This window comes from Callorhinus ursinus, unplaced genomic scaffold (assembly GCF_003265705.2).
Source record: "Callorhinus ursinus isolate GAN/ISIS: 27379988/994484 unplaced genomic scaffold, GSC_fseal_2.0 scaffold55, whole genome shotgun sequence".
NCBI classification, from domain to species: domain Eukaryota; kingdom Metazoa; phylum Chordata; class Mammalia; order Carnivora; family Otariidae; genus Callorhinus; species Callorhinus ursinus.
In genome coordinates this window covers 9,443,622-9,512,724 of record NW_027397117.1, presented here as the reverse complement: position 1 = coordinate 9,512,724, position 69,103 = coordinate 9,443,622, and the positions used below count along the sequence as shown (strand labels likewise).

At 48.6% G+C, this 69,103-nt stretch overlaps 5 protein-coding genes across 9 annotated transcripts; 4 read left to right on the top strand and 1 right to left on the bottom strand.

The window, feature by feature from the left end:
* Positions 1–16,135: 16,135 nt before the first annotated feature.
* ARMC5 (armadillo repeat containing 5) lies at positions 16,136–22,185 on the top strand. 4 transcript variants are annotated; one of them, XM_025864499.2, is made up of 6 exons: positions 16,136–16,741; positions 18,268–18,375; positions 18,473–19,259; positions 19,789–20,294; positions 20,870–21,002; positions 21,091–22,185. In XM_025864499.2, exons 1-6 carry the CDS (start codon positions 16,264–16,266, stop codon positions 21,908–21,910), a joined length of 2,832 nt encoding a protein of 943 aa, XP_025720284.1. In that variant the 5' UTR covers positions 16,136–16,263; the 3' UTR covers positions 21,911–22,185. The 4 variants fall into 4 exon arrangements, with proteins under 4 accessions (XP_025720284.1, XP_073740249.1, XP_025720285.1 ...); XM_073884148.1 differs by lacking the exon at positions 16,136–16,741 and adding an exon at positions 16,775–16,983; XM_025864500.2 differs by lacking the exon at positions 16,136–16,741 and adding an exon at positions 16,776–17,002.
* Positions 22,186–23,771: 1,586 nt separating this feature from the next.
* On the top strand, positions 23,772–29,244 carry TGFB1I1 (transforming growth factor beta 1 induced transcript 1). 2 transcript variants are annotated; one of them, XM_025864504.2, is made up of 11 exons: positions 23,772–23,887; positions 25,180–25,295; positions 25,420–25,472; positions 25,576–25,718; positions 25,884–25,971; positions 26,088–26,202; positions 26,305–26,499; positions 27,410–27,583; positions 27,806–27,887; positions 28,169–28,317; positions 28,556–29,244. In XM_025864504.2, exons 1-11 carry the CDS (start codon positions 23,875–23,877, stop codon positions 28,820–28,822), a joined length of 1,395 nt encoding a protein of 464 aa, XP_025720289.1. In that variant the 5' UTR covers positions 23,772–23,874; the 3' UTR covers positions 28,823–29,244. The 2 variants fall into 2 exon arrangements, with proteins under 2 accessions (XP_025720289.1, XP_073740372.1); XM_073884271.1 differs by lacking the exon at positions 27,806–27,887 and having other exon boundaries at positions 28,556–28,823.
* A 3,156-nt stretch (positions 29,245–32,400) lies between these two features.
* On the top strand, positions 32,401–38,556 carry SLC5A2 (solute carrier family 5 member 2). The gene is given in 14 exon segments (XM_025864506.2): positions 32,401–32,720; positions 33,276–33,347; positions 33,425–33,529; positions 34,371–34,535; positions 34,845–34,950; positions 35,193–35,273; positions 35,426–35,655; positions 35,967–36,102; positions 36,349–36,456; positions 36,572–36,722; positions 36,854–37,022; positions 37,101–37,316; positions 38,115–38,264; positions 38,266–38,556. Coding segments are annotated over 14 exon segments (2,106 nt in total). The 5' UTR covers positions 32,401–32,594.
* Positions 37,487–53,054, bottom strand: RUSF1 (RUS family member 1). Its single transcript, XM_025864502.2, has 13 exons — positions 52,707–53,054; positions 52,383–52,497; positions 47,674–47,719; positions 45,997–46,029; positions 45,805–45,910; positions 43,389–43,490; positions 41,245–41,315; positions 40,982–41,166; positions 40,844–40,901; positions 40,402–40,472; positions 39,598–39,741; positions 39,417–39,494; positions 37,487–38,974 (listed from the first exon to the last, which is right to left on the bottom strand). The coding sequence occupies exons 1-13, from the start codon at positions 53,004–53,006 to the stop codon at positions 38,877–38,879; spliced, it is 1,407 nt and encodes a 468-aa protein (XP_025720287.1). The 5' UTR covers positions 53,007–53,054; the 3' UTR covers positions 37,487–38,876.
* A 7,949-nt stretch (positions 53,055–61,003) lies between these two features.
* On the top strand, positions 61,004–61,984 carry AHSP (alpha hemoglobin stabilizing protein). Its single transcript, XM_025864739.2, has 3 exons — positions 61,004–61,159; positions 61,329–61,407; positions 61,630–61,984. Exons 2-3 carry the CDS (start codon positions 61,333–61,335, stop codon positions 61,831–61,833), a joined length of 279 nt encoding a protein of 92 aa, XP_025720524.1. The 5' UTR covers positions 61,004–61,159; positions 61,329–61,332; the 3' UTR covers positions 61,834–61,984.
* The last annotated feature ends 7,119 nt before the right edge of the window (positions 61,985–69,103 follow it).

Sequence of the window (69,103 nt, the reverse complement as noted above, 5' to 3'; positions counted from 1 at the left end):
TCCCTCCCTCCCTCTCCCTCCATCTCTCTCTCTTTCCCCATCTCTCCCTCTCTCCTCCTCCTCCCCCTTACTCTTCCACTTCCTCTCCTTCACCTCCTTCTTTCCCTTCTTCCCCTTCTTCTCCTTCTTCTTCTACTTCTTCTCTCTCCCCATATGAAGACACAGCAAGAATGCAATTGTCTGCAAGCCAGGAAGAGAGCTCTCACCAGAAACCCAACTGGCTGGCATCTTGATCTTGGAATTCTCTAGAACTATGATAAAATAAATTTTTGTTGTCTGGGCCACCCAGTCTATGGTATTTGTTATGGCAGCCTGAGCAGACAAAAACAGGTGATTGTGAGATTATAATTAAAATATATGTTATGGGGTTTCTTTTGGGGTAATAAAAATTTTTTTGGCCTAGTAGACTTTTTATTTATTTTTATCTTTTTTTCTCTTAAGGGAGAACATTGATATTTTTTATTATATTCAGTTAGCCACTGTATAGTACATCATTAGTCTTTGAAGTAGTGTTCCATGATTCATTAGCTGTGTATAATACCCAGTGCTCATCACAACTCCTACCTTCCTCAATATCCATCACCCAGCTACCCCCATAGTCCCCTCCCTTCTGAAACCCTCAGTTTGTTACCCAAAGTCCATAGTCTCTCAGCATTCATAATTCATGAATTATGAATACCATAATTCATCTCCCTCTCTGATTTCTCCCCCTTCAGTTTTCCCTCCCTTCCTCTATGGTCCTCCATGCTATTCCTATGTTCCACATATGAGTGAAATCATATGATAATTATCTTTCCTGCTTGACTTATTTCACTTAGCATAATCCGCTCCAGTTCCATCCATGTTGATGCAAATTGTGGGTGTTCATCCTTCCTGATGGCTCAGTAATATTCCAGTGTATATATGGACCAATCTTCTTTATCCTTTCATCTGTTGAAGGGCATCTCGGCTCCTTCCACAGTTTGGCTGTTGTGGACATTGCTGCTATGAACATTGGGGTGCATGTGCTCCTTCCTTTCACTACATCTGTATCTTTGGGGTAAATACCTAGCAGTGCAATTGCTGGGTTGTAGGGTAGCTCTATTTTTAACTTTTTGAGGAACCTTCATACTGTTATCCAGAGTGGCTGTACCAGCTTGCATTCCCACCAACAGTATAAGAGCGTTCCTCTTTCTCCACATCTTCACCAACACTTGTTGTTTCTTGTCTTATTTTGGCCATTCTGACAGGTGTAAGGTGGTATCTCATTGTGGTTTTGATTTGTATTTCCCTGATGGCTAGTGATGTTGAACAGATTTCCATGTGTCTGTTAGCCATTTGTATGTCTTCTTTGGAGAAGTGTCTTTTCATGTCTTCTGCCCATTTTTTGACTGGATTGTTTGTTTTTTGGGTGTTGAGTTTGAGAATTTCTTTATAGATCTTGGATATCAGCCCTTTGTCTGTAGTGTCATTTGCAAATATCTTCCCCCATTCTGTGGGTTGCCTCTTAGTTTTGTTGACTGTTTCCTTTGCTGTGCAGAAGCTTTTTATCTTGATGAAGTCCCAAAAGTTCATTTTTGCTTCTGTTTCCCTTGCCTTTAGAGACATGTCCAGCAAGAATTTGCTGTGGCCGATGTTGAAAAGGTTACTCCCTATATTCTCTGCTAGGATTTTGATGGATTCCTATCTCACCATTTAGGTCTTTCATCCATTTAGAGTTTATCTTTGTGTATGGTGTAAGAGAATGGTCCAGTTTCATTCTCTGTAATGTGGCTATCCAGCTTTCCCAGCACCATTTATTGAAGAGACTGTCTTTTTCCATTGGATGTTCTTTCCTGCTTTGTCAAAGATTAGTTGACCATAGAGTTGAAGGTCCATTTCTGGGGTCTCTATTCTGTTCCATTGATCTATGTGTGGGTTTTTGTGCTAATACCATGCTGTCTTGATGATTATAGCTTTGTAATATAGCTTGAAGTCAGGCATTGTGATGCCCCCAGCTTTGATTTTCTTTTTCAACATTCCCCATGGAGATTCAGGGTCTTTTCTGGTTCCATACAAATTTTAGGATTGTCTGTTCCAGCTCTGTGAAAAAGGTCGAAGGTATTTTGATAGGAATTGCATTGAACGTGTAGATTGCTCTGGATAGCAAAGACATTTTAATGATGTTTATTCTTCCAATCCATGAGCATGGAATGCTTTTCCATCTCCTTGTGTCTTCCTCAATTTCTTTCATAAGTGTTCTGTAGTTTCTAGAGTACAGATCCTTTACCTCATTGGTTAGGCTTATTCCTAGGTATCTGATGGTTTTGGGTGTAAATGGAATCGATTCCTTAATTGCTCTTTCTTCAGTCACCTTGTTAGTGTATAGAAATGCAACTGATTTCTGTGCATTGATTTTGTATCCTGTCGCATTGCTGAATTGCTCTATGAGTTCTAATAACTTGGGGGTGGAATCTTTGGGTTTTCCATAGAAAGTATCATGTCATCTGTGAAGAGAGAGTTTGACTTCTTCTTTGCCAATTTGAATGCCTTTTATTTCTTTTTGTTGTCTGATTGCTTAGGCTAGGACTCTTAGTACGAGGTTGAACAATAATGGTGAGAGTGGGCATCTCTGTCATGTTCCTGACCTTAAGGGAAAAGCCCTCAGTTTTTCCCCATTGAGAATGATACTCGCTGTGGGCTTTTCACAGATGGCTTTTATGATGTTGAGGTATGTTCCCTCTATCCCTATACTTTGAAGAGTTTTAATCAAGAAAGGATGCTGTATTTTGTCAAATGCTTTCACTGCATCAATTGAGAGGATCATATGGTTCTTGTCTTGTCTTTTATTAATGTGCTCTATCACGTTGATTGATTTGGGAATGTTGAACCACCCTTGCAAATGCAGGAATAAATTCTATCTGGTCATGGTAAATAATCCTTTTAATGTATTGTTGGATCATATGGGCTAGGATCTTGGTGAGTATTTTGGCATCCATGTTCATCAGGGATATTGTTCTGTAATTCTCCTTTTTGATGGGGTCTTTGTCTGGTTTTGGGACCAAGGTGATGCTGGCCTCATAGAACAAGTTTGGAAGTTTTCCTTCCATCTATTTAAAAAGAAAAAAAACAGCTTCAGTAGAATAGGTATGATTTCTTCTTTAAATGTTTAGTAGAATTCCCCTGGAAAGTCATCTGGCCCTGGACTTTCGCTTTTTGGGAAGTTTTTGATTACTGCTTCAATTTCCTTGAATTGAAGGAAATTGAATTGAAATTTGAATCCTTCAATTTCCTCCTATTCAGATTGTCTATTTCTTCCTGTTTCAGTCTTGGTTGTTTATAAGTTTCCCAGAATGCATCCATTTCTTCCAGCTTGCTTAATTTGTTGGCATATAGCTGCTGGTAATAATTTCTAATAACTCTTCCCATTTCCTTGGTGTTAGACATGATCTCTCCCCTTTCATTCATGATATTATAAATTTGGGTCCTTTCCCTTTTCTTTTGGATAAGTGTGGCCAGAGGTTTATTGATCTTATTAATTCTTTCAAACAACCAGCTTCTAGTTTCATTGATCTGTTCTACTGTTTTTCTGGTTTCTATTTCATTGGTCTCTGCTCTAATCTTTATTATTTCTCTTCCCCTGCTTGGTTTAGGTTTTATTTGCTGTTCTATCTCCAGCTCCTTTGGGTGTAAGGTTAGCTTGTGCATTTGGGATTTTTCTAATGTTTTGAGAGAGGCTTGGATGGCTATGTACTTCCCTCTTAGAACTCCCTTTGCAGTATCCCATAGGTTTTGGACTGATGTTTTTTCATTCTCATTGGTTTCTTTTTTTTTTTTTTAAGATTTTATTTATTTATTAGCCAGAGAGAGCAGAAGCAGGGAGAGCAGTAGGCAGAGGGAGAGCAGGCTCCCGCAGAGCAAGGAGCCCGATGGAGGACTCAATCCCAGGGACCCTGGGATCATGACCTGAGCCGAAGGCAGCCGCTTAACCAATTGAACCACCCAGGTGTCCCCTTTTTCATTAGTTTCAATGAATTAAGTTCTTTAATTTCCTGGTTGACCCAATCATTCTTTAGCAGATGCTCTTTAACTTCCAAGTGTTTGAGTTCCTTCCAAGGTTTTTCTTATGGTTGAGTTCCAGTTTCACAGCATTGTGGTCCGAAAATATGCAGGGGATAATCTCAGTCTTTTGGTGTCGATGAGACCTGATTTGTGACCCACTATGTGGTGTATTCTGGAGAAAGTTCCACGTACACTTGAGAAGAATGAGTGTTCTGTTGTTTTAGGATGGAATGTTCTGTATACATCTATGAAGTCTATCTGGTCCAATGTGTCATTCAAAGCTCTTGTTTGCTGATTTTCTGCTTAGGTGATCTGTCTGTTGCTGTGAGTGGAGTGTTTAGGTCTCCCACTATTAATGTATTATTATCAATATGTTTCCTTTATTTTGGTTATTAATTCATTTATATAATTGACTGTTCCCATGTTGGGGGTGTAGATATTTACAACCGTTAGGTCTTCTTGTTGGATAGACCCTTTAAGTATGATATAGTGTCCCTCTACATCTCTTACTATGGTCTTTGGTTTAAAATATAATTGGTCTGACATGAGGATTGCTACCCCAGCTTTCTTTTGAGGTCCACTAGCATGGTAAATGGTTCCTCCATCCCCTCACTTTCAATCTGGAGGTATCTTTAGGTTCAAAATGAGTCTCTTCTTGACAGCATATGGATGGGTCCTGCTTTTTTATCCAATCTGAAACCCTGTGTCTTTTGATGGGGGCATTCAGCCCATTTACATTCAGAGTAACTATTGAAAGATATGAATTTAGTGCCATTGTATTGCTTGTAAAGCCCCTGTTTCTCTAGATTTTCTGTTTCTTTCTGGTCTATGTGACTCTTGGGGTCTCTCTTTGCTTACAGAATCACCCTTAATATTTCTTGCAGGGCTGGCTTGGTGGTCACATAGTCTTTCAGTTTCTGCCTGTCCTGGAAGCTCTTTATCTCTCCATCCATTCTGAATGACAGCCTTGCTGGGTGAAGTATTCTTGGCTGCATATTCTTTTCATTTAGTACACTGACTATGTCTTTCCAGCCCTTTCTGGCTTTCCAGGTTTCTGTGGATGGGTCTGATATTATTCTGATGTTCCTCCCTCCGTATGTAAGGAATCTCTTCCCCCAGCTGCTCTCAGGATAACTTCTTGGCTCTAAGATTTGCAAGCTTCACTATTATATATTGGAGTGTTGATCTATTTTTATTGATTTTGGGAGGGGTCCTTTCTGCCTCTTGGACATGAATGTTTGTTTCCTTCCCTAGATTACAGGAGTTCTCAGCTATGATTTGCTCAACTATACCTTCTAGTCCTCTCTCTTTCTCCATCCCCTCAGGGATCCCAATAATTCTGACACTTGAACATTTCATAGCATCATTGATCTAAGTCTATTTTCAGGGGCTACTAGCTGCCTATCCCTATTTTCCTCATCTTCCTTCCTTTCTATTAGTTTATCTTCTAGATCATTGATTCGTTCTTCTGCCTCACTTACCCTGGCTATTAGAGTATTCAGTTTAGACTGCATCTCATTCATAGCATTTTTTAAATTTGGCCCGAGTAGATCTCATTTCTGCCCTTAGACATTCTTTATTGTCACTAATGCTTTTTTCAAGCCTAGCTATTGACTCCATGATTGCTATCCTAAATTCTATCTCTAACATCCTGTTTATATACATATCCATTAGTTTTGTGGCAGAGGACATTGTCTCTGGTTCTTTTCTTTGTTCAGTGTTCCTTTTCCTAGTCATTCTGTCGAGGGATGGTTGAAAATATCAACCACAACCCAAGCTAGATGCACCCTAGAAAAATCCAGAGTGGTCATATACCACCACCAAAGAAACAGCCAAAATGAAACACAAGAATAAAATTGAAAAATTGAAAAATTGAAAAAAGGAGGGGGAGGGAAGAGGGGCTATATCTCAGCGTGGACAAAGCAGGGTGTTTCAGTTGTTCCTGGGTGTATTTTGGTCTGAGTGTTAGAGGACACTACGTCCCAAAATTACAAGGAAAGTAAAACTTGTATATATAAAAAGGTAAAACTGAATAGAGTGAAAAACAGGCTAAAATAAAGAATATATCTATAAAAAATATAGGTGTGTAAATACACAATTTAAAACAGCGACTGTGAAAAATAAGTTGATATAATAAACATCTAGTTGAAATGTGGAGAAGGTAAAAAGGAAAATACAACAGAGAAAAAGCATGAGAAAAGGGGAAAAAAAAGGAGAATTACATCTGAAAAATAAACAAGACGGGAGGCCACACTTGGAACTCAATATACAATTTTCCCCTGCCATTGGGATTTTACAGTCTTATAGGATCCATGGGATTGTCATCTGCCTGTTCTTCTAGCCTGTCTTCTGGGGGGAGGAGCCTGCCGAGTGGTTTCTCAGGTAACCCTGCCTGTGCGGAATTGCCCCACCCCCTGTCAGGGGGATGGGCTCAGCGGAAACCGGTTTTCTGTGCGGCTTTTGTTCCCTGGGGACTTTCTGGTCCTCTTCAGAGGATCAGAGCAAAAATGGCCACAGCCAAAGCGCTGGCCCAGAGCAGAAAAATGTCAGTCTGCCCTCTTTAATAAACCCTCCAGGACAAACAGTCTCCACTTCTGCATGTGCTGCTGAAAACCTCAGCCTCCTGTGGTGCGTGCCCACAGCAATTCTCTCAGAGGTAGTCTCAGAGACCCAGGAGTGCACCTGCCCTTTGCAATTCTAAAACCGAGAGCAGCTCCGGGCTCGCATGCGCACCCGAAGCTCTGGAATCAGGTCTGCGTTCCGCTCTAAAGCCCTTTCCCAGCCACTACCGCTCTGCGACTTTTTGCTGGGTCCCTTCACAGGTTCCAGATTTTTTCAGACTGTTCAAGGAAAGAGCAGGTATCAACCCTCTCAGCTCGCGGTTTGTGGCGATTCCAGCTGAGAGTCCCTTTCTGGGCTCGCTGACCATAACCTCCTTCCTGGCTCTACTGCTTGGGCCCTCTACTGTTTCAGGAATCCCCTTTTGCTCTGTGGTCCCTCATAATCTGACACCACAATGCCCTACCTAGAATTCTGCCTTTTCATTTCCAGAGCCCCTTTCAGAGAGGGATGTCTCTTACTAGAGCAGATTTCTCCCGGTTCTGATTTTCTGCTCTGATATTATATCACTTTCCAGGAGCCAGCTTTTGGAGGCTCCCTCCCCCTTCTGTTTATCTTCCGCTATCTCCCCACAGATTCACAACTCTCCACGTCCTACCTTGCAAAAAGTAGGCACTTTACTGCTTGGAGACATCCAGATATATATTCTTACATCTCAGGCTGATTTTTTTTTTAATTTTATTATGTTATGTTAGTCACCATACAATACATCATTAGTTTTGATGTGGTGATCCACGATCCATTGTTTTCATATAACACCCAGTGCTCCATGCAGTACGTGCCCTCCTTAATACCCATCACCGGGCTAACCCATCCCCACTCCCCCTCCCCTCTAAAACCCTGTTTGTTTCTCAGAGTCCATAGTCTCTCATGGTTCATCTCTCCCTCCGATTTCCCCCCCTTCATTTTCCCCTTCCTTCTCCTAATGTCCTCCATGCTATTCCTTATGTTCACAGATAACTGAAACCATATAATTGACTTTCTCTGCTTGACTTATTTCACTGAGCGTAATCTCCCCCAGTCCCAACCATGTTGATGTAAAAGTTGGGTATTCATCCTTTCTGATGGCTGAGTCATATTCCATTGTATATATGGACCACATCTTCTTTATCCATTCATCTGTTGAAGGGCATCTCGGCTCTTTCCACAGTTTGGCTATTGTGGACACTGGTGCTATGAACATTGGGGTGCATATGACCCTTCTTTTCACTACATCTGTGTCTTTGGCATAAATACCCAGGAGTGCAATTGCTGGGTCAGAGGGTAGCTCTATTTTTTAATTTTTGAGGAACCTCCACACTGTTTTCCAAAGTGGCTGTACCAACTTGCATTTCCACCTCAATATGAGACAGAAATCCATCAAAATCCTAGAGGAGAACATAGGCAGTAACCTCTTTGACATTGGCCACAGTAACTTCTTTCAAGATACATCTCCAAAAGCTAGTGAAACAAAAGCAAAAATGAACTTTTGGGACTTCATCAAGATAAAAAGCTTCTGCACAGCAAAGGAAACAGTCAACAAAACAAAGAGGCAACCCACAGAATGGGGGAAGATATTTGCAAATGACACTACAGATAAAGGGCTGGTATCCAAGATCTATAAAGAACTCAAACTCAACACCCAAAAAACAAATAGTCAAGTCAAAAACTGGACAGAGATATGAAAAGACACTTCTCTGAAGAAGACATACAAATGGCTAACAGACACATGAAAAAATGTTCATCATCATTAGCCATGAGGGAAATTCAAATCAAAACCACATTGAAATACCACCTTACACCAGTTAGAATGACATTTCAGGCTGATTTTGTGGGTGTTCAAAATGGTTTGATAGATATCCAGCTAAATTCAGGGGACCAGTTGAAATGGGTTCCCCTACTCCTCTGCCATCTTGCCCCCCTTTATTTCATCATTTTACCTTTTTATATTCCCTAGAATTATAATAATGGTGGGAGATATCATCACTGAGATCCTGTATGTGCTGGATACTTTATATACATTATCTCATTATTCACAGTAGGCATTATCTTACCCATTGTACAGGTGAGTTCACTGAAATTTAAATAAGTTAGCATACCTTATGCATGAAAGTGTCAGGGCAATACTACTATAGGTATTTTAGCTGTGAATTAGTTGACTACAAAAGTGTTGGCTAGGCTAGACTTACAAGGATGGCTCTGTCAACACTACCAAATTGACTCACTAGAGGAGCTTCTGCTGCAACCATGAAAATGAGGAACCAGGAGGCTGCATTCGGAACAACTAAGTTGAAAAACCACACAACTGTAGCTAAGGTCACTTGTGTATAGTTGTGAAGGTCTTATATAAGCTAGAGGAGATTGGATCATAGTCTTTCACTTTGACACCTGACCCAGTCCCCAGTCCCCCAACTTCATCTTTCTGAGGTGACCAAGACTCTTAACTCTGGCCCCTTGTTCTGCCCAATAGGCAGAACAATAACTATGTGCAGAAGGGTAGGTATCAGATTTCCAAAGTCTAGCTCTCACCTCGCCCCTGGGTGAATCCACTCCAGACTCTTGCAACTATTGCACTGGTTCTGGGGCTCCCGTTCCCTATTTTGCCCACGGAGCCCAAGATGAGGAGAGCGGAAGGAGGGATGCAGAGTAATCCCATGTTTACATACTGCAGCAAAAACTAAAGCTTCTGGCAGCCTTTGGGGAGCTGGGTTTTGTTTGCAGAAAGGGTTTGCTCCTTTCAGATCTAGATCTATTTGAACTGCCATTATTTGGGTTACTGATTTCCCTGTTTTCGTAAAGGAAAACAAAACCAAAAAGAAAACAGAAAAGAAAAAGCCCTAGGGCTTTCTAGTGAAACCACCTCCTCTGGGAAGCCTGCCTGTCTTCTGGAGTGGCTCTTTCCTCTGTGTTCCTAAGGCCTGAGTCAAGTGGACTGTGAGTTCTTTGAGGGCAGGGATCATAACTTATTCCTCAGACTGAAAAAGCCTTGAGAGGTGAGACCACATCTATTTTGTTCACTGCTGTATTCTGAGAACCTAGCCTAGAATCTAGCACTTGGCAAACATTCAGTAAATGATCATGAATGAATGAAGTTACTTAGCATAATGTAAATTTTTTTGATGATTCTGGGCCACCATTAAGGACATCAGTTTTCTTGCCAACCTTTAATACAGTAGCAGTTTTTGTTTGTTTGTTTGGTGTAGGTCTAAGCACCCTTAACTAAACATTCCCAAACTATCATACTCTTTGAGTACTTAGATTTATTTTCCTAAAATTCTTTTTGAAACAAAAAACTTACAGAAAAGTTGCAAATCTAGTACAAGGAACTCTCCCCCTCCCGCCCCGCCCCGAACTACTGGAGAATAAATTGCTGTCTTGGTGCATTATCACCTCTGAACACTTCAGCGTGTATTTACAAGACCATTCTCCTGTATAACCACAATATAACCATCAAAATCAGGAAATTGCCATTGAAACCTCAGCCACTACTTGAGTTTCATCAATTAACCCAAAATGTCCTTTACAGCAAAAGGATCCATTCCAAAAGCATATATTGCAGGGGCGCCTGGGTGGCTCAGTCTTTAAGCATCTACCTTTGGCTCAGGTCATGATCCCAGGGTCCTGGGATAGAGGCCTACGTTGGGCTCCCTGCTCAGTGGGAACCCTGCGTCTCCCTCTCCCACTCCCCCTGCCTGTGTTCCCTCTCTCGCTGTGTCTCTGTCAAATAAATAAATTTTTTTAAAAAAGCATATATTGCATTTACTTGCCACGTCTTTTTAGTTTCCATTATTCTACAACACTACTTCAGCCTTTTCTTGATGTTGACCATGTTAAAACTTTTTGTTATTGGGATGGAACTTGTTCCAAGGCCCTTCAGAGCTATGAAATATATGAACATATACACAGGTGTGTACATACACATATATACATTTATATCTATATTTATTTCTGTATCTATCTACGTGTCTGCTGAAAATCACAAAGCCACTCTGATATCTCCATTTCCAACCCAGAACCATAAGAACTGAGTTTTCTCCTTTTCCTTATTTGTGTCTTCCTTCTCTGACACTGAGAAATCTGGCTCATTATCCTTAATATATGTAATTATTTGATTGATAGCCGGTATAACCAGACTTCTATCTCCCCTTCCATCTCTTTTCCATCCATAATGCCCTCCCAACCCTGTTAGGCTCTGACACCCGTGCTAGGCCATCATCTCTTGTGGACACCCTCTTTACCCTGCCAGGCCTGACACACAGCACTGGCCCACTGCGTCTCATCCCCACCCTCAGAAATTGCTTGTCTTGCTCTGTCTGTCCCTAAAGGCTTTAAGGTCTAATACTTTTTAAGTATTTTCAATTAGGGGAGGGCAGGGAAGTGGGGTGGAAGGAGAAAGAGCCTATCTCCTTTGAAAATTTTTTTTCTTTCCTCTTTTTTCTTCTTATTTGTCCCTTTAGTCTGCCTAATTCTAATATTCTTCCTTCTTCTAATTTGCTATTTCTAGTAAGTCACTGCTTAGAAACCAGATTCATTAATTCATTCCCTTACTCTTTCATGATACAAAGGTTTTTTATGCTGAGTAAACTGAGAGGCCCCAGGTTCTGAGTGAGACCTTTCCTGGGAGTTGAGTTGACTGTTTGAGCTTGGGTGCGTGGACTTGGAAACATCTGAAATTCCAGAAGCTCCCTTTGCTTCACTCCTGGAGCTCAGCTGGATTCTGCATACAGAAGACTGGTGAGCCTGGGAGGTTGGTGAGCATATCACACATGGCAGATAGGACATTCTCTTTATCACTTAGGGAACCTCTAAGATCTTAGGTCTGTGGTTAGCTCAAAGAGCTGACATTGGTGGACAGAGGTAGATGAGTTGTGCGGGTGGGATCCCTGGGGTCCAGGAGAGGAAAAGTGTGGGATTCTCTGGTGGCAGGTATCCTGAGCTATGGGTGCTGGAATTCCAATCCTGGCTTCTTCCAGCCAATCCTAGGGAGAAATAGTGAGCCCTCTGGGTCAGAACTTTGCTCAGAGGTAACAGGAGTGGGGGCTACTTCCTTTTCAGGAAACTTCTCCATCCTCAAGTTCTTCACAGTCATGGCCCAAATGGAAGCTCTGTCACTCCTCACTTCCCTTCCAACTCTGAGCAACTGCAGCACAAGGGCTAAGCAGGAGGTGAGATGCAGCATGTTCATGACCTGGAACAGCATGGAAAGGGGGAAGCAGGCTCCGTGGGCATTTCCCATACATCAGAGATTCTTAAGCCATGAGTTCTGGCCCTTAACCCAGGACCTACCTCAGACATTCCCAGAGATCTTCACACCACTGAGATCAAAATCAGACAGGAGGTAAGGTGGAGAGGGGAGTATCCTACTATGTTAGAGAAGGCTGTCATATTCCTGGACTTCTTTGCCCCTTCTCCCTCTCCCACCCTCCACAGATAGCTGGGATCAGGGAATCCCTGAGCCCCCCTCTTTGCAGGTCTTGGATCTGGCTAGCCACCCCTCCAAACTGCTTCCAAATGATCCTCTAGTCTCTGTCCCTGCCCAAGGGTTCACATACCCCATGCCCTGAAGTTAATAGCCCTGGCAACTTCAACCCTGCAGCTGGAGTGGGGTATTTTCTGGTCCTCCTCCCTGCTCTCCTCTCCCAAACAACAAACTAGAAATCTAGATGGTGATGTGAAATCTTCTGATTGGCTCTGTTGTGTAAACACACACACACATACACAGTGCCTAGGCCAGAGACAGCGAACTTCACTGTGTGTTTTGAATTTCACTGTGTGTGTGTGTGTATGTGTGTGTATTTATATAATTGAGCTATGATAGTTTTATTCTTCTTGTAGTAAAAACCATTTAAAATAAACACTAAATAATGTATTTTAATTACTCCATAGATGAGGGATAAATGGATAACATTCACCATATGAATTTAATCTCTGTTTTTAAAGATTTATTTATTTTAGAGGGGCAGGGGAGGGGCAGTGGGAAAGTGAAAGAGAAACTCAAGCTGACTCCCCGCTGAATGCAGAGCCCAATGTGGGTCTCCATCTCATGACTTGGAGATCAGACCTGAGTCAAAACCAAGAGTCGGACACTTAACTGAGCCACCAAGGCACCCCAACTTTAATCTTTTTAGAATTATAAAAGTAATACACACACTTATAAAAAAAATTAAACATCACCTAAAGGAGAAGATAAGAGATTTACAAGCACATAACAATTTGAGAGACGGAGCCTAGAGATACTTGCCTTCATGTGAGAAATTAGCTTCCAGTTCACTGAGAGGGACTTTGCAAACAAATTTCCTCCCATGCCCAACTCTGCCACGTACCTAATATTCATATACAATTACAGATTTTGTAGCATACATAATAGAGCTTTGAAGAAGGCAAGGCCCAACACAGGTAAGCAGTATAAACACAACCCTATCATAACAACTATTTACTGAGTGCCAACTATGTATGTGCTGGGGACTCAGGCTTCCAACTCAGACCCTATCTTGTGCTCTTTGAAGTGCCATTGATGGGGAACATAGCTAGAATCCTTCCTTTTATCAATGACCCCATGCCCAGGAGCATTTGTTGCTCCCAGCTTGAGGAGACAGGTAGTATTAATCAGATGTCACCTCAGTGAAGCCTCTCACACTTGGTCCTGGTGAAGCCTTTTCTCCATTGCCAGGATTGTGCACTCCGTGTTGTTACTGGTCCTGAGTCCATCTCCTTCATGACACCAAGCTACCCCAGGACCTAGGCTGCTTGCTCATTTCTGTAACTTTATGGAGTACATGAGCTGGCATGAGCTGGCATGATGCTTTTCTTGACTGACACCACCAGTGAAAAGGCTCCAGACTTGAAGGAGATAGGAGAGCTGAGGTTTATAGTCACCCCTTTGACCCAGGTGTATCATGTACATGATCCCATGGAATCCTCAACACAATGCTGTGAGGTAGCCATCATCATTCCTGTATTACAGATGAAGAAACTGAAGATCAGAAGAGGTAGACTTGTCCAAGGTCACACAGCTAGGAAAAGATAAACCTGGACATTCTGCTAGAAGCTGAGAGAGGGGTTGCTGCACATTCCTTTCCTTTACCCCTATTCTACCTGAGTACAATTCTAGATGCAGCAAACCTGACAAAAGGCAAAATCTGGGGATAGGGTTCTACATGCATGGGGCTAATGGTGGAAGGATGGTTGCACAGGGGTGGGCATTAAGCCTCCTCCAACCTCAAAAAGACTAGTCTGTGTGTCTCCCAGGAACACAGGCAGCTATGGGAAGGAAAAAGAAGTCCCTCATAGCTTGGACTCTGTTCTGGGCATAGATTATGTAGTGCAGTGCTTTAGGAAGCCTCCCTCTGGCTTCTATAAGTTTTACCAATAAAAGTGCATTTATTTAGGCAGCTCTCTCCAATGTCCAGGCAAAAGAGCCACGTTCAGTCCTCAATGTGAACTTTATGAGATGCACAAGTGAACCTTTACTTTTTCCCTATTGAGGGATCTGACAAAGGATCTGGGGAACCTACAAGGGAAGGGACTAATGAAGGGATAGGGGCAGATGACAAACCTTGGGCCTTTTGCCCCTGCCTAGAAATGTCACAATGCATGAACTCAACAGACAGGTCTCCTTGGTCCTTTGCTTTGGCTCTGGGCCCTACCAGCCCTAGCTTTACTCCATAAAGACTGTTCTCTTTCACAGGGGTCATACACCCCAGAGTTCACATAGTGGTCCCAAGTACAAATTCTTTGGTCCTTCTGCCAGAACACAGCCTTCTTTATGATCCCTCTGGAGGTTAGGTACCCCCCACCAACTGTTCCTCACAGGGGTGTCTGACATCTGGTCCCATTCCTCTGGGATGAGGCAGCTGTTGTTCTTGGAATGATTAATCCCATCATTCCCTAGGCCCGTGAAGGGATGTGGTTAGCAGCTGCCAAAGGTGTCCTACATCTGGAAGCAGCTGGGCCAGTATGGGATAGCTCCTACCATCCAAAAACCCTCCCTCCCCCTGGAGTTCTGTCTCTGGGGCCTCAAAAAACAGGGTTAAACCTTCTTTTGGGGGAAGGCTCTTTTAAGGCTCTACTGTTCTAATTCTTCCAGCCTGGGTTTCCCTGATTCAGTCCATGAATCAACAGCCCCAGAGGAGCAGAAAGGAGATGCTTAGAGAGGAGAGCTTAGAGATGCTCAGGCTCCTTGAGGACTGGACCAAATTAGGACTGAAGTTTGGGCTGAAACTGAAGCCAGGGATATTGGCAGCAGCTGCCGCCCTGGCACGTCCCTTGGTGCTGGCCGAGGTTGGAGCTGCTGGCAAATGCCACATTGCAGACAGACGTAGAGCTTCTCACCACTGTGGGCCACATGGTGGATGAGCAGGTGGGAACTCTGGCTGAAGCTCTTGCCACACTCACTGCAAGTGTAAGGCTTCTGGCTTGTGTATGTTGGTGCTGGAGCAGATCTGAACTGTCTACAAAACTCTTGCTGCAACTGGAGCATTTATAAGGCATCTTGCCTGTGTGCGAGCATTGGTGTTTAAGGAGCTTGGAGCTGTGGCAGAAGGTTTTGCCACATTCTGAGCAGGCATAGGGCTGTTCACCCAAGTGCATGCACTGGTGCTCAATGAATTGGGCGTGCTCACTAAAGCCACGGCCCCGCTAAGTCGTTCTTCATTAGAGGTTTCTTCCCTGGGCCAGACCGTGACCTACATAGGTATTTCAGAACCAGCCGCATTTCCCAGGGGGCCGACTGTCGCATATACACCAGGGAGGGCCGCTCGGGTGGAACAACTCCCCTCAGGAGGGCGGAGCTCTGGGACCCCCGGGATCCTAAGTCCGATTCCCCTGCCACTCCGCCGCCTCCAAGTTCTCCCCTGCCACAGTGAAGAAAGACCTGTTTCCTAAAAACCAGCCACTCAGTTCACAAGCTGAGGCTGACCAGGAGACATTCCGGACCCAAGGGGCTGGGGCGGGGGGCTGGGAGGGGAGGGAGGTCAGCACCGGAACCGGAAATGTCCACTAGCCCGTGCCGCTCTAGGAAGAGGCAGGGAACGGTCTCGGTAGGTTTAACCCTCTCATTCACTTAACTGAGCAAGAGCTCACCATCAGTGACCGCTGTCAGGAACTTGATACTTTGGTCCTGGCTCGCGATCCTGAGTCCGTCAGCGCGGATTTCAGTGCCCGGGCCATCACTGTGGGGCAGGGAAGCGAGCTGGAAGGAAAAGGCAGTCGCTGTCGTGAACACGCGCGGGGGGGGGGGAGGTGTGGTTGGAGTAGCCACGCCACCTGGAGCAGCACGGTACTGAGACTCCATGGTTGGATGTCTGAGTTCTCCAAAGGAACCAGCCCACTGCGAGGCCCCGGAGAGTTTCTCCTCTGACCTAAGCCAGGCGTGCTAAGCAAGGCGCAGACTACAGATCCCACCATGCACCACACGCGCCTCCTGGGTTCGCACAACGATTAGATAACCACTACTCTCTACGTGCCTTCTGCGACTGCCCAGAGTACCGGGATTGAGAACTACAACTTCCAACTTGCAAAATAACAGCGGCGGCGCTACTTAAAAAGCGTCAGAGAGGAGGTCGTGCCTGGCCACGCCCCTCTCTTCCAGTTCCGCTCCCTTGGAGGAGCGGCGAGGAGGGGGCGGAGCCTTAGGCTTGAGCCAAGATGGCGGCTGCGAAACAGACCCTCACGGACTCGCTCTCGTTCTGCCTCGCGCAGCTCACGGCGGCGGCCGGGGAGGGTCTAGGTGGGGGAAAGGACACAGCTACCAACGAGACACCCTTGGGCCGTGCGCTCTTAGCCCTCCGCACGCGCCACGTCAAGGCTGCAGGGGGAATCGAGCGCTTCCGGGCGCGCGGCGGGCTCCGCCCCCTTCTCGCGCTGCTACGGCGAGCGGCTGCAGCGGATCCCGCCCCGTCCCAGGCTGGCCCCGGCTCCGCCCCCTCGTCCGTCGAGTCCGCGACTTCTGCTGGCCCCGCCCCCTCGCCGGGCCCTGCCCCCTCCGCTGCGTCGTCGTCCACGCCCTCGCCGCCAGCGCGCCTGCGCAAGACTCTGGACTTGGCGCTCAGCATCCTAGCCAACTGCTGTACGGAAGGGGCGTGCCGGGCTGAAGTGCGCAGACTCGGAGGCATTCTCCCTTTGGGTAAGTGCTCCGCCCTCATTTCCTAGAAGAATTCCACACGCCCAGGAACTTCTGTTTCTGGGCCTGGGCGGAGTTTTGAGTTCTTTGTGTTGTAGCCTGAAAGAACATGCCTTCTGATCGCGCAACACCCATAAAGCCCTCAAGCTTTCTTTATCTACACCCGGACCTGTCCAGATCAGATAATTCAGCCATGACCTGCGTATTGGTTGTTTCCTCGAATTTGGGCCAGTGGAGACCAAAAGGTTATATGGTGACTTCTAGGTGATTCTTACTCTCCATTTATGAGGTTTATAGCAGACACTCAGTGCCTAGTGGGTGGCTCTGTACAGGGCTGCCATTTGACGAACTTGGGTCAGAAGGTGTAATGGTTCTCTGCAGTGAGAAGTGGAATAATAGCTACCTCGCAAAATTGAGGTAGGGAGAAAATGAAATACAAGTAGAGAACACAGATATTCTAAGCATGGACTGGCTACTTTGAGTTATTAAAAACTAATACAATAAGAAGAAATCCTAATGAAAGATAACAAGCGGGGCGCCTGGGTGGTTCAGTCGGTCGGCCTTCGGCTCAGGTCATGATCCCATGGTCCTGGGATGGAGCCCCGCGTCGGGTCCCTGCTCGGCAGGGGGGTGGGTCTGCTTCTCCCTGTCCTTTGGCCTGCTGCGCCCCCTGCTTGTTCTCTCTGTCTCTCTCTGTGTGTCAAATAATTAAAATCTTAAACAAAACAAAACAAGTTTTTCTGTTTACCAGCTAAGTTGGCGCCTCCTAGTGGCAATGTTGGGAGTATGGTTTATACACTCCTGCCTGTTAGGAAATTATGCCAATTTTGATGAAATCTTAATTTTTTGGATAAAACGAAACTTTCACATATCTTAAACCTGTATAAAATGCATCTGGACCATAACATGTTTGACAAGAGACCTGGCACATTAATAAGTCCTCAATAAATTACAGATTTTGTTATTAGCGTAGGACCCTTGTCATTCAGTCACTATTCTGCATTTTAAATATCTCCTGAATCCATCCCCATTTATCCTTCTCCCATCATGTGCTCAGGGACTGGTGCCCATGTGCTGGGCTGTGCTGGTAGCTTTAAGCCACTGTCCTTTCTCATCTTAACAATTGGGACAGCCTCCTTGCTGCTCCCCTGGCCTTACTCTTTTCCTCCATAATCTGTTTCCCCCCATGGCTACCAGATTGTATCACAGCACTCCTATTCTTAAAATCCTGTGTAGTTCCCAGTGCCCTCATATTCAAGTCCTGTCTGATCCCTTGGCCTGGCATTTGAGGCCCAGCACAGACATCGGATCTCATTTCTGGGCCTTTGCAAAGGCTGCTTCCAAACCTGAAATGCCCTGTAACAGCCCCATCCACCATCTTTCTAACAAATACCTATTTAACCTTTCAGACCCATTAAGTGTTAGCCTCTCTGGAGGCCTTCCCTGGCGCTCTCAGGTCACATTCTTGAGGTCATTAATGAGAGAGACAAGAAGGAGCGGGACCCTCAAGAGGCTGAATTCTCTTGCAGTGACTATTCTTCAATGTGTGAAGACAGACAGCATCCAGAACCGAACAGCCCGTGCTCTGGGGAACTTAGCCATGGAACCTGAGAGCTGTGGGGACATCCATTCTGCGGGTGAGAAGGCTGTGTGTGTGGAGTTACTGGGGCTTGTGGTGGGAGAGGGGCTTGGGTATCTCCTTGCTCACTCTTTGTCCTCCTCTTCCCTCTCCAGGTGCTGTTCCCTTGCTCGTTGACAACCTGACAGCCTGCCAGGACTCACAGTGCCTGCAGAGTGTGGTGCGCGCGCTCCGCAACCTGGCGGACTCACCCCAGCACCGCCTGGCCCTGGCACAGCAAGGAGCAGTACGCCCTCTGGCTGAGCTTCTGGCCGCTGCCCCAGACCCTGCGCTGACCTTGGCCCTAGTTCGGGCACTCTTGGAGCTGAGTCGGGGCTGCTCCCGGGCCTGTGCTGAGCAGCTAAGTCTGGGTGGGGCACTAGGACCACTGGTCAGTTTGGCCTCCCACCCCAAAAAGGCAGTACGAGAGGCAACTATCCTGATCCTTGCCAACCTATGTGCCCAAGGCCTTGTCCGGCCTGCACTGGGCAATGCTGGCGGTGTGGACGTACTACTGGGTGAGCTCCGGCGGCGCAGGGGGCCCAATGGGGCTGGCCCAGCCTCCCAGCAGCCCCTGGTGCGGGCTGTGTGCCTGCTGTGCCGGGAGGCCATCAACCGAGCCCGGCTGCGGGACGCGGGTGGTTTGGAGCTGTTGATGGGTCTGCTACGGGACCCTCGTGCCAGTGCCTGGCACCCTCGTGTCGTGGCTGCCCTTGTGGGCTTCCTCTATGATACCGGAGCCCTGGGCCGGCTACAAGCTCTGGGACTTGTACCTCTCTTGGCTGGGCAGCTGTGTGGTGATGCTGGTGATGAGGAAGAAGAGGGAAGAGAAGCTGCTTCTTGGGACTTTCCTGAGGAGCGGACCCCTGACCGGGCAGAGGCTGGAAGCTTCCGAAGCCTAAGGTGAGTGCCCACCTGATGGCTGTGGATTGAGGGCTCTGGCTCCCTTCACTACCCTCATCCCCCACTCTGTCTCAGTAGGATTCTTACTGATTCTGATTGATCCCTCGTTCTCCCTGGACAAGACCACTTTCAAGTCACCATTAAACACATGTCCTCTCTTCCTGGGTCTGCCTTTGGCCTTGACTCTACCCCAGCACCTCTGAACTTTGGGACCCAGACATGTTCACTGGGCCTTTTTTATTTTGTTGTCTGTTTGCCCCTCACTAGAACATAAATTCTAGGAGGATGGGGACTTTAGTTTTGTTCATTGTTTGTGCCCGGTACCCAATACTGGGCTTAGCACATAATAGGCATCAGTAATTGCTAAATGAGTTGGGTTTTTTTTTTCCCCCATTTCTCTTTCTCCCCTATCTCCCCTCGGGCCCACCTCCTCTTCCTGGCTTCAGTCACCTCTTTTTGCATGACAGCTCTTTTGGCCCTGCTCCTTTACCGTGGCTGTGGGTTCAGTCTCTCCTTTCTCCCTCTGCAGGTCGTGGCTGATCTCTGAGGGCTATGCCGCAGGCCCGGGAGACATCTCCCCTGACTGGTCCCCTGAGCGATGTCCCCCGCCTCCACCACCACCCGAGCCAGCTGAGCCAACCAGCCCCACCCTGGGTCCCACCTCACTGCGGACGCCTCGCACACTGCGCACACCTGGCCGCAGCCCTGCTGCCGCCGCCGAGGAGCCTTGGGGCCGTGAGGGGCCAGCGCTGCTGCTCCTGTCGCGATTCTCCCAGGCTCCTGACCCAAGTGGGGCCTTGGTGACCGGCCCGGCCCTGTGTGGCCTGCTGGCCTATGTGACGGGCTCGCCAGGCCCACCGAGCCCACGCGCACTGCGCATCCTGGCACGCCTTACCTGCAACCCTGCCTGTCTCGAGGCCTTCGTGCGCAGCTATGGTGCTGCGCTGCTCCGCGCCTGGCTCGTGTTAGGCGTTGCCCCGGATGACTGGCCCTCGCTGCGTGCCCGGCCGGCTCGGCGCCAGCACCGGGAGCTGGGTGTGTCTCCTATAAGAGGCCCCATCCCCCTCTAGTTCTGGACTGAGAACCTCACCATGCTGCTCGTGGCTCTCACTGCCCTCTCCAGCCTACCGTCCAGCTTCAGTCACCACATGGGAGGAGGAGAGGGACTCCCAGGATGCCAAGTTCTGCCCCATCCTCTGCCCAAGTCTTTGGGCCTAGATACCCCGACACCAGGCTTGGCCCCAACAACTTAGAATCACGCTTGTCTCTATTTCTTTACCCAGTCGGCTCTTGGTTCTTCATTGTCCTGACTGCCTTCCCACTGGGCACACTGACTTGGAAACCCACGGCTCAGGCCCCATGTCCTCCCAGGCACCCCCACTCCTCACCCCAACATGGCCAGGAACTGCCCTGTCTTCTGTGTTCTGACTCCACTCTCTGACCATCACACTTTGTGCTTGTCCTTGACCTCCCATTTCCTAGCATCTGGACCCTTTCCCTCTAGGGCCTGTAGTCATCCCCTCTTCCGTGCCCTGAGGTTTTTGCCTCCTTTCAGGGACCCAGAGTGGGACATCAACTCCCAACCTGACCTGCTTTGTCCATCTCTGCAGGTGAGATGTTGCTGCAGAACTTGACCGTGCAGGCTGAATCACCCTTTGGTGTGGGCGCCCTCACTCACCTGCTGCTCTCTGGAAGCCCTGAGGACCGTGTGGCCTGTGCACTGACCCTGCCCTTCATCTGTCGGTGAGGGGGGCCGTGGGTGTCTCACAGGGGTCAGGGGTGCAAGGTTGCTATTCCGCAATGTCATCCTTTTTCACCTTTCTTCCCAAAGGAAGCCCTCTCTGTGGCGCCGGCTACTTCTGGACCAGGGCGGCCTCCGTCTCCTCCTCTCAGCGCTAACTCGGCCAGCTCCACATCCACTCTTCCTCTTCTTTGCTGCCGACTCCCTTTCCTGCCTCCAAGGCCTGCTGTCTCCCACTGTGATTCCAGCCCCTCCACCTCCAATCCCCTTGGACCTAGATCCCCCATCCCCTTGCCTCTATGAACCTCTGCTGGGCCCAGCCCCCATCCCAGCCCCTGACCTGCACTTCCTACTGGACTCAGGCCTACGGCTCCCTGCCCAGCGAGCTGCCTCAGCTACTGCCTCACCTTTCTTCCGGGCTCTGCTAGCTGGCAGCTTTGCCGAAGCCCAGATGGACCTGGTGCCCCTTCGAGGCCTGTCACCCAGCGCAGCCTGGCCTATCCTGCATCACTTGCATGGCTGCCGGGGCTGTGGGGCCGCCCTGAGGCCCATTCCCCCACCAGGCCAGCCCCTGCTGGGCTCAGAGGCTGAGGAGGCACTGGAGGCTGCGGGCCGTTTCTTGCTGCCTGGGCTGGAGGAGGAGCTAGAAGAGGCTGTGGGCCATATCCACCTGGGACCCCATGGTGGCCCAGAGTCAGTGGGTGAGGTATTCCGCCTGGGCCGGCCCCGGTTGGTTGCCCATTGTGCCCGCTGGACCCTGGGGCCAGGGCAGTGCCCGCGGAAGCGGGCTTTGGCCTTAGTGGGGCTTGTGGAGGCAGCAGGAGAGGAGGCAGGGCCCCTGACCGAGGCTTTACTGGCTGTGGTGATGGGGGTTGAATTGGGGGCCAAGGGTTCCCGCTTAGACTGGTGATGTTCCCTGGGAGGGGATCCAAGGATGAGTTGGCTGTGAAGGAGGACCCCCTCAGAGCAGCATGAGAGGAGGCTGAGCAGAAGTCACCGTCAAGGATTGATGAGAGAACGGAACTATACCCCCAAGGTGATGGTCTGAAGATGCAGGAATGAGAAGCCAAGGCCACGGTTGGAGTATGGAGCCCTCAGATGGAGAACAGCCCAGGGCCCCAGGCAACCTGGCCTGGCCCAGCCTTCCAGAGTTGAGATTAAAAACTTTGGAGTTGGATACTCCTATTGTGTGGTGTCTTTGCTTACTTTCCTGTGGGACTCCCCCCGCCCCCAATCAACCAGCGTCTTGTTCAGGTTGCTGTAATCTCAATATAGGGCACCCCTGGCATGTAGGAGTTTAATAAGTAAGTTCTTGGAGTCCTGGGATAGAATAGAGTACTGGAAGGAGCCTGCTTCCTGCTCATGCAACTTCATTGCTCAAATACCCAGCTAGACATACAGACTTTGGTCAGGGATGAAGGGGCTGGGCTGAGGGAATGCAGTAAGTGTGGGGATGTAGGTCCAAGGCCTTGGCATTACTGTTTCCTGAGCGTCTATCACTCATCTTAGGCCTTCAGTCTCTGGGTCTGTTTTCATCTCTTGGGCCACTTATGTATCCTTCTGCTATTAGCCTAAGGGAAGCCCTGCTGTGTTCCTGGAGTCCCGGAGGCAGGCCCTGTCTTAGTTTTGCTCAGAGATAGCCAGAGCCCTGGGGTGCATTCAGGTTAGGGAAGGGCTTATGTTGTGCTATGGTCTCTCAAGGCAGGGTCTATCACCTGGATCCCAGATCACTAACCACTCAGGTGGCAGCCTGACTGAGGAGCGTGCCTGGGCTGGGCCTGCCTGTTAGCCTCTGGGGTGCTAAGGTTGACACTTGATATCTGTGCCTGTGTCCAGTTCTGTGTTCTCAGGCTGTGCATTAGAGCCACCCGGAGAGCTTTTTAAAAATGTTGATGTCTAGGTACTTTCTCACTGAATTGGACTGAGGGGAGGATGCCCTGGGCATCAGTATTTTTACAAAGCTCTCCAGGTCAGTTTAATTTGCCCCTGGGTTGAAGCCCACAGTACAATACTCATGTCTGGACCGAGGGCTGGATTGAGACCCACAGTCCAGCGGCAGCAACACTGTTGTGTCTGTCCATACTCATCTCTTAAGTGTTCATTTCCACTTTGATTTCTCAGGGTCTCAGTCCAGGGAAGGTCTCTTGTTCCTTTTGTGACTGGAGTCTGTGTCTTGCTTGTCTATGTTCACCAGTATCTTGGGAAAGGGCTCTTTTGGAACAGGTCTGGGTTGCCTCGGTGTTGGGAAGGGCTTTGTCTTGAAGGCTGGCTGTGGTCTGGCTGCCTGGGAATGTTTTCCCTGAGTCTGCATGGGGTTTGGGCCTGGGTTCAGTTTACCTGTGTCTTCTGAACCTGTTGTCTGATCCTTAGACCCATCACTCCTGCCCTAAACCCAAAAATTCTGTCTGGAGCAAGTCTCTCAGGAACGGCCTCAGTGGACAGGGCTCCTGTATAGGACTCAGGGTGCTAGCTTCGGGAGGTGTCTGCTTGGGGTCCTCTCAGCCTGTGTCTAAGAGTCTCATTGAGCAGAGGATCCCGAGCTTGATCTGGGAGAGCCACTTCTCTGACTTTGGCTCTGGCCGCCTGGGCTCCCGGCAGCTGAGGCCAAGGCTGGGGTGTGGCTGCCTCCGCGGCAGACAGGCGGGCTGGGCCTGGGTGGGCCGTGGCCCTCCCTCCCTTACACGCCCCCATCCCGAGTTCTGCCGTTCTTTGCACCCCCGCCCCCCCCCCCCAAAGCCCCATCCCAGCGGGTCCCGGCTTCCTTACATGGTCACGGCCGGGCCTCCAACTCCCGGACGTCCCCCCCGCCCCCCGCCCCCACCGGACACAGCCCCCGCCCTGCTCGCCCCGCGCGGTGCGCGCCCGCGCCCCGCCATGGAGGACCTGGGTGAGTGGGGCTCGAGTCCCCTTTTCCCCAGCTCCTCACCGCCATCTGGGCCCGCTTCCCCATGCTGGAAACCCCTCGCACTCCCTCCCCCGCGCCTTCCCATTCCCGCCTCCTGTCTTCTTGATTCTGGTCTCTGCCCGCGCCTCCTTTCGACTCCACGTCCCCGTTCCTGCCTCTCCCTTCCTGCCTTTTCCTGGACTGGCCGCTCCCTCCCTTCTTCCCTCGCTCAGCTCCTCCATCACTAGCTGCCGACCGATGGGCAGGGAGGTGCAGCGCCCGCCAGTGGGCGCCTGGGCTCAGGGGCGCTGGGAAAGGAGGGGTTAAAGGGGTCTGGGGTCCGGGCACTGGGAAAGTAGACAGGAAGGGAGAATATGACATCAAATTCTGGAGAAGAAAACAGGCCCGTCTCAGGGTTTGGGGAAGAAAATAATGAAGGGCCCCTAAATATGGTAGGGGTCGGGTCTTTGGGGGGGCACAAAGAGAATAGATGAGTGCCAAGATGCCAGGGAGAGGTTAAGGGTCCCACTATGGTACTCAGAGTTGAGTAAAGGAGCAGGGACTTCTAGGTTCTGGGAAGGAAAGAGTTTAAAGGATCTAGATCTGGGGAAGGGAGGTGGTGGGGGGTGGTGTCTTGGTGGAGGAAGGAGGACCCAGGCATCTCCTCCTTCTGGTCTGTTGGAAACGGTTGGAAGGCTGTGCTCTCCATGCGAGAGAAGGGGTTCAGGCACCCTGCGATAGGGGGTGCTGCTCAGCAGGGGTAACCGGCTCTGTGGAAAATAAGCCAATCAGAATGCAGGTCCCAGCAGACCTGCCAATGAGGAGACTAGGGTGGGACCCAGCGCCTGGAGATGCGCCAGGGCTGGGCGGGCCTGCTGAGGTGCGGGAGGGGGCAGAAATTAGTGGGCAGAACGAGCACCCAATCAGAAAGTTGGGTGCCAGGCATACAGCCAATTGAGCAATTTGGGGTGAAGCCAAATTTGGCTTGAGTAAAGAGTCAATTTTGACTGCATCAGGGAAGATGCAGAGAATAAAAGAATCAGGCAGCTTTTGTGCGTGACTCCCAAGATGAGCCATTTGGGATGTTTTGGTCATAAACATTCCTTGCTGCCCTTCTACTTCTCTGCCTTGGTCTGACCTGTGTTTCTGTCTGATTCCTGACCTCTGCTCTTAATACTGGCTTCTGTCCTTAACTACTGCCTACTTGGAACCCTTAACCTCTAACCTCTTAAGGTCCTGTCTCTGCTCTAACCTTAACCTCTCAACTTCCCATCCTGACGGCCTCTTCCCTGCAGATGCCCTGCTCTCCGACCTGGAGACCACCACCTCACACATGCCAAGGTCAGGGGTTCCAAAAGAGCGGTCCGCAGAGCCTCTCACAGCTCCCCTGCCCTATGGCCACCAGGCACAGGTGAGATCACATACTAGGGACTGGGGCAACACTAGGGCCAAGCTTGGCTAGGGCTAGGGGAATCTGGGCTTGAGTGGGGCGGAGTACAGGCCTATCATCCACACTTGTGTCCTTCCCTCTGTAGACAGGGTCTGGGGAGTCTTCGGGAGCCTCCGGGGACAAAGACCATCTGTACAGGTGAGGGGCCTGGGAACTGGGGGGGTGGGGAAGGCAACTGAGACTCAGGTAAGGAGGCTTGGATTCCCCACCCCTGAACACAGACTGCCACCATGTTTTCCAGTACGGTTTGCAAGCCTCGGTCCCCAAAGCCTGTGGCCCCTGCAGCCCCTCCATTCTCCTCTTCCAGTGGTGTCTTGGGCACAGGGCTCTGTGAGCTAGACCGGTTGCTTCAGGAACTTAATGCTACCCAGTTCAACATCACAGGTACCAGGTCACGGAGACAGGCCTCGAGGGGCTGGGGACAGGGCAGGGAAGGGCAGAGACTGAGGGGTATACTCTTCTCAGAGTAGCAGCTAAAGGGACCCAAGCCTTAAGTGGGAGGGGGTGGAGTATGGGCCCCTGTCCAGTGCCCTCCTTTCCTCTCTGCAGATGAAATAATGTCTCAGTTCCCATCAAGCAAGGAGACTGCAGGGGAACAGAAGGAGGACCAATCTGAGGACAAGAAGAGGCCCAGCCTGTGAGTTTGACATGGTTGGCAGAGCGGGGAGAGATGTGATGGCTACCTGAGTTACTGGAGGATAGCACTCATTACTCTGGGGGGCTCTGAGCTGACACAAATTGTGTTCTTCACAGCCCTCCCAGCCCATCCCCTGCTCTCCCAAAGCCTTCAGCAACCTCAGCTACCCTGGAGTTGGATAGACTGATGGCTTCGCTGTCTGACTTCCGTGTCCAAAACCACGTGAACCAGGTGGGGTGTGGGCCAGTGTAGATTTGTGGCTTCCCAACCCCTTTTAGAACCTTCCACACCTGCTGCCTTGCTGACTCAACTCTCCTGTCCCCCTTGCTGCAGCTTCCAGCCTCTGGGCCAACCCAGCCACCGGTGCCAAGCTCTGTGAATGAGGGCTCCTCATCCTCACCAGGGCCGGCTAGCAAGGGCAGCCTAGACACCATGCTGGGGCTGCTGCAGTCCGACCTCAGCCGCCGTGGTGTTCCCACCCAGACCAAGGGGCTCTGTGGCTCCTGCAATAAACCTATTGCTGGGCAAGTAAGTGGAGCGCTGTGAGTAGGGAGGTAGAGACCCATGGACCCATCCTCACTGACAGCCAGACTTCGCGCTCTTCCCTTTTAGTAAATGACTCTGGGAAGTGGGTATTACCATTGTTCATATTTTACAAATGAAGAGACTAAAGCTCTGCGTCACACAGCACGTAAGTGGCAGGATGAGAATCCCAACCCAGTTACCATTTATTGTAGTTCTACTGTATGCCGGCACTGGAGTAGCTCCTTTACAGACCTCCATCTCAAGTCTTCACAAAAGTCTTGCTGGTGCCACCTACCATCTCTCAGGCACCAACAAAGCCTATTTCTCCTCCACCAGCATCTGGTTTGCGCGCTCTGGTTCTTGGCTTATTGACTGAGTAGATATTATTGATAACAACTGTGCCCAGTGGTTGACCTAGATCCCCTTGCTGTATTTAGTGCCCTGCTACCATCCCTAAATTTCCAACCTTAGCAAAGCAGGGTGGCATTATGACTCTTGTGGGCCCTAGGCATGTTCATCTTCCTCCATTAAAAAATTTTTTTTAAAATTGTGTTTTATGACTGTGTTGGTGTAAAGAGGAATATATTAATATTACACATTAAGTCGTTTTCTTCTAGTTCATTTTTTTCTTCTGATTTTAAAAGCAATTCCAACACTTTCATGGGCTCCTAAAATTATTGAGGGCCCTAGGCACTGTGCTGGAAGACCTGGGTTGAAATCTCTCGCTCACAGACTGACTCGAACCTTAGGTTCTTCATCCTGGCCTCTCAGGGTGGGTGCGGAGAAATGAGTGAAGGGAGTCAAATGGTAAAAAGAAAAAAGAAAACTTGAAATGTGCCATGTAAATCTTAGCTCACTGGGCACATGGCAACCCGAGGTCCACTCTGACCCAGGCCTTACCCCCGACTCGCAGGTGGTGACTGCACTGGGCCGCGCTTGGCACCCTGAGCACTTCATTTGCGGTGGCTGTTCCATGGCCCTGGGAGGCAGCAGCTTCTTTGAGAAGGACGGAGCCCCCTTCTGCCCTGAATGCTACTTTGAGCGCTTCTCTCCACGGTGTGGCCTCTGCAATCAACCCATCCGACACGTGAGCCCCGCCTTTCCCACAGCCGCCCCCCACCCCCCCCACGCCCCTTGGCCTCATCCAAGGCCCTTTGGACTCCGCCCATTCTCTCGGACTTCCAAGTTCCTTGTTAGGTCTCCAGCGCCTCAAACTCCTACTTAAACCCGCTTACATAGGTTCATGATGGGAGAGGGAGGGTAGAAGGGATGGAGGGTCACGCTGAGTGTCCCCGTTCATTCTCCGCAGAAGATGGTTACTGCCTTGGGCACCCACTGGCACCCGGAGCATTTCTGCTGCGTCAGTTGTGGGGAGCCCTTCGGAGATGAGGGTGAGAGCTTGGCTCCAGTCCTGAAAGATACCCGTCTGCTCGATATCCCACCTCGCACGCTGTGGTCCAGCCTACTACAACCTCGCGTCTTCTGGCCCCACCCTCTCCCACAATCGGGGGCCCCTCCTATTCCCTCCCACTCGACCTCCACCCTAGACCCGATCCCTCCCTCTCTGCTGCTCATTCTGACTGCCCCTCATCTGGCCCCACAGTCTCAGATCTTGCAAGTCCTGGGTGCAGCCCGCGTTTTTTTTTTCTTTCCGCTCCGTTCCCGCCCGTAGGTTTCCACGAGCGAGAGGGCCGCCCCTACTGCCGCCGGGACTTCCTGCAGCTGTTCGCCCCGCGCTGCCAGGGCTGTCAAGGCCCCATTCTGGATAACTACATCTCGGCGCTCAGCGCACTCTGGCACCCGGACTGTTTCGTCTGCAGGGTGCGCGGCTGTGGGAGGGGTGGGGGGGGTGAGGGGAGGAGAGGAGCTGGGCCAACCGGGAGCCCAACTAGGAGCCTGGGGCGGGGCGATTATTCAGGTATTCAGGGCACGGTGCTTCACGTCTGGGGTGGGGTTGTGGGCAGCGGGGTTCCCACTTTGGGTTATTAAGCTCCTAAAGCTAGTTATCTGGTCAGGGGGTTGGCGGCTGACCTATCCTTTCGCGGCCTCCCGCCCCCAGGAATGCTTCGCGCCCTTCTCGGGAGGCAGCTTTTTTGAGCACGAGGGCCGCCCGCTGTGCGAGAACCATTTCCACGCGCGGCGTGGTTCGTTGTGCGCCACGTGTGGCCTCCCCGTGACCGGCCGTTGCGTGTCCGCCCTGGGCCGCCGCTTCCACCCAGACCACTTCACCTGCACCTTCTGCCTGCGCCCACTCACCAAGGGCTCCTTCCAGGAGCGCGCGGGCAAGCCCTACTGCCAGCCCTGCTTCGTCAAGCTCTTCGGCTAATCGACTGTGAGGCCTGGCCCTGCGAGAGCCCAAGGCCCTAATGACCCCACCCTTCCCCAAAAGACCTGCTCTCCAGACCCCAGGGCCTTGCTCTTTGAGCCTAGGGGGTCTCTCCCCAGCCCACCCTGTGAGGCCCCACCCACTGGAGAGACCCGCCCCTGAGGTACTCTACTCTTGAGGTCTCCATGGTCAAATTCAGAAAAGGTCCCGCCAATTTCAAGACCACACGGGTGGGTCATACACTGTAAAACAACCCCGCCCGAGGTCTTCACTTTATCCCCACCCTTGAGGGAGCCCCCTGACTGGAGGTGGGCCCTTGCAATTCCGTCTGATCAGAGGACAGGCCAGGACAGACCTGCTCCCCGCTCCCTCACTGTTCTGTGCACTTTTTTTCTGCCCACATAAAAACACATGCCACATCATGTTGGTGCGGTGTCTCTGAGTGCTGGGGAAAGCCGTGCGTGGAGACGCCCTGCCTCTTGTGCTGGTTCCGGCTGCCGCGGGTTCTAGGTCACTGCCCCGTGGCCGCAGGGGGACCTGCAGCCTCAGCCTTTGCAGGCTGTCCTTCACATGTCAGATGAGCCTGCGCTGGATTGTACAGATAGTGGGGAACCAGAACAGGAGCTCAGGCTGGGCCCCATGGAAACTTCCCACCCTCATTCCCCACTTCCTCAGCAACCTGTATCCTTGAAATAAGCACTTAATCTGTCTCCACCCCCACCTCTCACTCCCACTCCCTCCCACCCTTGTCACCTTGTCTAATTTTCAGATTTTTCTCCCCTCCTGAAAAGACCCTCAGAGATGGGGCTCCATCCAGAAGTGCCAATTTGTGCCCACTCCTTGGATCTGGGCCCTAAGGCACAGCTTCCCTCTTACTCATATTGACTCATAACGTCTCCCCTAAGCAGAGGATGACACTTGGGGTGGTCAGAGCAGTGACCAAAGGAAGCACCAGGGGCTGTTAAGAGCCAGAAGGAGGCTTTTAACTCAGACTGAGAGTCAAGTAAGTCTTCCTAGAGGTGGAGACACCTGAGCTAAGCCCCAACAGAAATGGGTGGGCCACGGATTTTTAGATGTGGAGTTTAGGCTCCATCTGAATCCCTAAGCCCCAGAGCCTTTCTGAGCCTCTGAACCTTCACTTTAGACCCTGCAGTTCCCTAGGGAAAGGACTTGGATTCCTGGGTCCAAACTGTAGGAGACTTTGAAGCTGGAAATGATGGATTCTCAGAGGCCCTTCCTGCTTGAGGAGGAGCTGGTAGCCAAGGAGAGCATGTGTGGGTAAGACAAAGGTGAGGTGTTCTCTGTCCTCACCTCGGCCTGACCCCCCCAGATTCTTTCCTCTCTGAGGCTCCTCTCCCTAGGTCTTCTCAGGCTTCCTGCTCTTCTCCTTCCACATATTCTCTCTGGAGAATTCTATTTCCTGGCTTGTAACCACCTTCCTGTCTTGAGGAGGCCCCAGTTGGCCATCTCTAGTCTTGATTCACTCATTTCACCAAGTGTTTATTGAGTATGTACTATGCCAGGCTCTATATCAGGTGCTGGGGAGACCATAGGGAACCAAGCAGACATGCTTCTTGACCTCGTGGAGCTGAAGTCTAGTAGAGGAGACAGATGACAAATACCAAGTGACACATGTGATGAACTAATGGAGACTTTCCTCATGGCCTAAGTCAAGGTCACTCTTCCTCCTTGTTTCCATCCATAGCACCCCCAAAGTCCCTCAAAGCACTTATCACTATTGCAAATAGGTGTTTATTTGTTGCTTGTCTATGTCTGTTTTTCAAACTGGAATGCAAGCTCCTGAGAATTTGTCTGTCAGATTACATGTTTGTTTTGCTGACCATTGTCCCTCCAGTGTCTAGAACGCTATCTAGCCCTGTGGAAGGTGCTCAGTGAATGCTTGTTAATGAAGGATGGAATGAAGAAGAAAGGAAAGGAGGGAAGGGGAAAAGGGGAAAAAACAGAGAACTGAGTTAGAGAAGGTGAGAAAGGGATTACTTTTAACCAAATAGTCGGTCTCTGTGAATATGGAACATCTAAGTTGAGACTTGGAAGGTTGAGGAAAGAAAACAGCCAGGCGAAGAGCCTGAGGAGAGCATTCCGGGCAGAGGAAACAGCAAGTGCAAAGGCCAGGAGGTAGGAAGGAGCTTGGCATATTGAACGAAAGGAAAGAAGGCCAGTAGGGCTGGATTAGGGGGAGTAGAGGGGAGAGTAGTAGGAGATGAGGTCAAAGAGGAAATACATGCCCCATCATGAAGGGCGTTGCAGGCCACAAAGAGGGCATACAGATTTTAAGGGCCTATAACCCCCTTGTATCCTCCGACATTTGGACCTGGATTTCTCTCAGGCACTTCAAATGTATCACCCCCTGAAGCAGACGCTGTGGATGTGCTGCCCATACCCACTCAGCCCACCTGGGAAGTCATATGTAGACAGTTAGTTCCCAGACACCTAGTCTCCCCAGCTGCTCCCCGAGTTTCTGTCTGCGGGTACTCTCTGGGGAAACAAGTGTGCTCCTGCACCCAGCAGGCCTGAAGCGGGAGGGCGAGGTTCTGTAACCTTAGCGACAGGAATTGGTGAATAAATACTCCAGCTTCCTGGCTCGGAGAGGTCAATTCTGAGGTGTGTTCCCCACAGTGTCTCAAATAGTCCCCACTGGGATTGTTCATAGTGGCAACCTTTTAATCAACATGCCACTTATTGACGTTTCTTCTTTGTCTCAATACCTTCCTGGGGTCACCTCCTCAGGAAAGTCCTTGCACCCAATTCTCATCTTCAGGTCTGCTTTGAAGGGACCCAAACTAAGGCATTCCTTAAATATATTCCCCTAAAATATTGTTTTCTGTTTTCCATCTCAGGCATGAACCCAACTTGTCATAATCAGACATCCGAGTCTGGCCGATTCTTCTAGAAAGGCAGACCTACTGATATTTATCAATACCCTCCCTTCTGTTCAGTCCTGTGCTGAGCAATGGGACTCCAGGGATGAATCAGGCCATTTCCTGCTTGTGGGTAATCTCTAGTCTGTTGGGAAGGCAGACCTGGACCCAGACGAGGACAACACAATGTGCTCATAACTGTATCAGAAAAGTCAGAGAAGCCTTCCCTGGAGAGTTGACATGGGCTGGGTACAGAAGGTTACCCCTGAGAGGTATGAGTGGGCCATCTGGGAGGCAGGGAGGCACTCTAAGCAGAATGCACAGCTTAGGCAAAAGTTTGGGTATGTGAAAATACAGGGACTGGGCAGGGCAAGGGAGTTGGAGGGAAATGTGGTATCACCCCAGGTTTGGTGTGGAGGAGCAAGGGGAAGGGTGGGCAAGAGTCAGGGGATGACAGGCCTTGAACATGAGGCAGAAGCGCTCCTACTTCCTTTAGTATGATGGGAAGCTAGGAAGGGTTTCTGAGCAGGGTAGAGACACTGTCAGATTTGGGTTTGAAAATGATCCCTCTGGATTAGTCAAAACCAGGAGGCTGGCTCAGCCACGCTCCCCAGGTCAAGGCTGAAGGGTAAGCATGGGTGAAAGGAGTAATTTTGAGCCTGGGTCACAGGGGAAGGGGTGGGGGCTAAGGCCCAGGAAGGAGTGCTCCTGAACTTGAAAGTGCTCCACAGGACGAGTTTTCGGCCTTGATGAGACCTGATTCAGCTAAACAAAGCTGGGGAGGGGGGACAAGACCTAGGGGACTTGCCGGCTCACTGCCCCTGAGGTAACCATTAATCCCTCCCGTGAGGAAATCCACGGACTGGTCCCTTGAGGGACAGATCCCAGGCAGAATGGAGGAACACACAGAGGCAGGCTCCGTACCGGGACTGGGAAACCAGAGGGTTTTAATTAACAACTCTGCTGACATCCTGGTCATTGCTGCTTATTTCCTGCTGGTCGTTGGTGTCGGCTTGTGGGTGAGAAGTTGGGGTGCTGCTGGAGGCCAGGCTTCTGGGGCTTGTGGGGAAAGTCTCAGGGAGACTCCATGTTTAGTAGGGGTGGGATGCCTGGATCTTTGAGGAAGAAACCTAGGGCTGGGGGGCAAGCAAGTCTTTTGATAGTCTCAGGAAGGCCCAGCCAATACTCATTCCTTGTCTTCCCACTTTTGGATTTGGGTTAGTTGAAGGGATCAGTGGATTTTCATCAGGGACAGCATTCTAAATGAGGTCTCTGTTCCCCTGTCCACGCAGTATCTGACCAGAAGCCCATCCTTATCCAAGGCCCCAGGAAAAGTCAGGCCAAATCCAGCCACACTCAAGCTTGGGTAGCTGGGCACTAGGTTAGGGCCCGGGTTGCTCTAGGTGCCTCAGAGGAGGTTGGGGCAGGGTGTTGGGTGGGAACCATCAAGAGAGCCAAGGGCTGGTTAATCTTCAGCCGGAAACGAGGATGAGGAATGTATTGAGAAGGCTAATGAGGTCCAAAGATGTGCTCCGAACCCAAGTCTCTCCCCCTCCCCCACTCCTCTCCCTCAGTCCATGTGCAGAACCAACAGAGGCACCGTTGGCGGCTACTTCCTGGCAGGACGAAGCATGGTGTGGTGGCCGGTGAGAGAGGCTGTGCGGTGGAGGGGGGCGAGGCCTAGAGAAGCAGCCTAGCTCACCCCCCCACTCTGACCATCTAGGTCGGGGCCTCTCTCTTTGCCAGCAACATCGGCAGTGGCCACTTTGTGGGCCTGGCAGGGACTGGTGCTGCAAGCGGCTTGGCTGTGGCTGGGTTTGAGTGGAATGTGAGACCCTCTTTTTGCTGATACCCCGCCCCCGGTGGGAACCCCTAGAACTGTCACACCTGGGGAGGCTCCAAGCAGGGGGGATGTAAGACGAGGTGGGACCTCCCAAGTGGTGGGGTGTGGTTGGGCTTCGAGTGAGGGTCACACATCCAGCTTGCGGGCAGGGGGATTTTGGAGATGACGACTTTCAGGGCCTGCTCCTGACTCGCTGGGTAAGCCTGGACCAGCCACTACCCTCTGTGGCCTTGATTTACTCCTCTCTGAAGTGGGGTGAACAGCCTCGAAGACAGTGAAGTGCTTGCGCTGATGCTCTCTGAAGCTGTGGCCTGTGAAGATCCCTGGACCAAATTAAAGTCCCTTGCAGAAGTGGGAAGGAGACAAGGCTCTGGGACTGAGGCTTGTCTTTGAGGCTTGGGGAGATCAGGGCTTCCTGGAGGAGGAGGAGGTCTCTGTGCCGAGTCTTGAGGGACAGAGGGTTTGGTTGGGTGGAGAGGAGAGGGGAGGCAGCCCTTCCTGGCAGAGGCTGTGGTCAGGCTGAGGGGTCTGTGGTTGGATTTATGTGCTGGGGGGTGAAGGCATAGGGACCATCTTGGGAGGGACTGGCCAGGGGTCTTGGCCTGGGAGGGCTAGGAGGGCTCTAGTTAAGGGCCCAAGGAGGTGTCAAGACCCTGTCCCTTAATATCCCGGGCCCAGGGACATCCTCGGCAGTTGCATCCTCTGGGTCCCCAGTGAGATCTTTCCTTGGTATAGCACTTTCAGGAAGAGGTCTCTCAGACCCTCCAGGGGCGAGGGCTCACTCATAGCAGGATCTGTCATCCTCAGCCATCAGCTGTGCCCACAGGCGCTGTTCGTGGTGCTGTTACTGGGCTGGGTCTTCGCACCAGTGTACCTGACCGCGGGCGTCATTACCATGCCACAGTACCTGCGCAAGCGCTTTGGAGGCCATCGTATCCGCCTCTACCTGTCAGTGCTCTCGCTTTTTCTGTACATCTTCACCAAGATTTCGGTGCGCACTCATGGAGGGCGGGGCGGGGCCCTGGAAGGGAGGGACCAGGGAGTGGAGGTCTCTCGAAAACTCTGGAGGGGGCGGGACCAAGGAGAAAGAGCTTGTAAGAGCCATGTCTGAAGCAGGGTCTGTAAGGAAAAGGTTTTGGGCCTCGGCCACAATGGGTGGGACCTGGGAAGGCCAGACCATCGAAAAATAAGAGAACTTTGGAAGCAGGGCCATGTAGGGTCGTGGTCTGGGCATGAGGTAGACCTGGGTCCCTGTCTGGGTCCCTGGGTCCTGACCCGTGCTATCGCTCCTTCCCCCAAGGTGGACATGTTCTCCGGGGCAGTATTCATTCAACAGGCTCTGGGCTGGAACATCTATGCCTCTGTCATCGCCCTTCTGGGCATCACCATGATCTACACTGTGACAGGTGGCTGTGGCAGGGGCTTAGGGACGGAGTGGTCTCGAGAGATGTGCTGGGTGGGAGTGTCACTGAAGCACATTCTGCTAAGTCCTGCCTCCTGATGCCCGGGTACATGATCCTGGAGAATGGGCCATTTCTTTGAAATTTGCTCTCCAGGAAGGGGCACATTTTTCAAATTCGCACAAAGACACCGTATGTACTCGTGGCAACCTATGTGGGCTGTCTCCACTGACCCAGGCCCGTTGCAGGAGGGCTGGCGGCGCTGATGTACACAGATACCGTGCAGACCTTCGTCATTCTTGGGGGGGCCTTCATCCTCATGGGTTACGGTATGGAGCTCAGCCAGTGGGGGAGGGGCACAGAGGATGCGAGTCACAGAGCTCTCAACCTGGGAGCAGAGACATCGCGCGTCTCCAGCACGTGGGTCCTAGGGAGGGCCTTGGCGCGGGTGCCGGGTCCCCTGACAGCCTTGCCCTCACAGCCTTCCACGAGGTGGGCGGGTATTCGGGGCTTTTCGACAAATACTTGGGGGCAATGACGTCGCTGACGGTTTCTGAGGATCCGGCGGTGGGCAACATCTCAAGTTCCTGCTATCGACCCCGGCCGGACTCCTACCATCTGCTCCGGGACCCTGTGACGGGGGACCTGCCGTGGCCGGCACTACTCCTGGGTCTTACCATCGTCTCGGGCTGGTACTGGTGCAGCGACCAGGTGCGGGGTCGGGCTTGGGCCGGGAGGGAGGCTGGGGCAGAACCAGAACCGCTGTGGGAGGAGCTGAGATGGGTGGAACCGGAACCCGTATGAGGACGCTCAAAGGCTGGGTCTGAGCGGTCAGGAACCTCGCCAGGATGGAGCTAAACCAAACCCAGCGGAATCCAAAGACTCTGGGTCTGAATGAAGGTGAATTGCCAGCACCGCTGAGCCAGAGGCAGGCCTGAATTAGAGCAGCGAGTAGAGGCAAGGCCTGAAGAGGGCAAGGTATCCAGGTTTGGACGCAGGTAGTTGAACAGCCCCCGCCGCAGGTCATCGTGCAGCGCTGTCTGGCCGGGAAGAACCTGACCCACATCAAGGCGGGCTGCATACTGTGTGGCTACTTGAAGCTGATGCCCATGTTCCTCATGGTCATGCCGGGCATGATCAGCCGCATTCTTTATCCGGGTAACGTCTGCAACCCCCGCCCCCACCAAGAGTCCTGTGCCCCGTCCAGCCCCTTTCTTGTGTATGGCTACAGGTGCCTCTTTCCCATTTCCGTTACTGTCCTTTGCTTTGGAAATCCTGTCACCCAGTCCCACCTCCCACCAGAGGTCCCATCTCTCTTCCACTAGGATTTCCCGTCCCCACTTCAGGGATCTGAATTCCCTGACCAGGTCCCGTTCTAGCCACGTCGTGGCCTCTTTCCCGCAGATGAGGTGGCGTGCGTGGTGCCCGAGGTGTGTAAGCGCGTGTGCGGTACCGAGGTGGGCTGCTCCAACATCGCCTACCCGCGGCTTGTTGTGAAGCTCATGCCCAACGGTAAGGGCCGGCTGGCTGCGGAGACTGCCACTGGGAGGAGTCACCCCTCACCGAGTCCGCACCCTCCCGGGGACACCCTGGTGGCCCGGGACTCACAGCTCCCATCGGCCTGCAGGTCTGCGCGGACTCATGCTGGCGGTCATGCTGGCTGCGCTCATGTCCTCGCTGGCTTCCATCTTTAACAGCAGCAGCACGCTTTTCACCATGGACATCTACACGCGCCTGCGGCCCCGCGCAAGCGACCGCGAGCTGCTGCTAGTAGGACGGTGCGGCCTGGGTTTCCCCCCAGGTCCTGCCCCACCAATCGGCCCCCTGGGGGCAGGGGCAGGGAACACTCGTAGGATCAGGGGCAGATGGGGAGTCCCGGGTGAAATCTCCTGATGGTCACCCGCTGCAGGCTCTGGGTGGTGTTCATCGTGGCGGTATCCGTGGCCTGGCTACCCGTGGTGCAGGCAGCGCAGGGCGGGCAGCTCTTTGATTACATGCAGGCCGTCTCCAGCTACCTGGCGCCACCTGTGTCTGCCATCTTCGTGCTGGCACTCTTCGTGCCCCGTGTCAACGAGAAGGTGAGTCTGTGTGCAGGTGGCGAGCTTGGGGCAGAACCTGGACATCCCCAAGAGGCTGAACACTCTCTCCCCCGGCAGGGTGCCTTCTGGGGACTGATTGGGGGCCTGCTTATGGGTCTGGCACGACTTGTTCCTGAGTTCTCCCTTGGCTCGGGCAGCTGTGTGCAACCCTCGGCGTGCCCAGCACTCCTCTGTGGCATGCACTACCTCTACTTTGCCATCGTGCTCTTCATCTGCTCCGGCCTCCTCACCCTTGCAGTCTCACTGTGCACAGCACCCATCCCACGCAAGCACGTAAGTGCCGGCCTCTGCATGGGCGCCAAGTATGCAGCCCTCTCTACCCCTAGCCTGCCAATCCACTTCCAGGAATGCCCGGTGAGGAGCACCTGGATTTCTATACTGGGGGTTCGTGAGGGTAGACTGGCAGTCCAGTTGGAAGCTGCATTTGCAAAGCAAGCACAATGTTTTATTTGAATGACATTTATTTGAGGGGTTCTGGGGGGGAGGTGGCTTGAAGACTGTGAGGGAGGTGATGAAAGCCCCCCAAAGTCCTTGGAATGGCCCCTGGGACTCAGAACACCGATCTGATTGGTGGCTGAGAGGGACAGAGTACTATCCTGAAGGCCCACAAAAGGGTTTGGTCTTGTGCTGCTGCAGGGTAGGTGCCCCAGAGCAGGGCTGATTGGGGGCCAGGCCAGAGGAGCTGGGCAGAAGGATGGGCAGGGCTGCACAGGTGGAGAAGGAGGGAAAGGTAGCAGGAGGAAACTATGTGAACAAATATCCGCAGGAAGGAACACTGTTAGCAGGACTAGAAGACTAGAGTCTAAAGGACCATAATTTGAGCGTAGACAGGGACTTGGGGTAATGAAGCAGGGGCTGACCAGGGCCAACAGCTTTAAAGACACAGTTGAAGAACTCAGGTTCAGTCTGAGGGCGAAGGGCAGCCATGGAAGGTCGGGTTTGAGTGAACGGAGTCTGAACTGTGTGTACAGGGTAGACAGGGGGAGCTGAGGGAGTACCAGGCGGACAAGAGACTTGAGGGGCCCGGGTGGGGGAACAGCACTCTCACTTGGTCCCTGCCCCCTTCCCCAGCTCCACCGCCTGGTTTTCAGTCTGCGGCACAGCAAGGAGGAGCGAGAGGACCTGGATGCTGATGAGCCGGCAGGTCCAGCCTCCCCCCCTATACAGAACGGGTGTCCGGAGCATGCAGTGGACATGGAGGGTGAGGTGCTACTTCAGGAGGTGGGGCCAGGGACTAGGGGAGCCAAGTTCCCTCGAACTAACTGTACAGGGTCAATTTTTCCCAGAGCCCCAGTCCCCAGCTCCAGGCCTGGTCCGCAGGTGCCTGCTCTGGTTCTGTGGAATGAGCGGGGCGGGGGCGGGCAGTCCCCCTGCCCCTACCCAGGAGGAGGTGGCTGCAGCAGCCAGGCGGCTGGAGGACATCAGCGAGGACTCGAGCTGGGCCCGTGTGGTCAACTTCAATGCCCTGCTAATGATGGCTGTGGCCACGTTCCTCTGGGGCTTTTATGCCTGAGGCCAACTCTGTTGGACACCATGAGCCACAGCCAGGGCAGGGCTCAGCCTCACAATGAATGGGCAGGAGGAGCCTGCAGTGGTGAGAAGGGAGAACGGCAGGAGCGGGAGGGGGTAGGCCCTGGTTCCCCTTCTCGCCACTTCATCTCTGTCTGGGGGCCCTGTCCATCTGACTGGCAGTTATAGCCCATGAGGCCTTGGCCAAACTGCCACAGCAGTTCCCCTAAGCGAAAATAAAGCCGCTGTTCCCACATCCTGCTGTGGCCAAAGTGTGCTTGCTCCAGGCTCCTATCCTGGGACCTGGGCCTCTATCTGGGCTGCTCACAAGATCTTCTTTTCCGGAGAGAGAAGCCATGTGGCCCTCCACTCATCCACCTCTAGCTGGTGCTTCTCAGTCTTCCAGCCTGCATCCTGCAGTCCTGGGGAGAGGTCATAATAAGGATGCCGCTGGCACTGCTGGGAAGAAGGCTCTAGGGAGTCTGGGGAGAGTGGTAAGGAGCAGCACGGGCCAGGTGCATGCTCTGTGTACTGCCCGGCCTCCTCTCGCCTCTGCTGGGTCATTTCTGGCACAAAATGAGGCTAAAACCTCATCTGGCTGTAGTGAGAATTCACTGAGTTAGCACATGGAAAAGAGCTGGAATGGAGTAGGTGCTAAATGAAAGATCATCATTAGTCATTTGTGAGCCGCCCACCCCCCCGCCCCCAGTTCTTCGATGCCAACTGGGATTATACAGATTGTCAATACTGACACCGCCTCAGTACCCCGACCCTCCCCATACTGCAGACAGGGAAACGGGTTAGGCAGGGTCTCTGAGGAGAAGGCCCCAGAGGCCAAAGAGCCATGGAGCTTAAGGATGTTACCTTTCAAGAACTTTGGGAATAGCCTGTCCAACACTCGGTGTGTCTCCCTGACGATGACCCAGCTCTCTTTCTCAGGACCTGGAGGTGGGTGCAGAACCAGAAGCTGTCAGGTCCCCAAGTGTAACACAGTCCTCTCTACCCCTCTTCGAGCCATCAACAGTCTAGACTGTGAGGTGCTTACCTGCCCGTACTCGGTTCCTCAGTTCCTCCAGTTCTCTTGGGAGGGGCCCATCTCCTTGCAGGGCTTCAAGCACCAGTCCATGTGTGGCAGCCCTTAGGATGGTTTCAGGGCCTGCCATCTGGCTCAAAACAACTTGCACCTGGTCTGGAGAAACCCAGAGACAGACTGGTACTAGGGAAGGGCCACCTCCCTAAACACCCTCAAACCTACCATCCTGCTTCATCCCTGTCTGCCCTGAGGCCTTAGCCTGGCATGGAGGGAGGCTATCTTTTACCCTTTCCCTTCCATCTTCATCTCCTGTTGTCCCAATGTTCTGGCCAAACTGAAATGCTCAATTTCCAAATACAACTTTATAGGAGCCCACTGAGGTGGGTTTACTTTGCATGTCTAGTAAGAATAAGCACCTTTTAGCACACAACCAGCAGACCGGTAAACTCCGGTACCTGTTTCCTTAACAGGTGACTCTGGATGGGAGAGAAACGTTCTCCAGGGGTAACCAAAGGTCATAATCTTATTTGAGTATGTTGCAATATATAAATTGCTTTACATAATCGCCTTCTCTGGTTCTCATAAAAACACACAGACAATAAGGCAGGTATTGTTAGCCTTATTTTACACAGGGACAATGTGAATTTCATTGGGGCATGCACCTATAATTTGAAGGCACCAGGTCTTAGTCCAGAGCTCCTTCCAGGACACCAGGCAGCCTCTAAATTGTCCAGGGCTTGAGGCCTTGGAGCTGGTGGAATGAGAAGTTGACCCCAGAAGGGTGAATCTAAGGCTGGAAGAGCACGGCACACTTACTTTGTGACTGGTCCCAGCGAAGGAGGTAGGGTTCTTGGTGTCCCTCAGCCAGCTGTTGCAGCTCAAAGACACTGAAAAGAAAGAAGAAAGTGGAGTGGGGCAGGAGAAAGCAAAAGCAGGAGTAGCCATTCGGTCGGCTGAACTGTCCTTACTTCATGTGTCCTTCACCCCCTTCTCGTCTCTCTCAGCCAGTACCCCTGCACGCCACATCCATCCTTCTTTTCTTCCTGCATCTAACAAATGTATCCCTCGTATCTACTCTGTGTCACACCCCTGCTGCCCTCAAACACCCATGCTGACCCCAAGTCTGGTCAGTGGCAATAAAGAACCAAGAATAGAGAGGTGAGGCCTGGTCAGGGGAGGCCAGTGTGTAATCAGAATAAAGAGCATATTTGGGGGGGGGGTGGCAGCAGGGGTGGGTGGGAGACACTGGGCCACTTACCTGGAGATCAAGCGGTGTAGGGGGACCCCCAGGCATAGAGACAGAGACGGCCAAAAACCTGTGGGAAGCTGGAGTCAGGATGCCCAGACCGGGGAGAGACTGGGAGACACAGTACTTGAGACCAAGGGGTTGGGTCACCTGTCCACAGTGGCTCCGTCTGATTAGCTGAGGTGGGGCCAAGTACCTCTCCCCTCTGAAGGAAGTGCTTCAGGACCAGCCGGAGCCGGCCTTCATTCAAGGTCTCTAGGACAAGGGCTCGGACTGCCCGGTAGTTGGCGTAGATGTGAAGAGCCGTGAGGAAGAAGAAACAACCGAGGCTGAAGCTGGGTGGGAGAATGGGGTGGTCAACAGGGGCGGAGGCCTGGCCGGGCACCTCCTCCCTGCCCTTGATCCTGTCTTACCTAGGGCAAGCTGACACCAGGGGAAGCATCAAGAGGCTGACCAGGAGCCCTGCCAGGTTTACCAATGTCTCCTAGAAAATGGCAGAAGGGCTGGGAGTTGGAGGGCTTCCTTCCAGGCCAGGCTGAATAACCTTGAGTGCCTTTCACCACATTCCTCCCTGCCCCAGTTCCTCCCAGGGCTCCCTACACTGATGAGGATGCCTAGTGAAGTTTTTAATGAGTGAGCTGTCATTTAAGATACCAGCTGCTTCTGTCTAGGGAGATACAATGCCCTTGGAACATGTCTTCTTTGTTTTGCAAGAGTCCTCTGAGTAGCCCTATACTCGGGCAAGCGAATGTCCTCAAAATGAGAAAGTTCTTGTATTTGGTGGTTTAAAAAGACTGATCCCCCTTAGCCCCGTGGTATACAAAAACTGACAGACACATTTGCGAAGGGTTCAAGGAACCACTCAGGAAGAAAGGCACAAGATCCAAACCTCTTCCCTTGAGAATCAATGTTATCAGAACGCTCTGATGGCCTGAGATGGCCTGACTGGCCAGACACCAGGCCACCTGTCCCCAACTACTCATGAGGGAGGAAGAGTCTGGATCGGTGCCCCTGACCACTGGGGTCCAAGGGAGAGCTGGTCCTGGCACAAAGCGGGCTTGAGGCTGGGAGAGCTCTTCCTACCCAGCTGTCCTGGCAAGGGGGTGGGCTGTGGAAATAAGAGCTATGGGTGTAAATAGGTGGTAAATGGGAGATTAGAGGGCTTGGCTGCGCAGGAGCAGAAGGACCTCCCCTCCCTCAGGTGGGAAGAGTCATTTCGGGCAGCCCCATCAAGTGGCAATAAAGCAACATCAGCAGAAAGCAGGGGCCTGCCGCAGGACTGAGCATATGTCCTGCACTGCCCCTGTGATGTGTCCCTGCTTCTGCAGACTGAGGGAGCCCTGGGGCTTGGAAAACACAGCCTAGGGGTATGGGGAGGGCTGGGGGTTAGAAAGAGAGGAGGTGAGAGGCAGCAGGCATGGAGCTGGGAGATCCTAAAGCACCAAGTCCCGGGTTGTACTTATTTCTCCCTTCCTAATGACCTAGGGAAGACATAATGGGGAAGAATTAATCCAACCATTTCCTGAGAGAAGGGATGTGTCCAAAGGTACTCAGGGGGACTGAAGCTATGACTTATTTCCTCATCTGTAGAATGGCAACAGTGAGTCCCTCCTGTATAAGACCACTGTGAGGATTTAATGAATTCATATAAATGAAATACTTGGCACATGGTTAGTGCTTAATAAATATTAGCTGGTGTTTATATATATATATATATATATATATGTATATATATGAGTGTGTATGTGTATATATATATATATATATGTTTTTCAGCTTCTGTTACTATTGTTGAAAGGAGTTAATTTTAAATTTAAAAAAATTTCTATTTAGAAACTGAGCAAAACAATTTAAGAGAAGGATAGAGTGTAGGACCGGACAGAACAGAGGTTTCTAAATTGCTTCAGTGTCCAAACTATGTCACACTTCTGACTAACCTGGGCCTCATTTTCCTCTTCTGTGAAACAGGGATAACAATAATAATAGCCCTCCTGGGGCTGGTGTGAGAGTTAAACACCACAACACACATAAGCACCTAGCACAGGAGCCTGGGAGGATCCAATACCTGTAGAGTTCAGCCTTCGGGGTCTCCACCTTTCCTCCAGGACGCCCTGGTCAGGTGAGGGGCTGGGTCAAAAAGGCCTACAAAACTGTCAAGTGGAGACTTCTGGCCAATGACCCCAGCTACCTCACATGCTGAGCAGTTTTTGACTTGCCAAGTGCTTTAACATATGGGGCCTCACGTGGTCAGACATCCACCTCCCAGGTTGGGGCTATTGGCCCAGAGAGGGCGAAGGCCAGGGCAAGGGCCCACTCTTGGTCACACAGGCAGTGGGAAGGGGCTGAGATGATCAGCTTGGACTTTTGCCACTAGAACTCATGCCCTCAACCTGACTACCCATGTGAGTCAGAGCAGGGAGCACGACAGTTCTTCCTGTGTGTCGGTCTCCCAACCCTACCCTCAGGAGCACTCAGGTGCTTGTCTCCACACTCCCAAACCATGGCCTGGCCTGCCTCCCTGCTCCGACTCCCCCCAACCCCAATTCCAGCTGCTCACCTGGCTGCTATCCTTGGCTGACACATCAGCCATGTTGTTTCTCCTGGCCTGGTGCATGGTCAGGGCAGCCCGAGTGGCCCCACCAGCCACGCTCACAATGCACTAGGTAGGGAAAGGGAGAAGGAAGGTCAGAATGGCCACGTGTTGCGGCAACATAGGCACTTCTGTGGCTAAGCCAAATAAATGACTCAAAGCAGTTTGAGAAAACCAGGCATCAGGTGACCAAAGAGCCAAACCCTGAATGCTGTCCTTGGTTATCTCGTTCTCATTCCCACACTTCCACTAGATCCACCTCCCCTCTCTTGTTCCTGGAGAAAACTAACGCCCTGCCTGTCTCACCTCCCTGTGGCCTAGTCCAAAGGAGCTCCATTTATTTCCCCAAGGTGGAGGCCCAAACACTGTTCCTAGCCCACAACTTCTCCAACCTCCAACTTCTACTTTGGCTGCACCTGCCCCTTTGCTAAGCTCCCCGGCCCAGGCTGGTTTCCAACTTTATGCTTCCATTCTGCCCGTAACTAACTCCACTCTCTTCCTGTCCCAGTGGAGGCCCAGGCAAGTCTTCCAGGCCACTTCAAAACCCACAGTGATGGCCCTGACCTCCCAGGACACCTGGGCCTCCTCAATCCCTGAGATCTAGGATGGTAGAACTCATCAGTGAGGGTCACTGATCCCTGTCATCCATCTCATATTTATCAAATCTCGTTTAGATGCCAGACACAGATTTAGTGCTGTGATATAATTCGGATATAACCCTTGCCCTCATTAAGTGTATAAATCAATAGACAATAACATTAAAAACTAATGTTGTAATGTATGGTGATTAACATAATAATAAAAAAAATAAATAAATAAAAAGAACTCAACAAATTCCAGGAAAAAAAAAATCAATAGACAATAAATAAACACACAAGTTGTCATGCAGGCAGAAGGAATAATTCGCTCAAAGGTAAGAGGAATGTGGTACAAAATGAGGCTGGAGTGACCAGATCCTGTGGACCTTGTTAAGGAGCAATGAGGGCAGGGAAGTGACCTGATTTGATTTCCCTTCTTAAAAGGATTATGCGCTGCTCTGAGAAGTAATGAAGAGAGGTGAGAATGGAAGCAGGGAGACCGCCTAGGAAGCAACCGTGCTTTTTCAGCAACAAGGAACCACCAGAGGGAGGTTTAGCTGAAGGTAACACGAAGGTAACAGTGGGAGAGGAGAAGGCATGGATGACAGCCAGGCTTCTGACCAGTGTAGCTGGGATACGGAGGTACTAGGCACTGAGACTAGGACTCTAGAGAGGGTGGGAGGTGGTCAGGGAAAGTTCATGGCCCTATCTTACTCCTGTATTTGACAGATGAAGAGACTGAGGCCCCAAAGGCAAAGTATAATGCATAATTTCAAACAGATGGCAGAGGTCACAATCGTTAGTCTACAGCGACAGCACTGGTTTTCTCTGGTGTTTCCTGCCCTGGAGTTGGAGGGGGTGCTCGGGGCAGTGTGCCTGGGCCAGGGACTGGTACCTGGGCTGAATGCAATCCACCACAAAGAACTGTTGTGTCTGAAATGTCACTGGTGCCCTGTGGAGAAGCACTGCTCCGAAGTGATTTTGAACAGATAGATGGGCTTTTGAGATGGATCTGACGTCTTCTTGAGTCACTGCTTTGTGCCAGGTACTTTACTTAACCCTGTGGTGAAGACAGGCTAAGCTCTTTGCTGAATTTTGCTATGCCTCAGTTTCCTCACCTGGACGCAGCCAACCTGAAGGAACTGTGAGGGTGAGCAGCCTGGCAGAGACGAAGAGCTCGCATTCACCCCATGTGACCCTCCAGCCTCACAACCACTTCATGCTGTCTTGCCCCTGGACCTTGACCCACACTGTTCTTTCTACTCAAAAACATCCACCCTTCACCTTAAACTCAATTCTTCAGGACCCAGGCCTAGGGAAAGGGCCTATCCCTTGACTAGGCCAGAATCCCTGCTCAACCCTCTTGTAGCCTCCCACACTTCTCATCTGGAATACCTGTAGCTACAATGTTATAAACATTTGTTTAATTATGTGCAGCTTTCTTCAAAGAAAAAAATGGGAGGGCCTATATTTTATGCCAAACATGCAGTAGGCTCTCCCTAAGTATTTTACTGAAAGAATGAAAGCTAGCCAGGGAGCTGGTCCCAACATGTTGACATTGGAACACCTTTTCTATCTTTCAGCTCACAGCTCCTCACCAATCCTGTGGTTTCAGACACTGTCTTAGGCTATGTGAGGCACTATTTGGCTGGAGGAGAATCAGAAAATATGGTTGAGTTCGAGTAGAAAAAATCTGAACTTCTTCACTCTTCTACAAGTGCTTTGAACACAGGGCCCAGGCTGGTCTCACTTGTGGGCCCCAAGTAAGCCCACACAGGCAGGTGTAGGGGATGCCCCATGGATACCTTGGCCAGGTTGCTGGTACAGACGGTCATGGTGAAAAAGACTGGATATATGGGAGCCATAATCTCGAGGAACATGGCTACATCGTTGAGGACATCAGCAAAAAGCCTGGGGGGAGGGATCAGAGGTTAAAGATCAGAGGTAGGAGACCTTCATAACAGACTTCCCTCCCCTCTGTCTCAGCCCCTCCTTACCTCCACTGCTTGGCATTGCAGTCCAGTTTACTCCTGTTGGGGAGGAGACATTGGTTTACAATTCGAATTTAAGGAGAAAACACATCCCGTGGGCAGGCTGAGGTTAGGTCTGAAGGGCTCAGCGAAATCCATACCCCAGGCAGACATCTGTCCCAACACCCTGTCACTGCTGCCTGAAATACCATTAGCTGGGAGGACCTTCAGTGGTCACTTTGTGTTTGCCCCTCACTAACCCATGATGCATCAGGGAAAAGAACTGACTGTCTCGTGGCTGCTCCCCACCCTTTGGCCCTCCCCTGGGAGAAGCCATCCCTGGGTCCCTCTGACATCTCCCCACCCCTTCCTCCCACTTGACTGAGGGTAGCCAGCAAGAAGTCCACATATTTGAGACTGGTAAACAACTACATTTAGTGTAACCCCCCACAGGTTACAGGTAAGTAGCCCAGACTGGGGACATGACGTCCCTCAGGTCACATGGAAAGCAGGGGCCAAGAAAAAAAAAAAGGCCAAGAGAAAGAGGCAGGCTCTGACATCTAGGCCTAGGATACTTCTATCACCAAGAGGATAGATGCCTCTTCTTGTCAGGCACAGGGACTCCCTGGCCCATGCACAAACTCCTGGGGAACTCTCCTCCAAGAGTCCAGTAGCAGAGGGCGTTGTAGCCCCAGACCAGCTCAGAATTTGCAGCATTAGCCCTGTTCCTTACTTTGAAATCTCCTGGAGGGAAAAGGAGCATTCCTAGGTGGGGTATGGGACACACATTAGAAACTTCTGAGGGAATAAATGGCAGAGGCAGGACCAGAACACGTGGGCTTGGTCTAGGGCTCTGCCCAATAAAGCAGCCTGACACTATTAGTTACAAGCCGTGCAACTTGGGTAAGTGACTTCCCTTTTTAGGTCTGCTAAAATGTACATATTTAATCCTTCTCTACAAAGTTGTTCTGAGGATGAGAGAGGATATGTAGAGAGCTTATGAGGCACAGGGCTGTTAGCAGCAGCTAACACTTATTAGGGTTAATAATAAGTGTTGTTATTATACTTAGTATGTGCCACAATATGCTATGCACTTTGCATAACCCATCTCACTGAACACATTGTAGGTAGTGTCTGCCTACAATTAATTGCAGATACTAAATCACTCCTGAGGTTGCCCATTACCGACATGAGGAGGAAGAAGGCAGCACAAGATCCTTAATGCCTTCTAGATAAATGGTACGCTGATTCCATGTGGGACAGGGATCCCGATGACCTGCCCAAGTCTACTCCCCACTAGGCTTGGCAAAGTCCAATCAAGTCTCTGAGCCACCAAAGTAGCTTTTGGAGTAAAATCAATCCTTTTGAATTCAGCATTGTCCTGTTCAGGCTTCTCTTTCAACAAGCAAACAGAGGACACTTAGAGCCTTGTAGCTGTATTTTTCCACGATGGGCAGTGGAATGGCCAATCAGTGTTCTTGAAGGCAGGCGTGATCATAGCAATGGCTTGTGGCTTCATTGCTAGGGCGAGCCACCTGGACTGGGTACTTACTAAGTAAGTACCTTAGCTCTGATGAAATAATTGCTAAATCTCCCCTCCCCTGGAGACTGGGAGGAGAGAGGAGCTGCTGAAAATACAGCCAAGGATGAGACAGACGTGACCCCCGTCTGGGGAGAGTGGCCAGACCAGGAAGACAAACTCACCCCTTCCACCAGGCAAAGATGATGCGGCCCAGCATGCCAGTTGAATCTGGGGGAGAGAGGCATTGGTAAGGAACAAGGAAGAGCCTTGGGGGCTGTTGGGCCCCGCAGACCCTGGCACTGAAATGGCCGATTCACCTTGCATCACTGCTCTTAGGAACTCAGTGTGGCAAAATAAATATTGGATAGACAGAGCTGTATCATGGGGTCAGAAGTGTCTAGACTTAGCAGTTCCTCAAAATGTACCCCAGAAAACTATGTGCCCATGCACACCAAGAGACATGGACCAGAAATACTCTTTGCAGCATTGTTCATAAACAGCCAAAGACTGGGAATAATGCAAATGCCCATCAGCAGGAGACTGCATAGATACATTCTGGTATATTCACTCAGTGGCATATTAGACAGCAGCAAAAATCTAATGCACAACTACTCATATCAAAATGGGTGAGTCCTAGTATTACAATATCGCATGAAAAAGTAAGCCATGAAGACTACATACGGCAAAATACACTTCTCGTAAGGCTCTAAAATGAAACAATACAGTGTTTAGATAGATATATATCTATATGGCAAAACTATAAAAAAAAAAAAAGGAAAAGCAGGAAATTCTGTGTGGAAAGTTCAGAGGTTATCGTTGATATTTTAGTTCTTAGGTTGGGCAGTGGGTTCACGGGTGGTCATTAGAGTATCAATTAAAAAAAAAGGGGGGGGATTTGAATTACAGTTCGATGATGACAGCTGGGGGTGTGGGGCAGAGGGAGAGGCCTCCTCAGGCTAACCAGAGTCAGAGAAGTCTCCAGAATCAGCTAGACCTTCATTTGCACAACAAATGCTTACTGGCTACTTTTGTGCCAGGCATTATAAGAGGTAAGGGGGTACCGTGACCCAGAAGGTCATGGTTCCAGACTCAAAATACAGCATAAAAGCAAACATCGGTATGAAAAACACTGATTTAGACCAAGGATCAGTTAACTGTGGTCTACAGTCGTCACTCCCTGTTTTATAAGTAAAGTTTTATTGGAACATAGCTGTGCCCATTCATTTACAGACTGTCCATGGCTGTTTTTGTGGCACAATGGCAGAATCAGTTGCTGTGACTGAAACTATACAGCCTGCAAAGTGTAAAAATATTTACCATTCGGTCCTTTACGGAAGGTTTTCCACCCCCTGATATAAACCTCTTATATTGAGAATAGCATTCATTAAGTTCAGCAGGGGGATCACAAAGGACTGTTTTAGAACCCAACAACTGGGAAGGCCTCATACAGTGGACACTGGAAAGGAAAGATACAGTAGGCAGAGGACTCCTAACTTGTTTGCACTCGAGGGCATGGACCCTTAAGGGAATGCAGGAAGGGAAACTAGGTTTTGGGGAGGGTTGGGAGTATCCTACAACATAAAAAGGTGGTGACAGGCTGGCCTTCCCCATTCTCCACTGGAAAGAGTGGTACTCACCCCTTGCCCCAACCTCTATCCTTGGGCAGTGAGGCCTTCTACCTAGACATCTTTACGAAACTCGGGGCCTGAGGAACACCAGTAAACAGGCTGGTGGTCACCTGAAATCCCTCCTCCTTTCAAACTTCAGCACAATCCTATGAACTTCTGAGAGATCCTCCCTTTCACAGATGAAGTAACTGAAGCTCAGAGAAGCTAGGTCAACAAAAATGGGACACTTTATGAGAAAATCTGGATTTCCAGCTTTTCTGGAAGAACCTGAAGACATGGCAACCCTGAACCTCTCTTCCCTTACCACCACAACTGGCTGGGGCTGAGCAGTGGCTACTTCAGACGAGGCATATGTGCATTTCTTACTGGGCCTGCTCCACTTCTCTATTTCTGTCCCCTGTATATCCCTGGAATACCCACCAGGTGGCTTTATAGGCTTCCTCTATCACCCACTTTACCCTCTTTCTTTCAACTATTATTTTATTCACCACAAAAACTTTACTGTTCCACTTAAGATTCTTGTATTGGCTCAACTTAGTGACACTGAACATGCCAAGGTTACTTTTTACTTGTCGACAGCTCACTGGGCCAGACTCTGTTTTTCTTCCCTCTGACTGCACACTCATATCCAATAAGGTGTATGTCCTGCATACAAGGGCCACTGGGTAGAAAGGGGACCCACTCTATGTTTCACCAGCAGTCTGCAGGGCCCTTGTCAGAATCTGGAAGTTGGCACTAGGATGCAATAATGCCACATTCCCTCCCTGTATCTGAAAGTCAACACTGTCCACTAGATAGGAAACTTAATTCCCATTTGCTCTGCTTTGCCTCACTTACAATTAGCTGAGCTATACGATCTAGAAACTTTTGAGCAGTCGTAAGGGATCAGCTGTCCACAAATTGTACTAGGCTCCACTCTAAATCCCACTGACAAGAATGTGGCAGCGAAGAGTGGGACACAGGAGTCAGTCGGTCTGGGTCCAAATCCTGGCCCTGTGTTAACTTAGGCAAGTTACAAAACCTCTCTGAAAAAGATATTAGTAATAGTTTCTCCCTAATATGGATGCTGTAGAGATTAAGTTACATATTACAAGTAAGTGTACAAAATTCCTGGCATACAGTATAGGTTGTCAAAATATTAGCTGCTAGTACTATTACGATTGTTAGTTATGACAATTAACACCACGTCCCACTAAGAGATCTGTAACCAAAAATGACTTAAAAAAAAATTCCAAGGGAGTTTTTTTTCTTTTTTCCCAAGGGAGTTTCTTATCTAAAGCTCCACATACAAATTTCCCAGGTTTGATGGAAATGAGTTTGTAAACTGTTTTGTAGTTAAGGCTTCCTTATACCAACAATAGGCTTTAAAAAGTGGGTATTTTTTTTCCTACCTTAAAATGGTCTTATTTTTTCCTAATAACTTAAACACGTATATGGGCAACATGTTGGTGATAAGACTAGGGTGCTTAGAAATGACGTGATAACATCAATTACTGATTCATGTTCCTGCTGCACTCCACTCAGCCAACAGAAGAGCAACAGAAAAGGTCCAAATTAAGCAGTTTGGTGGTATGAAAATGAATCCGGAACTAAACCTCCTGGCTTCAGAGCCATGCCCTACAATTTATTGGCTGTGACCCTGGCCAAGTTACTTTTTTGTGCCTCAGTTTTCTTATCTGTAAAATGGGTATAATGACAATACCTATCTCAGAGCTACTGTGAAGTCAGCATTTTTAAAGACTGGCAAATAATAAACACTGTTTGTGTGCACTATTATTATTAAAAGAGATAGCTAGGAGTGAAATAAGTCCATCAGAGAAAGACATGTATCATATGACCTCCCTGATATGAGGAATTCTTAATCTCAGGAAACAAACTGAGGGTTGCTGGAGTGGTGGGGGGTGGGAGGGATGGGGTGGCTGGGTGATAGACATTGGGGAGGGTATGTGCTATGGTGAGCGCTGTGAATTGTGCAAGACTGTTAAAATCACAGATCTGTACTTCTGAAACAAATAATGCAACATATGTTAAGAAAAAAGAAAAAGAAGAAGATAGCAGGAGGGAAGAATGAAGGGGAGTAAGTCGGAGGGGGAGACGAACCATGAGAGACGATGGGCTCTGAAAAACAAACTGAGGGTTCTAGAGGGGAGGGGGTGGGGGGATGGGTTAGCCTGGTGATGGGTATTAAAGAGGGCACGTTCTGCGTGGAGCACTGGGTGTTATGCACAGACAATGAATCATGGAACGCTACATCACAAACGAATGATGTCATGTATGCTGATTAACATAACAATAAAAAATTTAAAAAAATAAAATAAAAGAGATAGTTAGAACAAGAAGCCCTACAGAGAAAGGTTTCTTTCAAGAGGCGACGCGCATTTGGCCAGTTTGCTCAGTCTTAATAAGGATGTTAAGCAGGAGCCTCCAGATCCTCCAAAAGATCCATGGAGACTCACCAGAGATGTGGCCAGGCTCATGCTAGGAGCAGAAAGAGCCTTCTCTTGGGTCTGATTTAAGTTCCCACAGGGAACCAGTAATGAAAGACAAAGGACAGCGAAGAGAGCCATAGGCCCTCCTGATGTGGAACCCGTGGCCGTTTCCCTTTTCTTCTCTGCCTCACTCTTTGGGTGGCATGGTGCCAAACCACATGTTCTATTTTTCATTAGTGGTTTTTCAAAAAGCTGTACACATCCAGCAGAAGGTTACTACAGTTATTATCATCCGGTATCCCAGAGGTTCTAAGATGCCTTTCGTCTTTCCCAGAACCTCCTCTTTCCTACTCAGGACTAATCACAAAACTGTTTTTTTCCTAGAACGGAGCCATTTCCCGCATTTCAAGCAGCCGGTCGTTTTATTCAGTAACCGCATTCTTATGCAGTGCTCCACTAAAAGCCTAGGGGTAAAGGAGAGGGGATGATTAACTTAGCGACGTGAGCTCCAGATGATTTAGAGATTCTGAACAGTATGGGGAACTGAGGGCGGCTGCAAGGCTGGTGCTAGGGATGAGGATATTCTGGTCGCGGGCGACTAATTAATTGTTGAATAAAACCAATAAAAATACCGTTTTAGGGACTGCGGAGAGCTGCCTCCCAGATCCAGTCAGGAACGAGTCCGTACAAATACACATCACAGCCCAGAACTAGAGGCCAGAACACTGGGATGGGGGAAAGGAGCGGGTGGGCTTCCCAGTAGGAGGAAAAAGAGGCCAGTGAGGTGGCAGGGCTGACAGCAGCGACAGGTGAGGTTCCAGGGGCCCAGCTCACCTTTCACCAACCAGGTGGCAGTGGCAGCTGAAACAGAAGCTTTTGCGTTCCCCACCCCTATGCCCAGCAAGACTGCATGGGTGGCCAGGGAGCCTGAGAGGCTGGAAGCAAAGGCCTGGAGAAGAAAAAAGGTGGGGTGAGGAGTGTGCGCAGGGCCACGGAGGTCTAAGCTCTATTATCAGCTCTCATAGATGTGTGACCTGAAACAGGTCCCAGCCCCGCTCTGGGCCTCAGTCTCCAGTCTCTAAATGGAGGGAGGTGGCCCGCATTGTCTCCCTCACCCGTGGCTACATGCTGCCCCCTCCCCCAGTCGGCCAGGCTGACCTGCACGGAATCCCAGAGCTGGTAGGGCAGGTAGTCCGGGCTGACGCTATCGGGGAAGCCCTGCGGCAGGAACACGGCCATGAGACCGGAGAGAGGTGGTGAAGCAGTCCCGGGAGTCCCCCCGGCGCCGCCATCCCGTCTTTGGGGTTTTGCTGTGAAGGGCCCAGAGAACCCCCACCAGCGCCACCCCGAAACCTCCCACTGCAGGCTCCCATCGGCGGCGGCGAGGCAGCCCCGGGCCGCCCCGGAACCGAACTGCTCGGAGCACAGCTGGGCCTCGGGGATCCTGCCTTCAGCCATCTCAGAACTCGTCCTTCCGGACCTCTAGACGCGAAACGTGGCAGAACCACATTTCCGGCTAGGCTACGGCGGCTGCAGAGGTGCAATCTTTCTTTGCGAAGGCGCCGCCGGCCTCTGCGTCCTCCTTTGTCCAGCTCAGGATCCTACAGTTCCTCCTGGGACCTCTTGGCCCCGCTGCGGATACCTCAGGGCTGGTCTCCGCCTTCGTTCTCTGGAGCATTTTGTTGCTGGACCGCGGGAGCAATGGGAGCCCTTTAGCCCGCCACGTCCTGGAGATACCTGCATTCCTGTAACCCGCAACTTTCAGCTACGGGCAGAAGGGAAGAGGGCATCCCCGGGGAACCGTTGTGTTTGAGACCCAGGACGGCCACAGGATTTTTTGATTTGGGGCGAGTCAGTGTCCCTCTCTGGGCTTAGGTGCCTTCTTTGTTGTGAGAGCAGGGACTATATATTACTCCTTATTTTTATCCCCGGTATCTAACACATAGTACGTGCTTAAAAGATATTATGAATGAATGAATGAACAAACGAAGGAATGCCCGATGAGAAGTTGGAGCAAATGATCCCTGAGGTCCTTGCCTTACCCAAGACTGGAAGAGTAGTATTTCTTTTCTTTCTTTTTCTAAAATTTAAATTCAATTTAGTTAACATACACTGTATTAGTTTCAGAGGTAGAATTTAGTGACTCATCAGTTGCATATAACACCCAGTGCTGGTCACATCAAGTGCCCTCCTTAATGCCCACCACCCAATTACCCCTTCCCCTGACCGACCTCCCTTCCAGCAACCCTCAGTTTGTTTCCTAGAGTTAAGAGTCTCTTATGGTTTGCCTCCCTCTCTGTTTTCATCCTATTTTTCCTGGAAGAGTATTATTTCTGAAAGGATCCTTAGGACGTCTGAAAAATGAGAAAATCAAGGGATTGCAGCTAATAGTCTCAGAAAACGAGAAATAGAGAAGAAATTCTTGTGTGTTTATTGGTGGAAAGGGTCCATGAAATTGGGGTAAGAGTCTAAAGACAGAGTGTTTCTCTCTTTCCCAGCTCATCTCTTTTTCTCTTTCCTGCTCTTCCTTTCTCCTTCCATCTAGTGTAATGTACTGATTCCAAAGTAGAAATTTGGCAAAAGTGCCCTCTTTTTTATCAGAAAAATAAAACATCCCGGTTTCTTAGCCTGGCTTTCTTGGACTCCCACAGTCTGACTCCCTGGTTTAAACTTCTGTTTCTCCTGAACTATTATCACCTTCCTCTTGGACCTCAGCCTGGAACACCCTTCTACCCTGCCTCACCTTATCTGAGACCTACACAGAGTCTCTCTGATGCTAAGATAGACCTGGGGCACTTCATTATTATTTTCTTAGGTTTTGAGTTTCATGTTAGAGTGAAAAACTGAGGGGTTACAAATGTGTAATATTTTTATTTATTTTTTTGTTTATTATTTTTTTAAGTTTTTATTTAAATTCCAGTTAGTGAACATAAAGTGTCATATTAGTTTCAGGTGTACCATTTAGTGATTCAACACTTCCATACAACACCCAGTGCCCATCACAACAAGTGCACTGCTTAATCCCCGTCACCTACTTCACCCATCCCCCTACCCACCTCCCCTCTGGTAACCATCAGTTTGTTCTCCATAGTTCTCATAGAGTCTGTTTTTTGGTTTGTCTCTCTCTGTCCTATTTTTTTCCCTATGCTCATTTATTTTGTTTCTGAAATTCCACATGAGTGAAATCATATGGCATTTGTTTTTCTCTGACTGATTTATTTCGCTTAGCCTAAGTACCCTGGCTTCATCCATGTAGTTGCAGATGGCAAGATGCCATTCTTTTAAACGGCTGAGTAATATTCCCTTGTGTGTGTTTTGTATATAATATATAAATATTAATTACTGAATATATATGTATATATCACATCTTCTTTATCCATTCATCAGTCAATGGACACTTGGGCTGTTTCCATAATTTGGCTATTGTAGATAATGCTGCTATAAATATTGGGGTGCATGTATCCTTTCAAATTAGTATTTTTGTATTCTTTGGGTAAATACCCAGTAGTGCAATTGCTGGATCATGGGGTGGTTCTATTTATAACTTTTTGAGGAAACTTCATACTGACAAATGTGTAATGTTTTAAATATTAGCTTCTGTGAATGCATTGAACTCTGAAGCCAACCTCTATGAATGAATTCCTTCAGAGAGCCTTAGTTTGAATCCAGGTTCTGTTACTTAGTATCTGTGAGATCTCAGGCAACTTTCTTATCTTTCTGTTCTTCAGTTTCTTCATCTATAAAATGGGAATAATACTAATATCTACCACAATAGGTTTGGATTGAGCATTAAATAAGTCACATGTGTAAAGCTTTTAAATTATGTTTGGCACACAGTACATGCTATTTAAGTGTTGGCCATTATTTGGAGCTAATGTCAAGTATTCAAATATGGGTTTTTTTTTTCTCCATATGAGGCAAATGGCCCTCATGACTAGCATCACCATATAATTCATTATCCAAATCAGAATTTTTGAGCATATCATTAGAGGAGACACTATTAACAGTTACACTGGGGAAACAGACTGGAGCTGTTCTGGGCATATTGGTATATATTGTCACACTAATTATGAACCTCTCAGCTTTACTGACCACCATTATCCGCATTGATTTCTCCTGCTCAGAGACCATGGCAGCCCTTGTTCACTGTAGCACTTATTTAGCTCTTAGCATATGCTTTCTGGAGCCAGTTTGTATTTGCTTTTATTAGGTACCTATGTCCCGTCTTTCCAACTGAACTATAAGTGAGGACAAGGACTCATCATACACTTCTTTGAGAAGTGTCCAGATCAATGGCTCGACAAAGAGATGAGTGATGGTTCCCCTTTTCCTACCCCCAGGAAACCTCTTGGTAGTCTGCATTTGACAGTATACCAAACATTGGGCAGAATAGTCCAAGCTGCTTGTCTCCTTGACTTTACCCTCATTGATCCCCACACTTCCACTACTGCTCTCTTACAGTCCACTCTCCATGAAGTTTAAAGCTCCTCTGTTTAAACTTCTCAGTGGTTTCCTATTACTTTTGCGGAAGAAGATTGCAACATTCTCCTCCAAACCCTTCAGTGGTTTTTCACACTTGGAAATGAAACACAAACTTCTTGTCATGACCCACAAAGCGCTGTAGATTGGGTCTTGCCCTATCTCTCAGATATTGCCCTTACCATTCACCCTCTTATTCCTCCCCCTAGAACATAAGCTCCAGGAGGACAGGAACTTTGTCTTTGGCACTGAATATACTCCTAGTGCCCTGTTCCAGTGTCTCGTGCAAGGTAGGTGCCAAATATCAATCTGTGGAATGAATGAATTTATTTTCTCAATAGAACTTGTAGTTATTATTTTTTTCCTTCTTTGCAAACAAGGAAACTGAAACTTATATATGGGAAGTGACTTCACCAAGGTCACAGAGCTGAAAAGCGGCAAAAGCATTCATTTATTTATTCATTCAACAAATATTTACTGAGCAGCTGCTAGGCCTAGTTCTTCTAGGCTCTGAGGCAGGATTCAAATTTGAGGCTAATGATTTTAGAACTACACCATCTTCTTTCTGTCTTTTAAATTTTGTATTCTTTGTAAGAATTATAAAAATAATAGAAGGATGGGCGCCTGGGTGGCTCAGTTGGTTAAGCGACTGCCTTCGGCTCAGGTCATGATCCCGGGGTCCTGGGATTGAGTCCCACGTCAGGCTCCCAGCTCAGCAGGGAGCCTGTTTCTTCCTCTGACCCTCTCCCCTCTCATGCTGTTTCTCTCTCACTCGCTCTCTAATAAATAAATAAAATCTTTTAAAAAAATAATAGAAGGATGCATTCTTTCTGTGAAATAATTCAAACAATAACATAGATAGATAAGGTCAATTTCTCTGTTGACATTTATTCCCTTTTCCATTTCCCAGCAAATACTAGTCAATCCCCACAAGTGAACATTGTTTACTATTCTAGACACACACACACACACACACACACACACTTAAAGAGAGAGAGTTTTATGTTTAATCCTTACTCCTATAGGGTAGTCTGCTCTAACTATGGTTCATTTAACATTATCTTAAAGATTTTTTTTATTTATTTGTCAGAGAGAGAGAGAGAGAGCACGAGCAGGGGAAGCAGCAGGCAGAGGGAGAAGCAGGCTCCCCACTGAGCAGGGAGCCTGATGTGGGACTCGATCCCAGGACCCTGGGATCATGACCTGAGTCAAAGGCAGACGCTTAGCTAACTGAACCACCCAGACGTCCCTTTTTAACATTGACCTTAGATATCTTTTCAAATCAGCACATAAATATCTATCTCATTTATTTTAATAGCTGCATGTCATGCCATAGTATGAATATGCCATAATTTCTTTAATGACTCCTCATATTAATGAGCGTTTGGGTTTTTCTGCCTTTTCATTATTACAAATACTTTCATTATTATTATGGCAAATTCCTTGTACCGGCCTTTCTGTGCATTGAATTGAATAATTCTTTAAAATAGAGTTCAAAGCAGAATCATTGGATTGAAGCATATACATATTTTAATTTGAACAAGTATTGTCAAATTATCCTTCTAAAAACCTTTACCAATTTACACTCCTGCTAACAGTGCATGGAACTGCTTGTCATAATCAGGATATATACATTTCTGTTGTCCAAAAAATTTCCCTTGGGCAGCTTTGCATTTTAATCTCCACTCTTGTGTTTGGATCTGCTTTCTGTCACTATAGACTATTTTTGCCTATTGGAGAATTTCATAGATAGAGAATTACATTGTATATAATATTTTATCTCTGGCTTCTCTTTTTTCAAAAAATTTTAATTTCAGTATAGTTAATATACAGTGTTATATTAATTTTCAGGTGTACAAAATAATGATTCAACAATTCCATGTATTGCTCAGTGCTCATCAGGATAAATGTACTCTTAATCCCCTTCTTCACCTATTTCACCCATCTCCCCACTTCATGTCTTTTTTTTTTTTTAAGATTTTTATTTATTTATTTGACAGAGAGAGACACGGCGAGAGAGGGAACACAAGCAGGGGGAGCGGGAGAGGGAGAAGCAGGCTTCCCGCGGAGCAGGGAGCCCGATGTGGGGCTCGATCCCAGGACCCTGAGATCATGACCTGAGCCGAAGGCAGACGCTTAATGACTGAGCCACCCAGGCGCCCCTCATGTCTTTTTTATTCCCATTTCTTCCTCTTTATTGTATGTCTGACTTCTTTTGCTCAACATAATTATTCTGAGATTCATCCATGTTGTCATGAGGACCATTAGTCTGTTCCTTTTTATTGCTGAGTAGTATATAATCGTATGAATATACCCGCAATCTGTATATCTATTCAGTGGTTATTGGACATTTGGGTCGTTCCCATTTTTTGGTTATTATGAATAAAGCTGCTGTGAACACTTGTATTTGCATGTTAAGTGTTTTTGTAGACATGTATGTTCATTTCTCACGAACTCTATCTAGGAGTGAAATTGATGGGTCATGTGGTAAGTGTATGTTGAACTTTATAAGAAATTGCTAAATTGTTTTCCAAAGTGGTTGCACCATTTTACACTCCCATTAGCAATGTATCAGAATTCTATTCATCCCATATCCTCACCAACACTTAATCTGTCTTTTTAAATTTTAGTCACTGGGGACGCCTGGGTGGCTCAGTGGGTTAAGCGGCTGCCTTCGGCTCAGGTCATGATTCCAGGGTCCTGGGATGGAGTCCCACATTGGGCTCCTTGCTCAGCGGGGAGCCTGCTTCTCCCTCTGCCTGACGCTCCCTGTGCTTGTACTCTCACTCTCTCTCTAGCAAAAATAAATAAAATCAATCAATAAATAAATTTTAGACATTGTAGTGGCCATGTGACAGTATCACCTTGTAGCTCTAATTTGTACTTCCCTGATGAGTAATAATGTCGAATGTCTTTGCATATGCTTATTGGCTATTTGTATATCTTCTTTGTGAAATGTTTATATTAGCCTTTTAGCAATTTAAAAGACTAGATTGTCTTATTATCAAAATATAAGAGTTTGTCATAAATTCTGTATACATGTTCCTTGTCAGGTTGTATTGCAATTTTTTCTCCTAGTGATAACAAATATTTTCTACCCTAGATAAGTGAAAACATGTTCACACAAAAATCTGTAACAAATATTTATAGCAGCTCTATTCATGCTTGCCTCAAACTGCAAATAATCCAGATGTCCTTCAGTGGGTGAATGAATAAGCAAACTATAGTGCATCCATGTGATGCATACTCAGCAATGAAAAGGAACAACTTACTACTTGCAACAAGTTGTATGAACTTTAAGGGCATTATTCTGAGTGAAAAAAACCACTCTCAAAGGTTATATACTGTATAATTCCATTATAGGACATCCTCAAAAACACTAAATTGTTGTGATGGAGAACAGATCAGTGGTTGGCAAGGTTTAGGTATGGGAGTGGGGGTCACTACAAAGGGGTAGCATATACGAGTTTTTGGGGTGATAGAGATATTCTGTGTCCTAATTGTGGTAGTGGTTATATGAATCTATGTAATAAAATTCATAAATATACACAAAGGGAAATCGATTTTGTTGTATGTTAATTAAGAACATGCTATAAACAAAAAAGCAAATCAACAAAGCCTTTATGAGTATGTAGGTGCCTATGAATGTTGGTTTTTGAATGGAGAAAGATGTGACAGGAAATAAATACATCTTTAATGCTGATAACTTTGTTGGGGGAGGAAACAAAAATGACCAACTCTTTCAGTGTACATTTTTGTATTGTTTTGAAACAATTGTTTCAAAGCACTTACTTCAGTTGGCATTTGGTGATTTCAAAATTTGAAAAACATCTACTAAAAATGTAAAATATTAGAAAAATATTTAAAAAGAAAAAAGTATTTCTGCTTTGTTGAATACCTGATGATATGGTAGAGAACAAGACAAATCTGTTTCCATTCTTTTTTAAAAAAGATTTCTTTATTTATTTTAGAGAGAGAACTAGAGAGTTCGAGTGGGGAGAGGGCAGAGGGAGAGGGAGAGAATCTTAAGCAGATTTTCCACTGAGCACGGAGTCCAATGAGGGGGGGGGTCCATCTCACAACCCTGAGATCATGACCTGAGCTGAAACTGAGAGTTGGACACTCAACCAACTGAGCCACTTAGGCGTCGGAATGTGTCACCATTCTTACAGAGCACAGCCTGGTAGAGTCCAGTTTCCCACATCTTCCAGGTGTCTCATCCACAAAATGTGGCTTCTATTAGTCTCTGCCCAATTGGATTTTTTATAAGGATAAATACCTTAATACATGCTTAAAACAGTGCCTGACACAAATGATTAATGTAGCTGCTATAATGTATCATCTATGAATTGGAGAATAATTACCATATATAAATGGAATATTATTCAGCCAGAATAGAGAATGAAATCTTGCCATTTGCAACGACATGGGTGGAGCTAGAGAATATAAGTGGAACTAAGCAAAATAAGTCAGTCAGAGAAATACACTATATGATTTCTCATATGAGGAATTTAGGAAACAAATGAGCAAGGAAAAGAGAGACAGAGACAGAGAGGGAGAGAGACCAGCCAAGAAACAGACTCTTAACTACTGAGAACAAACTGATGGTTACCAGAGGGGAAGTGGGTAGGGGGATGGGTGAAACAGGTGATGGGGATTAAGGAGTGCACTTGTCATAATGAGCACAGGATGACATATGGAATTGTTGAATCACTATATTGTACACCTGAAACTAATATAACACTGCATGTTAAGTATACTGGAGTTAAAACAAAATGAAAAAAGTGTCTGTCATGTCACGGGGAGTCAATTAATATTAGTTTTGTTGGCCTGAATTTTAGTTTTGGAGTGAATACTGGGATGTGGGGCAGATGGCAAGGATCTGGCCTGGGTTTGGTTTTCTGGGTCTCCCCACTTATCTGTTTTTCTTGGCCTTGCTATCTTTTAACTTCAGGGAAACGTCTCCCTCCTTCCCATCCCCTGGTTGACCTATCACCCTCCTTCAGAACGTAGATGCAGGGCGTTTCCCTCTTAGGCTGATATGTGACTCCTTGCCTACATTTATCTCAGAGAGGGACCTACATACCCTGGAAAGTGTGGGTGAGACATACATAGCACCGTTGGACCTGCAGGTGAGCCAACCTGGGAGAAATGTGATCTCAGGAGGGGCATGATTTGAAAGGTGTTGGAGAGGTGGTCCTGCAAGGCACCAGAGATCTTTAGGGGCAATGAGGGAATTGGGGGAAATACCCAAGAATGAGGAAAAAGGATACTTAAATTCTATCTCTTTCTCTAACTTAGGCAGATGGCTCTTCTTCAGGCCAATAAGGATCTCATTTCTACAGGAATGAAGGAATTTAGTGTTCTGCTGAATCAGCAGGTAAGCCCAGGCACTGTTTCAAAGGACAGGCCTAGACTCTTGGCAGGTGGGTGAGGGCAGAGAAGAGAGAATAATTTGGAGCTGGGAGAGCAGTGGTGCAGCTGATGGAAACAATTAGAGACAGGGAATACAAATCAGAGAAAGGAGGATGTCGGAGTTTGTGAATTATTCCTGAATCACACTGCTGACCACATTCTCCCTTGCTACCCTCTCACCCTACAGGTCTTCCCTAATCCTCCTATCCCTGCAGAAGCCATGGTGACTATGGTGGATGACTGGGTGAACTTCTACATCAACTATTACAGGAAGCAGATGGTGGGGGAGCAGCAAGAGCAGGAGAGGGCTCTACAGGAACTTCAGCAAGAGCTAAATACTCTGTCCGCCCCTTTCCTGGCCAAGTATAGGGCATTCCTGAAGAACGTTTGAGCACCTAAATCACCCACTGCCTTTCTCCTAGCCCAAATAACCAGACCTGCATTAAATCCTGCCTCTGTGTTATTCAAGTGCTCAGGCTCTGCTCCTTCATATTATTACTCTACCCTGACACCTCAATAAAGACCAAATTGGTTTGCTGGTCTTCCTGGCTCTTCTGTTCTTTTTCAGTTGTTGGTCCCTGACTTGCGGAGGCATTTGGTTCCCTTTCCTTTAACTCTGCTTCCTAGATATGATCTTGGATATTTAATTTCTTTAGAGCAGAGGTTAGCAGCCTTAAGTAACCACAGGGCAGTATTAAAATAGCCTGAAGGAGAAGCGAGGCAGGCAGAGACTAAAGAGAAAGTGCTGGGGGGAGGGGTCGTAAAAAAAAAAAAAAAAAGCAAAAGTTCTCCAGAAATTGTGGCCCTGTGGCATTCTTGTCTAGAAGAAAGTTGTTGAAGACTCCCAGTCGTGTTCATCCTATGCTAGGTGGAATCAAGAGGCCACCCACCTCAATTTTCCAATTCCTTTCCCTTAGCCCTAGCTTGAACAAAGTTCTAGGAACTAATGACTCTAATACCACAGAATACCTCCCTGGAGCATCGTTGTGATTTAGAGTTGGAAAGGATCTTGGGAACCATTCAATACATCCCTTATTTTTCAGATAGGAAAACCTTTGGCTCTATAACCCCTCAGCCTCAGATCCCAGGTTTGGGAAGCAAGATTCCTGCCCGCCTCTGAGGCCCCAACCATTTCCTGACATTCCCTGGCCTAGACTTCTTTTCTCTTCAACATCTAAACCTTATAAACCTATTCATTGCAGGGTGGAATCACGGTGGGGTCAGGCTCACAAGTGTTTAAAAAAATGAAATGAAGGTGTTAGAAAGAGGAATATCCCACAAGGTTTGTGACATCTGCGGAAAGCATCAGAGGTGCCCGCACCAGTGAGAGGGGAGGAGGGATAGAGGTGGGGAAGGGGCAGGAAGTGCTGGTCCAGGGGCGAGGCATGCGAATCAGAGGCTGCCCAAAGCCTGGGCTGGCAGGTGGGAGCAAGGAGCTCTCCCTGTCATTTCCTGTTTTCTCTTTAGCCAGAAAGGTTTGGTGGTGAGAGGGGTTGTTTTCTCATTCCAACCTTCAGCAAGTCTTCCCCTTCAGATCTGTGCACTCCTACCTCTGATTTTGGTTTGGTTTCGGGGCCTCGTTAGTCTAGTTTAGGTGATGTGGGAAACAAAGGCAGAAGAAAAATTATTAAATTTCCTTACTACCTACAGCCCATTGACAAGTCCTTAAAACAGGCACAGTGGCATTCCTCTAGGGACTCAACTGCCTCCATGTTGATACTTTGCTAAGGGCAAAAGGCAATCCTAGCCAGATCTGCCCACCCTGTCCCCCATCCTGTAAGTCTACTTTAACATATAAAAATTCCTTTAGAAATTTCCTTTATCTCTAAACCCCCCAAGATATGTGTTGGCAATCATCCCCCAAGCATATGGCCTACCAATATACATCTGAAGGGTCTCATGACTAAGGTTTTATTAGCTGGTAATAAATGATCTGTTCCCAACAATAGCTAGCCCCCTCAAAGTCCTGGAAATCTTGCTTCCAAAATTCCTTAGAGACTTATGCTATCCCCAACTCCCTCCCAACTTGAAAGTATATAATGAGCCACTTCTGACCCCGTTACAGCTCTTTCTGACTACAGGTCCTATCCTCATGCCTTAATAAAATCACCTTTTTGCACCAAAGACATCTCATGAATTCTTTCTTGGCCGTCAGCTTTGAACCCTAATGTCATCTTTCCTACATCACAGGGTCCAAAAGGAACAAGCCCAGTGCCCCCAGTCATCCTTCCAAACTTAGGGTGTGAGAATGTCAGGACCCATCAAGAGAGTTGCAGCCTTCCTGGGAATCAAGCAGTGAGCACCTTTGAGGTGTGGTTGGTGGTCCAGGTGGAGGCCAGGGCCTTCCCACTGTGCCCTTCAGGAAATTTCAGCCTGTTAATGGGATCCAGGGTCCGCTCAGATAGGACAGTGGTCATAGCATTACTTTTGCAGAAAGACCTGCACTACTGTGCATGAGTGGAGGAGAGAGACTGAGGAGCCATATGAAAAAAAGCATTAGATTTAGTCTGTTGCTGTATGAAGGTGAAAAGAATGGTCAGAAGCCACTTTGGCTCAATTAATGACGATAAATTTTCCATAAATTTGAAACTATCTAACCTTGGGAGTTGCTAGCTAGTCATTTCTCAAATGCTCAAAGGAAGATGATCATTTATCAGGTATGTTGTAGTGGAATGGGAAGTTCAACATCTAAATTCTATTCCAGTCATTCCATAAGCTTGAAATTTAGAAGTTGCAAGACTTTTTTTTTTTAAGGACAGAAACCTGTTAAAACTGTACTGCATGTTCTTGCATTACTATTTTTTTTAAAGATTTTATTTATTTATTTGACAGAGAGAGAGAGCACAAGCAGGGGGAGTGGCAGGCAGAGGGAGAGGGAGAAGCAGGCTCCCTGCAAAGCAGTGGGAGCCCAGTGTGGGAGGGACTCAATCCCAGGACCCCAGGATCATGACATGAGTTGAAGGCAGTCGCTTAACCAACTGAGCCACCCAGGCTCCTTGTTCTTGCATTCTTATCACCCAAGCATCTGGTTGTAAATCTACAAAGGCATAAAATTTGGAATATTTTGACTTTTCAGAGGTGTGAATCATCAGGATCTGATGGTGCATAAAAATACAATTAAAATTACTGGGCCAGTGAGTACCCCAAATCCATTACCATTCCTGCAGAAAAATAAACCAAAATTAGCAGGAAGAATAATGTTTCTTTTGTTCTGACAGCAGTACCTGAATTAATGCTGGAAGTAAGATTGTAAACAGAAGAATGAAATATTACAGCAATAACCCTGCTCTTATCCTGACCCTAACATTGATGACCGTAGGGCTGACTCTGAACTTTAACCTCACCTTTAATCTCACCTGACCCAGGGGGTAGCTTTGATTTTTAACCTCACACTTAATCTCACCCTGACCCTGACACCCAGTCCTACTTGACCTTGATCCTGACAATGACAGACACCTTCACTCTCCCAAATTGTCCCTGACCCTCATGCTGACCTCTCTCGTTTTCTTTTTTCCTTTCTTTTCCTTTTTTTTTTTTTAAGATTTTATTTATTTATTTGAGAGAGCGGATAAGCAGGCAGAGCAGCAGGCAGAGGGAGAGGGAGAGGAAGAGGGAGAAGCAGGCTCCCCACTGAGCAAGAGCCAGATGTGGGGCTCCATCCCCGGACCCTGCCCTCACATTGATCCTGATGTCTAACTAGACCCTGAACCTTACCTGACCTTAATTTTCACACTGATTCTGACCCTGACTCTCAACCTGGATCTTGTTTTGATCCTTACCCTGAAATTGACCTTCACTATGACTTTACCCTAACCATGACATGACTCTTAACTCTCAACATGTTGCTGACCCTGTGACCATGACCATGACACTCATAGACCCTTACTAAAGCTCTGGCATTCATGCTGACTTTGATTCTGAACCCAACACTTAACTTGATCTTCACCCTGACCCTGATCATCAACCTTACACTAATGTGCTGACTTTGATCCTGAAGCTGATCCTGACACTACTAACACCAAGGCCCTGACACTGACCTTAACTATCAAAATTTCCTGATGTTGACTTTCACCCTGACACTGACCCTATCCCTCAACCTGATCCTTACCCTTACCTGAACCCGCCTCTCACCAAGACCCTATGAACATGAAACAGACTCAACCCCACTATATCCCTATTCTCAATCCTGACCATGACATTCATCCTCTGCATGATCCTATCACCAAGAATCATGTTTATACTGACCCTCACCCAAACCCTGACTTCAATCCTAAAGTTTACCTGTGTTAGACCCTCATCTTTAACTTCACTGTACATCTGATCCATTTCTTCAATTTCACCATACACCTGACTTTTATTTGACCTTCAACCTAAATCTAAGCCAATACTGATATTCAAACTTACTCTTGAGACCTTCACACTCACCCTAATACTGACCCTCAAGCTGATCATTGCTCTGAACCTCATACTCAACCTGACCAACTTGATCCTGACCCTGAATTGGATTCTGAATCTAACCCTCACTCTGTCCTTGAACTTCATTTTCACCCTCCGTGACCATAACCTTCAACTGATTTTGGCCCAGGCTTGATCCCAACACTGACTCTTTATTCTCCACCCCTCAAAATTTAAACTGAATTTGGTCTTTGACCTGAACCTAATACTGACCCTGATTCTGATTACTCTGACCCTGGACTGATATCCTGACCTAGGCAATAACTCTGAAGTTGACTTTTACTCTGACATACATAATCATCATGACCCTAAACCTTACTCTGACTCATGCCTGACCCTGTGTGTGACTTAGATTTTGACCCTTAACCTCATACACTACATGACTCTCATCCTCACCCTGACCCTCAACTGTTTCCTCAAACTGACTGTGACTATAACATTGACTTCATATTCAGTCTAACATTGACTGTGCTTGTGACTTTCTTTTTTTTTTAATTTTTTTTAAAGATTTTATTTATTTATTTATTCGTGAGAGCCAGAGAGAGAGAGAGAGAGAGGCAGAGGGAGAAGCAGGCTCCCAAGGAGCAGGGAGCCCGATGCGGGACTCGATTCCAGGACCCTGGGATCATGGCCTGAGCCGAAGGCAGACGCTTGATCATCTGAGCCACCCAGGCGCCCCCTGCTTGTGACTTTCTTATGATCCTTACCATACTCTGATGCTGATCCTACTGTGACCCTCACCATGTCCCTGAATTTCACACTGACACTGAACCTCTATGTCACTCTTACCCTTACTGAATGCTCACATTGACCTCAACTTTCACACTTTTCATCACCATGACCCTGACCTTGACCCTCAGTTTGATCTAGATACTGATCATGACCATGATTCTAACCCTGAGGTATATACTCACTGTCACCTTGACTCTGACTCTCATTCTGACACTATCTCTATTCTATACTTAAACCTTACCCTGATGCTCTCTCTCACCTTGTGCCTGATCATGACATTCACCCTGACTCTGATCCGAATTCTCATTTAGACACTCTGTGTCATGTTCATCGTGACCCTCACTTTCACCTTTACTTTCAATTTCATCCGTATTCTGATCCTGAAGCTATCCCTACACTAGCATTCAATTTGACCCTCCACCCTGCCCCTGAATCTAACCTCACCATGACCATAAACTTGACCCTTACCTGACCCTGACTCTGATGCTCACACTCCACTTACCCTGACTTGACCATGACTTTCTCCCTGACCCTGACCTCACCCTGACTCTACAATGACCCTTACACATACCTTCATTATGTCCAAGAAAGAGCCTTGAATTTGAAACTTATGCTGAACCTGAACCAGACTATCAGCCTGACCGTGACACTAACCCTTCCTCACCCTGACCTAGGTTGGCACTGCACTCTGATTCTGATGTTGAAACTGACCCTGACTCTCATCCTGAGCAGGACTCTCAATATTTGCCTCATATTCCTGACTTCTCATCTTCACTCTGACACTCACAGTGACTCTCAATCTGACCTTCAGCATGACACTTACCTTGAACATGACCCTTACCTTGAGCATGACCCAGCAATTTGTTTTGGCCCTCACCCTGAACTTGACACTGATCTTCACCCTTAAACTTACCTGATTCTGACCTTTCTCCTGACATTGAACCTGATCTCATACTCTGAATCCTACCTTGATTCTTACTCTAGAAATACCTTTGTTTCTAAATCTTACCATGTTCCTGAACCTGACCCTAATGTGATCCTCACCCTCATACTTACCTTTATCTCACACTCTGAACTTCACCTAATCTGTCAACCTAACTAAAACCTCACTTTGACATTCAAATGACCGGATCTCACGATGTCCATGAACATAACTCTGACCCTAATCATTAACTTCATCCTCACTAAGATATTGCAGTTCACGTTGACCATTACCCTGAATCTGACTCTGATCCTAACTATGAACTTTAGCTTCATTTTATCCATAATTTAAGCCTGACCTTCACTCTCTCTCTCACCCTGACAACATTCTGACCCTCATCATGAACCTGACCTTGACTTGACACTTACCCTCACTCAATTCTGACACTAACTTCACCCAGAAGTCAGTGACTCCGACAATGACCATATCTCTGACACTGATTCTTACCCTGATTGGACCCCAGTGCTCCTCCTGATACCAACTCACATTCTCACCCACACTTACATAGGAGTCCCTCACATTGACCATGATCCTGACTGTGACTCTCACATTGACCCTTATGATGACAATATATCAGAATCTGACCCCGATCCTTCTGACCCTCCTCCTTACCCTAACCTTTACTTGACACTCACTCTTTCCCTCATACTCTTCCATACCCTTACCATGATCAAAATGCTGACCCTTATTGTGATCATAACCCAGACTCTGATCCTGAAGCTCATCCTGACAGTGATTCTAGTTCTCATCTTCACCCTGACCTTGAAATTTTACCTCACACTGACCCTGACAATGACCACCATCCTGACCTTGATTATCACTCCACCCTGATTCTGACCATAACAAACATGCTGGCTCTGAAACTTGGTCCTCACATAAATACTATCTGATTCCTGTCTTCACGGACACCTTCAACCAGACCAGGACCTTGACCATCACCCTGACCCTGACTCTTACTCTGATCTCTCAGTCTGATTATCATCTTCATACTTAACTTGTCCTTGACCATACTTAACTGTCCCTGATTTTAACCCTGACCTTTACCCCAAATTTTATACTCACCATGACCTTTACCCTGATTGGGACTTTGACTCTGACTCTTACCCTGAACCTGACCTACATTTGGCTCTTATCCTTACCTATGCTGACCCTGATTATTTGAACCTTATTCTGAACCTGACTTTAGCCCTGGTGCTACACTTACTCTGACCTTTGCCCTCACCATGACCTTTAACCTGATCATTACCATAAGAACCTTGCCCTGAACCTAATCCTTGCCATCCCTGACACTTTGTATTAATCATGTTTTACAATTTTCTGTACTTTTTGATACTTTGAATTGGAGTTTTGCTGACCTGAGAGAGACTGCCCTTTCCTGGACTAGCTAACTCCTACAGATAGCAAATGACTTCCATTGTAGCATGACTTTCATATGCAAACCAACCAATCCAAAGTCCATGCCTCCCAACTACCTCCTTTACTGGGTTTTCAC

Excerpts from the sequence above, each read along its gene's own strand:
- ARMC5 (XM_025864499.2), top strand. The coding sequence starts at position 16,264 with ATGGCGGCTGCGAAACAGACCCTCACGGACTCGCTCTCGTTCTGCCTC. Across the intron at positions 19,260-19,788 it reads GGAAGCTTCCGAAGCCTAAG|GTCGTGGCTGATCTCTGAGG; the intron begins GTGAGTGCCCAC and ends CTCCCTCTGCAG. Across the intron at positions 21,003-21,090 it reads ACCCTGCCCTTCATCTGTCG|GAAGCCCTCTCTGTGGCGCC; the intron begins GTGAGGGGGGCC and ends TTCTTCCCAAAG.
- TGFB1I1 (XM_025864504.2), top strand. Across the intron at positions 26,500-27,409 it reads ATAAACCTATTGCTGGGCAA|GTGGTGACTGCACTGGGCCG; the intron begins GTAAGTGGAGCG and ends CCCGACTCGCAG. Across the intron at positions 27,888-28,168 it reads GGAGCCCTTCGGAGATGAGG|GTTTCCACGAGCGAGAGGGC; the intron begins GTGAGAGCTTGG and ends TCCCGCCCGTAG.
- RUSF1 (XM_025864502.2), bottom strand. The coding sequence starts at position 53,006 with ATGGCTGAAGGCAGGATCCCCGAGGCCCAGCTGTGCTCCGAGCAGTTC. Across the intron at positions 47,720-52,382 it reads TGCCACCTGGTTGGTGAAAG|ATTCAACTGGCATGCTGGGC; the intron begins GTGAGCTGGGCC and ends TCTCTCCCCCAG. Across the intron at positions 46,030-47,673 it reads ATCTTTGCCTGGTGGAAGGG|GAGTAAACTGGACTGCAATG; the intron begins GTGAGTTTGTCT and ends CCTCCCCAACAG.
- AHSP (XM_025864739.2), top strand. The coding sequence starts at position 61,333 with ATGGCTCTTCTTCAGGCCAATAAGGATCTCATTTCTACAGGAATGAAG. Across the intron at positions 61,408-61,629 it reads GTGTTCTGCTGAATCAGCAG|GTCTTCCCTAATCCTCCTAT; the intron begins GTAAGCCCAGGC and ends CTCACCCTACAG.